The following is a 72,089-nucleotide window of genomic DNA, read 5'->3' on the forward strand; positions in this document are numbered from 1 at the left end:
CCTAGGTACCTTTGGTCTCCTTTGTTTTTAACACACTTTGGCCACTTTTTGGAGACATATGAGACACATTCTTTGTCTCCTTTTGTGCTAGAACGAAATTAGCCTTGCACACATCATAGTTGGCTCTTTTGTCTCTCATTTTTTGTAACCTTATTTGACCTAGTTTCTAGAAGCTAGGGTTAGGTTTTTGTAGAGACATCCTTAGGTATCTTTTATTTGCTTAGAGGCCCCTAAACTCTTTTATATAAGGTGTGCTCCTAGACATGTAAAAGAGTTGAACATTTTGAAGTAAAAACACTCTTGTGTCTCAACCATTTGTGAGAGTTTCCTCCCTAGGGAATGAATACTTTTAAGCCTTATCTTGCATAGCAAGTGGCGGCACACATCCACTTATCTTCAAGGTTGCCATGGCTTCTAGCCTAGCCTTGTAGTGGCATGCTTCTCACACTTTTACCATTCCTTTCCTTTCCATTTTATGTTTTCTTCTTCCTTTAATTGTTTTTGGGTTTCTATGGTTTATGTACTTTCCATTTCCTTTTTATTTTTTGAATCAATCCATCATCTTCTTCTCTTGAGCTTTGTGAAAGGAACCTTCACATCTAGATAGCATGCTATCTTAATGTCCAGTGGGGATTTCACTTAGCTTTCTTAATCAACTCACACCATATTCAATAATTTTAAAAGAAAACAACATAAACCTTCATCATTTGGTATCTAGAGCCTAGGTTATCTTGAATATGGTGTTTTTCATGTGCTAACATTGTCTTGTTGTAGCTATCTTTGTATGGTTCGAATCCACTTCCATTACACACAAAAAACAGTGCTGGCAGAAAAATTGACGATTTTAAAACATTAAACTGCACCAGCTCAGCGGTCCAAAAATTATGTTTTTGGTGTCAAAAGAATGTTCTTTGAGTCTAGTTTCCAGAAAAAAAAAGAACAACCGCATTTGGAGATCTGTGGAGAAAGTTATGATCAAATTAGTGAGCAAAGGTCAGATCTGCCAAGAATACGTGAATCAGCGTTTTCAGGTTTTGTTGTGACAGTTTGACAACGGTTTTTGCACCTCTTTAAGCTCCTAAATGTGGTTAGATAACATGTCTTTGGATGCTTAGTCTTTGAGCCTCAAATCCATGAGTTTAAATGCATGATAGCTACATATTTATGTCTTTGTGTATGTCATGTTGAGTCTTTAAATGTGCCTAACTTTTGCTTGAGTCATATGTCATATGTTAACTTGAAGTTTTCTTATTCTTGTTTTTCCAAGTATTTGAATCTTACTTTCACTTTATGTCTTGCTTGATGTATGCTCCATGAAATTAATTTTGGCCTAAAACTTGAGGAACTAAGTGTCCAAGCCACCTAAAATTCTTTCTCTCTATTTTATGAAACTAGTTGTGGAAAGAAAAAAATTTTGCACCAATTTTTTTTCCTAAAAACCGAGAGCAACCTTGCTCCTTGGTGAACTAAAAGTGTGTTTTTCACTAGGTGTTATGCTACTAGTTTTCATACTTGAGAATTGGGTGATATTGGCTAATTAGTTTCATGCTTTGACTTGATTATGATCTTTCTTGGTGTATGCATGTTCAAGTATTTTCCATGTCATTCTTATAATGTGCTTTTCTTGTTTTAGTCTTGTTAAAAGTTTGTTTCAAACTTTTCTTCTTTAGAGTTTAGCATTTCTTGTTTTTGTGTTTTTCTTGCTTGTCTTTAGGTACTCTTGGTTTTGTCATAATATGTTTGTCTTCTTGAAATTCTTGAGTGTTTGAACCGAGCCACTTGTATGCAAGAAAATGATTTTTGAACAAAGTGTTTTCTTCACTCCTTGGAGGAGCTTTGAGTGTAGACTTGCCTTGTTACTTTGGGAGAGTGATCTAAACACTTGGGTTACATTTTGGGTTGGATTTGGTCTCGGTTTTCATGATGTCTAACCTCTAATCCATTTATTTTGTCTCGGATTTGAGTGTTTTTGTTGTAGGAATCATGGCAAGTTCATCAAATGCACCTACACCAAACAAAAACAATACATTGATGAGATTGCTTTGGGATTTGGAGTTGTCTAGGAAGGAGGCCTTTGAAAAATTGAGAAAAGACAAGGAGCAAAGTGACCTAAGAATCCGAGAGCACATTCAAAGGCTTGAAGCTAGGGAGAAAGAAAGGGAGCCTAGGAAAAGAGGGCATTCTACGCGTAACGCATCACAAGAGAAGCAAACTGCAAAGATTCCTAAGTTCTATGGTGGAAGTGATCCCAAAATCTTCCTTGATTGGGAAGCTAAAGTTGATCAAATTTTCATTGAAAATCATGTAAAGGGTCAAGCACAAGTTGATCTAGTAGTTTTAGGATTTTTGGAGTATGCCAATACTTGGTGGCATAAAGTTTGTAAGAATTATGACCAAGGGCCACCCGCGGCTTCTTGGATGGACATTAAAACTCTTATGCTAGATTTGTTCCTCCCTCCTATAGGAAGGAACTTCTTTTGAAGCTCCAAAGGCTTCACCAAGGTTCTATGAGTGTGAGTGAGTACTTTAAAGAATTAGAGTCTCAAATGCGTAGAATTGAAATAAAAGAAACTAACAAAGAGAAAATAAAAAGATTTGTGAGTGGTCTTAGGAGAGACATACAAGACCAAGTAGAGTTGTATGAGTACTCCACTCTTGAAAATGTTTTCACACTTGCCCTTGGGATTGAAATTCAATTGAGAAGAAAAAGAAAGGCAAGGAAGAGTTACTCACCCAACCACTACTTTAGTCACTCATGGAAGGGAAAGAATAAAAAGAAACATGATAAGTTCCCTTCTAACTCTCATCAAGAACCACCAAGTAAAAGTAAGTCACCAAGTGATCACATTCACCATTCCACTTCTTCAAGATCAAGGTCCATTAAATGTTTTAAATGTTTGGGTTATAATCACATTGCTTTAAATTGTCCTACCAAAAGAACCATGGCCTTAAACCTTAAAAGAGAAGTAGAGAGTGAACATTCTTCTCCCCCTTCCCCCAAAAGTACTTCTTCCCACACTTCTTCTTCAAGTGAAAGGATTAAACCCCTTGAAGGTGGATTGTTAATGATAAGGCACCAACTAAGACAAGTTTCCAAGGAACTTGACCCTTCTCAAAGACAAAACCTTTTTTATTCAAGGTGTCATATCAAAGACAAATTATGTCCCATCCTCATAGATAATGGAAGTTGTGTAAATGTGGCTAGCACAAGGGTTGTGGACAAGCTTGGCTTGGAAACTATCCCTCATGCCAAGCCCTACAAGCTATCATGGCTTAAGAAAGAAGACATTAAAGTAACTCAACAAGTCCTCATTAACTTTTCAATTGGAAATTTTAAAGATGAGGTGTTATGTGATGTTGTGCCTATGGAAGAAACTCATATTTTGTTAGGTAGGCCATGACAATTTGATAGAAAAGTCTTTTATGATGGCCATGCTAACACCTATGCTTTCTCCTTCCAAGGCAAGAAGTTCACACTCCTACCTCTCTCACCCAATCAAGCAAATGAAGACCAAAATAAAGTGAAAGATAAGAGAAAAGATGAAAAAGAAAAAGATCAAGTTACCTCCAAAGTGTTACTTGCCTCTAAAAAAAGATTTTCAAAGCAAGATGGACATCACCATTCTTCCTTCTCTTGCAAGGCTCAAAAGGAAGACCCAATGCGCAAGCATGAGAAGAAGAGTGGTCTAGAAAAGAGGGATGGCCTAACCAAAGCTAGGGGTAGTACCCTTAGAAAAGATGGAACAAGAGCTCATAAAAGGGAGGCGCAACACCTCCCCCAAATCAAGTCAAGCTCCATCTACAAAGGCTTAAAGAATTTGTGGTCAAATTCTCTCCAAGAAGGGGAGGATGATGAAGGATTGACCCCAACCAAGGATGAAGGCCCATGCTTAAGAAGACTAAGCATGTCTAGAAAGGAAGTTCACTAATCCTTCATCCCTTTCATTTGTGTTTGTTATTTTTGATTCCCTAAGTTAACGTAATTGAATCAACTTTAGTTGACTTGTTAACCTTTGCTTAGGTTTAACTTGTTGACTATAGTTGACTTGACTTAAGCCAACATGTTAATCTATGTTTATTTGCTTTGTAGGTTAATTAGGAGTAATAAAGCAATGCTAGGTGGCGCTTGGTGATTGGGGAGCATAAATGATGTGGATGAGAGAGTAAAGCAAAGGCATAAAGCATAAAGTAAAAGGCATAAAACAAGTGTACCTATGTACCTTTGGTCTCCTTTGTTTTTAGCACACTTTGGCCACTTTTTGGAGACATATGAGACATATTCTTTGTCTCCTTTTGTGCTAGAACGAAATTAGCCTTGCACACATCAAAGTTGGCTCTTTTGTCTCTCATTTTTTGTAATCTTATTTGACCTAGTTTCTAGAAGCTAGGGTTAGGTTTTTGTAGAGACATCCTTAGGTATCTTTTATTTGCTTAGAGGCCCCTAAACTCTTCTATATAAGGGGTGCTCCTAGACATGTAAAAGGGTTGAACATTTTGAAGTAAAAACACTTTTGTGTCTCAACCATTTGTGAGAGTTTCCTCCCTTGGGAGTGAATACTTTTAAGCCTTATCTTGCATAGCAAGTGGCGGCACACATCCACTCATCTTCAAGGTTGCCATGGCTTCTAGCATAGCCTTGTAGTGGCGTGCTTCTCACACTTTTACCATTCCTTTCCTTTCCATTTTATCTTTTCTTCTTCCTTTAATTGTTCTTTCTTTTCTATGGTTTATGTGCTTTCCATTTCCTTTTTATTTTGAATCAATCCATCATCTTCTTCTCTTGAGCTTTGTGAAAGGAACCTTCACATCTAGATAGCTTGCTATCTTAATGTCCAGTGGGGATTTCACTTAGCTTTCTTAATCAACTCACACCATATTCAATAATCTCAAAAGAAAACAAGAGAATCCTTCATCACCTTTGTAGGTTGATATCATATGCATATGCGTATCAGGTCTCATGCATCATATACATTTGTCTCTGTAATCATTAATGCCTACAAATAAAAAAATAAGCAAAAATTAAATAAAACAAGATTGTCATGTTTGAGTCATTTGTTTTCTTACAAATCATCAAATTCATTGTTTTTGTGGTCAAATGTTTCAATCTTAAACAACAAGTCGACGTTTTCTTTTAAGACATTCGTGCATGTATGACATGAAAGCCTCAACCTTTTACTCTTTGAAAATAAAAGGATTTGTGTTGACATTGTTGTTTTTAACTGGATAATAAGCGTGAGTTTTAACGTTGAGGCAAATTTACCAAGGTTATCTTTGCTTACGCCAGTTGGGTGATTCTTGAATCTATCAGGACAAATAAAATTGATTTTCAAAAAAAGAAAAGAAAAGACAAGCAATCTGCTAGATTAGAAACCTGAGAGGGCGGTCTAAGCAAAAAGGACAAAACAAAAGAAAGAAAGGAAAATAAAAGAAAAAGTGTTCGTGTTACAGTCACCGAATTTTGTTGTAGAGTTAATCTTTTAAAAATAAAGAAATCAATATTGGAAATAATGTGCGACTATCTTTCTTCATCTAAAAAGGTAAAAAAAATCCCTTGTGATTGAGCCAAAAAAATAAGGACTTTTTTAAAATTTGCTCCCAAGCACAAGTTATCATTGTAGTAGAAGTCATCTCAAAATGCACACTAAAAGCACTCAATAATCAAATAAAAGACATTCAATGGAAAAATAAGCCAAAAAAGCAAGAAGCACAAAGTGATGAAAGAATGAACATAAAATTGATGAAAAGCGAAGTGTTCAAAAGTGTTGACAAATAGTTAATGCAATGCTGAGATGGAAAGCCTTGTTTCATAAAAAAAAAAAAAAACTACCAAACATTCATTTGGGCTTTTATATCCTTTCTCCCAATATCTTTCAGCCCCTATCCACATTAAGCCAAATAAAAGTCTACATAGATTGATGAATTTTGCTCAAATTTTCATAAAGCTTAATTCGACGATAAGGCGAAATGGATAACAATGCGCTGTTTAAAAATGAATGAATGGAAAAGAAGAGGAAAAACAAATGAAAAAAAAACAATGTTTAAGGAAGAGGGGAACTCCCTATTAGATAGCCAAAAGCACGTGAAAGAAAATCAAACCAACTAAGGAAATCTGTTTTAGCCAATCTTTTTCATATCCATTACCTCTTTTAAACAAAACACACATCTCCATACAGAAAAACTAGGGTAGCTTTGTGTGTCTCATGAATTTCTCGCCCTAACATCCACAACCCCATATCCCCATGCACCTTTTCCCAAACACCAAAACTGGGGCAACTTTTGGGTCTCTTGTGTTTTTCACTATGGCATTCACATATGACATTTCCTTTGAGGAATGTATGAGGAACGACATGCCTAGATGCCTATCCCAATCTCGTCCAAACCCTTTTAAAACATCTCTCGCACGTTTTTTTTCACTCGTAAGTTCAAGCACAGGTGCACAAATGTCGCAAAAGAGAAATTCAAGCTTATAATTATCTCAAACATTAGACCTCCGGATGTGTGACATTCCTCACTTGCAAGAAACATTGAAAATAACAATGAGTTTGATTATTGCAAAGAGAACAATTGACTTTGGCGTGCAAAGAAAAAAAAATTAAAGAGATGAAGCATATTAATTTTTTCATCAAGCATTCATGGGTGCTTGAAATAAGCAAATGTGTTTTCTACCATGCATAACCATTCGCATGTCATAACATCATAACATGAGTCAACATAATCATGCAACATGCTTCTTCAGTTAAATTGCTTTTTCAGAAGTAAAAATCATTAGAACAAACTTCACATTTATAACGTTTTTCAGATTCATAGTCATTTTCATTCATATGAATGACTTATATATCCCTATAAGCCTAGCTCGCTTGGCCCCTAAACCCATCTTTATTTGGCCCACAAAGCATTGGTCGCCTGAGCCTCAAACCTAGTTTATTTGGTCCACAAAGCCAACTTGTCTAGCCTTCAAGCCTATTAGAGAAGAACACAAAATAAGACAGGAATGGAGGATGCCACAATCTAGCATATTGATAAGTCAAGTGAAGATTAACCACAAATAGGTTAATCTTTGATAAGAATCAGAGTTCTAATCCAAGAACTAAAAGAATCCTCTCTCAAATAATGCAAATGCATATAATATGACTCAAAAGTGTTTACATTAGTTTTTGGTACCTCTATATATAAGCATATAAGTTTAAGAAAACCTAGGAACCCTAAAAGAAGGCTCATGCCCAAAAACATAAAAACATAAACTAATTTATAAAAGAAAGCCCAAAGCCCAAAGCTCAAAACATAGAAACATAACTAATTTCTAAAAGAAAACCTGAAGTCCAAAGTCGAAAAACATAAACTAATTTTCCTAAAAGTTATCTTTCAAATGTGCTCCAAGCCATGATCTTCATATCCTTTGAATTTCCAGTTGCTTGTTACATAAGGAGCCTTAAATAGTTTGATCTTCCACTCTCGTTCCATGCCCTTTTCATAGGTCCTTTGAATTGTAAAGGTTCATCTTTAAGTTCTTCTTGTATGGAATCTATGGATAATCCTCTATCAACCCCTCCTTCTTGAAGAGAATTTGTCCTCAAATCCGTACCACTTGAAGTTTAGGAGATAGTCCTCTAACATACCCTACTTCTTAAAGAGAATTTGTCCTCAAATTCGTCTCACTTAAAGATTTCTTATCATTTCCACACCTTGTTTTCATGCTTTAAGTCAAGGTTTTTACACCTCGTCTAGGTTTCTACATCGCGTCGAAGTTTCTACACCTTATTTTCTTGCTTTAGGTCGGCATTTCTACATCTCGCTAATGTTTCCATACCTTGTTTTTCTTATTTTAAGTATGAGTTTCAACACCTCGACAAAGTTCCAACACCTTGCCCTTTGTCTCTTATATCAAGACTCTCTTTGTGGGAATGATCACTGATTTCTATTTAAAAACTCAAAACATAAAAAAAAATTCAAATTCAAATTAAAAGAAAATAAAAGAAATCAAGAAATCATATTTTCAAATTTTCAAATTCAAAATCTCACTTTGCCTTGCATAAGGACTCTATCGGCATGAATGGTCACTAATTTTCCTCCTTGTTTTGGATAAAACCCTTTCCTTTTGATTGGTCAAGTCTATTGTTTATTTTGGATCATGGCCCTCTTTGTAACTTTGGTCATTGTATTTGATATCTTCTTATCGCTCACTGTTTTCTATATTCTTTTTGAAATCGGGATGAAATTAATGTTTATATCTTTATTTATCTTTTGCTGAGATAATATGAAAATGTCAAATTTTCATATTGTGCATTAAAATATAATATGATAACATTTGAGTTGTTTATACCGTTTGACATATTTTTATTTCAATATTAGATAAGAAACACGTTTAAAATGTCAACTAAATTTAACAAAATTTGGTTAAAATGATTATATCCACTCATTTCTGAAGTTAAAAGACTAAATTAGGTCAAAGTTTTGAAAATGCACTAATTTCAATTTTCATTTAGAGTTAAGGAGCCAAAGTTTCTTTAATTCAATTTTGTCCCAAATTTTTTAATAATTAAAATATGTTCTTTTAATCCATGTTTTTTTATAAGATTAAAACTAAAGAGATGACATGTGGCAACAAAATGTTTTGCTAAAAAGAACATAAAGAAACACAAAGATTGACGACATGTAACACGCAGTTATCACAGTTAGTAATTTTTTTTTTAAAAGGACTTAATTGGAATTTTTTATCATAAAACGTAATTAAAACTTTTTTAAAACGAGAACTTAATTGATAGTAATTAAATCTTAATTATTTTAATAGTACAACTACATTAAACTTATTTTATTATTTTATTATTTTTTAATTATATCTTTTGCACATCAAAAATTTTATAAATGAAAATTGTGTAACACTTATGACATTAATGTAAAATTCAATACTCTTAAGCCATTCGAGAAAATACAATACTAAAGAAATTTTTTCTCTCAAAATTTGTGAAAAAAGTCCGTCCTCCTATATTTGAAAATATGAATCTTTAAGCTTAAATGTTATACTTGTAATAGCACTTTATCGAAAATAAGACTGAATTATGAAAGCAAATGTTTAGTTTTACATTGTCCAAGCTAGTTTGGAAAAAATATATGCAAAACTTTATCGACATTTTAGATATTTCAAGAGTTAATAAGAGGCCATTATTAAAAGAAAAAACACTAACGTTGTGAACCAAGTACTCGTAATTATGTGGTAGAAATCTCTCGTGGCATTGAGGATGCAGGACCTGGGTGGATATGAGTCCAAAAGTAGAAGGCAAGAATAAGAGAAGAAAGTACATGTTTTTGCACACACTGAGATGTTATGTTACTGTTCCTCTTAGCTCAACTACAATGACACTGGTGTTATCTCTACTTCCCTTTGCCAATGCAATCTCAGCTAAGAGGCTTGCAGCCTCCGCGGCACGGTTTTCATGCTTCCCAACTCCATTGCACATTCTCCTAATCTGTCCATTCAGGCATTTCCTTACAACTTGGCACGCAACTTCACTCGACATAACATCCCACAATCCATCACTTGCTAGTATCACAAATTCATCCTTGTTGCTTCGCTTCGTCACTGTCACTTCTGGTTCCGATATTACATAAGGTCGAAGGTACTCATCTCCTGCATTTCAAATAATGTTCAGAATCAGTCAATCTTGTTAAATATTATGGTTTTTACTTGTCCTTTCTAGATCTGTTACATAAAGCACAGATTCAACTTTACCACTTAAAATGGATGCGCAAATAAATCATTAATTCAAGTTTGAATATTTTAACAAATTGGGATTAGAGTGTTCCATGGAACTTGATTGATCAAGATTCCCTAATCTTGAGGTAAAGCATATCCACACCACAAAACCCTCTCCATTTAGTAGTTAAGGGTTCCATGTGATTGACCATATACGAGAAGCAATTAAGGCTTTTTGAACAACTGTTATATTTCTGTCCAACCTATCAATGTTTTAAGGCAAACTTGTTTTACATAGCAGAATCATCGTTAAGTACATTCCTTAATATTCCTATCTACTGGACGGATCAAAGCAACAGTGTGTCATCTTGATTAGTTAAAGATTTAAAAGGTAATAATTGTAAAAATCAAATTCAAGGTCAGAGAATGCCGATAATAATAATAATACTCATTTTGGTCAACGTTGCTCTGCTATACTCACGACACCGATAATAAAAAGCCAGAGGGTGCCAAGATTCTTCTGTCTTTTCAATGCTGATCAGATAAAAACGTTGTCTTAAAAAAAGCCAAACCACAAGGATAATCCACACGACACCGAAGCAACATCGCTGAGAGCTTAACTAATTAACGGTTGAAAAAACCAGTATTATAGTGAGTAAAGATTTAAAGGTTGAAACTCACCTATGGATCTTGAAGTAGCAAGAACACCAAGCACGCGCTGGCCGTTCCAGTTAATTACTCTTCCACCAGCCTCTTCGATTCGCATCAACTCGTCCGGTCTATCGGGCTGTGTGCACACACAGAAGGGAACCACAATGCAATTCATTATCTTACAATAAATTTTGATTTACGATGAAAAAAAGGAAACGAAAAATTAATTAACAATGCAAAAGCTGGTATAACCCCATTTCAAAGAAGATCGTAAATCTCGAAACAATAGTTGAAATAATTGACTCTCCAATACGACAAAACGACATCTTTCTCTTCTGGACGCTAAACATAACACATACACGCACTCCAGACATTCACTTGCCAGCAACAATTTTGACAAACTAAGCTTTTCGCCATCAAATTGAAGAACATTGACTTGTTCAAGTATGCGTGAATATTTATTTAGGTTGCCAATGAAAACGGTACTACGCCATCTTTTAACATATAATAATGTACAAAAATCAAAACTTACAAAAAAAAAACTAAAAAATGAACTGTCTAGGGAATAAAAAATAAAGTAAAAATTTGGAAAATTAAAGAATTTAAGAAAATGTAGCACCTATACCTTATGATCACTAGACAAGTCCACGGCCTCACCTCCTCTTCCCAACACAGCTCTACAATCACCGCAATTAGCGACCACAAGCTCCTCCGCCGCGATCACAGCTACAACCGCCGTGGAACCCACCGTCCTGACGGCCGCATTACCAGCGACTTCGCTGTCCATTTTACGGAAACACCCTTCCATAACTCCCTGCCAGTCCCATTCCACGTGACTCTCACTCCTCTCAACCTCCTCCGCAACCAGCCGGTGCAACCGCTCGCGACACGCCTCCGCCACCTGCGCTCCGCCGTGGCCGTCGTACACCGCGAAGAAGTCGTACTTCCCTCTTTCCTTCGCAGCAAACCCTATCTCCGCACTCACCGCGTCCTCCATCTCCTTCCTGCTCCCAATCACAGACGTGGACCCGTACGACAAAACACCGTCGTTTCGCTCCGACGATGACCGCTCCTCCTCCTCTGAGGACGACGACGCCGCCGCCAAAGACAAAGATATCTCCACGTGCTCATGAATCTCTCTGCTCCCTCCCTCCAGGTCCTCGGCCGGAGGCGGAGAGACGCCGGCGGTGCCATTCCTGATGCGGATCTTCATTTGCCTGATTTTAAGCCTTCTCTGGCGACCGTTCTTCATCTTGGCGACAAACTCACCGGAATCAGGGTCCACTCGCCGGTCAGCGTTGGCCGTCGGCGAGTGGCGTTTTGGCTTCTTCATAGTCGTTTTTGCATGCAACGAACTGAACACAACACAAGACAGCAGAAGAGAATAGACAATAAGGTGGAAATAAGAAAAACGGCAATAAAGAAAAGGGAGGTGTAGCGTGGAAGGAGGGAATTTAAAGTGTTTGATTGCGAGATCTGAGAGGCGTGGAGTGTGAACCGTCGATTTGAAAGGGAGGGTGTGATGGCGTAACAGGTGGATATTTATGGACCAGTGAGTTGGATTTTTGTGAAGGAGACGTGGACGACCGAGATTGAAAGGTAGGTACGTGGAGCGTTGATGTTGGGTGATGCGATACGGATGTGTGAAAGATGAGGTAAGTGTGGGCCCAGTTGGTGAAAGGAAATGATATGAATAGAGAGAGAAGGGTCAGAGTCATAGGTTAGTTTACGTGGCATCACAGAAGTTGCTTTCCGTAAATTTTGCTTTTGTTGAGTTCCGCGAGGTTGCAAGACACGTGTTCACTCAACCTCGGTTGCGTCTCTCATTTGTGCCATTCATATACTATTTCACCCTTTTTTTCCAACCACTGCACAGGACACATACACACCCCTTTCATTTCTATGTCTGCCATCTAATTTCTTTTTTTAATTTTGTTAAAACTTATTAGATATTTTTGTGATGAAAAATTATTAAATAAAGAGCTATGCCCTAATTGTTTTTCAATTTATAATAATAGTAAAGAGTTATATTATGTATGTTTGTTTCATTCTAATTACCTTAGACACGTATAACATTATATTTAAATTAAATAAGGTTTATTTTTTACTTTTAAATTTAAAATTTGAGATGAAAAAAATAAAGGTAAAAAAATGTAAAACGAAGTTATTTTGATGCATTTTAATTTTCTGTTTTGTACACCTTTCTTCCTTTTATTTTCTGTGTGTGTTTCCTAGAAGTTGGTATTAGAAATGACAACGTACGACGTAGCTACGTAGAAGAAACATCATTATGTCTACGAATTCACTCGTGTATCCACTTTGACAACTATATTATGCTTTGAAACAAATACTCATGTAAATGAATAGATATTCCAAATTTTTTTTTTTTTTTACTTTGATGAATCAAAACTACAACATAAAATCAACACTTTGTTTTATTTCGATAATACAAATTTATATATGAATTAGTCTTTTGAAAACATAAGTTCTACAAAACTACTAATAAACTGTATGAAGTGAAATAAAATTAATAAGGAACTTTTCAATTAATATTTCCCCTTTTAACGTACTCATTTTCTCCGCTTTTAATTTTATTCGTACTTAATTATGAAGAGTTTGAAAGATATTCATGTCATTAAAATACTTTAATAATACAAATTTTCAATCTACTTATCTCAATGATATATATATATATATATATATATATATATATATATATATATATATATATATATATATATATATATATATATATATAATAGCATTTCAATAATCATATGGGTAGCGGTTACTCATTAGTACCAGAATACCCGTCGCCACTTGTCTAATGAAGAAAAACCCGTGTCCCCATTTACTTGTTTCGAAAACATGTTAAATACTTTAGTGTGGATTTTTTTGGTAAGGGGTTGTTTTGTCATTTCTGGAAATATTATAAAAAAGAATTTGTTTTTATGATATTATTATATATTTTTTTCTATCTGATATACTTTTGTAGCATGATTGATTTTGTGTGGTGCTTTTGTTTTGTTTAATTTTAAAATGTTGGATACATTCTATTTGGTGAATTATTGCAGTGAGACGTGTAACCCGAAGTTATGGGAAAAATATCTTAGTGCCAGCAGCGATTTTCTACTTGCGGCGCCGAGTTTCCATCAAAAAGACATACGTAACTGGCCATTAGCGACAGCCTTAACTTCTTTCTTTGGACACGTGTGACTCATTTTGTGCTGTGGTGGGACTTCTATTATTCAACTGTTCATTGAATATCTAATAAATTCGAACTCATACACTTTCACAGTCTTCTTTTTAAGAATGTTCTCTTTTCTAAATTAATTACAAAAATATGACTTTCCTTAAACTCATTGAGGAGCTGGGTCCAACTTTTCAATGCGTTTTTCACTTCAAAGGGATGTCTTAGAAGTCAGGTTTGGGAAATCAAACTTCTAAATATGATTCTTTTTTATTTATTTTTTTATTAAGTAAATGTAGAAAATATTTTCTTATCTAGTGGAGGAGATAGGTTATAAATAACAGAAATAATATTCTAAATGGTAACTAAGTTGTTAAACTCGTAGACCAATAAAAACAGGTTAAATCGGTGATTTTCAAAATCTAAACTATTTTTGTTCTGAGATAAACCTTTTGTAAAGAAAAGTTAATAAATTGGTATAAGTTTATTTATGTGTTAGTCCGAAATTGTAAAACAGGATTCTTATTTATATTTATTATTCGTGTTGTTATAAAACAGGGTGTGTGATATCCATTCAATTAAAAATCAGAAAAGTGTTGTTTCATTTAAAAGATTTGAACACAACAAATATCAACTACAATATATTTAGATTCAACAATCGATAAAGCAACCAAAATTTGTTTATACCATGAGTCTATAGAGTTTCACAACAAATGAAAAGGTAAGGTGCTCTTTTTATCCTTTTTTCATCAAGAAAAATACAAATTCCTTTGGAAGTAAATAAGTGAAACATACTTAGAAACTGTATTCAGGTAATTGATGGTTCCTTTTATATATTTCATGATTTTTTTTTCAGGTAAAGTTTTCATTTTGGTTCTTAAAACTATACAAAGATTTCAATTAATCGTAAACTTTAAATGAATTAAAATAAGATCCCTTCAAGTAACTTTTGAGCAGACAAATAATTTCTAATACCTTGTAGTTTCAACGAAAAACAAAGTTAACATAATTAAATATTATAGCTGTTCAAACTGGAAAAATAGAAAACATCATAACCGACAACATATGCAAGCAATTGATAAATCACCTGGCTAGTGTTTGGTGAAATTTAATATTCTGGATACACTAAAATATCCTCAAGAGGATCATTATTTAATCTTTATAATATTATTAATATTTTAGATAATAGATATGTTCATATCTTTTCTCTAATGCTTAAATATTTTTAAATGTAGGTTTTGAGCCAAACACAATTTGTAGAAAAATACAATAACTTTGTGTTTGGATGAGGTAATTTAACAATTCTAAGAAATTGAAATGTATAGCATTTGAAATTCTTGTAATTGAATTTCCATCATTTTCTAAATAATTTGTTTGGATAGGGTAATTAGAATACCATACATTTGAATTTCTTGTTTGGATAAGACAATTGAATTTCTTATAAAATAAAATTTTATTTTAATAATATTTATTTCAATATATAAAATTTTTAAATTAAATTTAAAAAATAGTAATGAACTTAAAATATTTAAATAATATTTAATAGTTCAATTTAAAAATATTAGCCAACTTTTTAAAATTAATTAATATTGAAAATTCTGGATCAACAATAATATAATTTATATCAATATCGATTCACTCTATCAAAGAAATATATTATTAATTACTAATTACTTCATTTATAAACAATAAAACAATTAAGTATAAAAATCACAAGCTTAATATATAATGTAAAAACACAATATCATCAATGTGATATAATTAACCCACAAATATAACATAAATCCATAAATTGATATCACAATTAACCAAACTCATTATTCAAAGTTATGATGTCAAGCATTTTACCATTAAAAAGGAAAACTAAATAACATGTTAAAACAAGTGTTTTCTTATTTAATATGTTTGTTTTATAATTTTTCCACATCCAACTAGTAAGTCTTTCAACACCCTCTTTAGTTCTCTTTAACATCCTGTTTCAGTCCTCTTCAACATCTGCTAGACCTACAAAAGTGCAACAAAATTTATCAATCATAGTATTGTACAATTAATACGAATATGCAGCATACTTAACCAAATACCATGAAATTAATCAATCACAAGAAAATATATATTACATACCATGATTTAAGTTGTAGAAATATGTATTAAAACATAATCTTCCTTCTGCTCAATTGGAAGGGCTTTCACAATAGCTAATTGTTTTGGCATGTCAGCTAACCATTTAACAACTTTAGCCCATTGTTCCTTAGTAAGATTTGGCATTAAACGCACCTCATCTAGCACTTCTTTGATTTCATTTTCATCAACCTTTTCACCATATACATGTGTCAATCGCTTAAAAGACTTAGCCACATCTTTCATTGAAGCAGCCATTAGCTCTTTTTCACTAATCTTTCTCCTTTGAGATTGTGTACTAGTAGAACTTGAAGTAAGATTGTGCTTTTCTTTTTAAGTTAGAGTTTGGTTCCTCCAAATCTATAATAGCATTCAAGTCCTCCAAACCCACAAAATTTACTTCAGTTACCTCTTTACTCGTGACTTCATCAGCATCCATAGTAGTTTCAGCTCCATGACCAGTATCTCTATCTTTAGCACATAAATCCACTATATCATCCCAATTTGGAATTGCTTTGAATCGAAAATGTCTAGCCTCCTTATGCGACTTGAAAATGAAAAGGAAGAAGTCAATAATAACACAACTACAATTCCATACAAAGGAATTAAACCATACAATCACTGTTTACTCAAAGATATAATGGCATATAAAAAAAACAATTGCTACAGGATTGCATGTAAAAAAGTACTTACAGTGACATATTCATTCCATACATTTTCATCACCAACTGTAATCATGTGTTTGGTTCCATCCCAATCAAATCCACTCTGACCAAGGATGTCACTTACAACTCCATACCATGATCTCCAAAGTTTGATTCGATTTTTAACATTCTCCCAAGTGACTTGGACTTTGAAGTTGTTGGATAACACTACAGCTGCAGCATTATATGCAACTCTTTTCCAAGCTCCGTCACTCTTATTGCCCATGTTTCTTTGATCTCTTAATACTTCAGCTAACACACGTTCCATCTCCAAATTCCATGAAAAATAACTTCTTGTTTCATCATTGCTTCTTTCTGTCATGTTTTTTTTACCCTTCATATTTTCTTAACCTACACATAACAAATAACTTGCAGAAGTGATTCTAAAAGATAAACAAGAAATTTACAAAACTTATCAATTCAAGCAGAATTCTTAATTTACTGTGATGATCATAAAGATCATGAAATAGCATATCAAGTTTTGGGCTAGAGCAGTGGCTTCAAATGTACACCAGGAATGCTGAGAAAACCCATTGATTGGAGCAGTGGCAACATTAAATTCAGAAGATATTCGCACTATATAATATGGTTGAAAACAAGTACAAGATTTTGAACAGTACTTAGAAAACAAAAAGACATAAAGAAATCAAAAGGAAATTGCTAGACATTTCACTTTAATAGCACATGCATACCTGAGAACTTTCATATATTATTATCATAAGCAACTTTCCTTTTTAGTGCCAGGGTACCATCTGTATACCAATTTTGTTGCTTATATAATAATTGAGTTTTTAATAGGCAATAACATTGGTGTGAAATGGGTGTAGAGTGATTAATCAAGGAAAAATTACAATAATCAAGAAATTATAAGAGAACTACTTATGAACTAGAGTGGAAAAAATTATTCAAATCAATACATAAATTCTCAAGATGTGCGTATAATTATTTTTAAAAGTTGTGGTAATTATATTTGATAAGGTTTAATAACAAAAGAAATAACAAAAGAAAGACACTAATACACTACAGAGAATAGAATGTAGTGTTTAATAGTGACACTAATAAAAATAGATTAACTTTAATATTGATCTCAAATATTAGAACTACAAACAGTCAGAACTAAATGCACCCATATTATGCTGTAATCCTAAGTTCCTAGGTTTTCATTTATTAACTAAATTACGGGAATCATAGTTACTGTTTGCAACTTTTGAGGCTAGTATATTTTCACATTCATTTTATGGAGCATTTTTCAAAGCAATTACTTAATTTAAACAATGATTCCCTTGATTTTTCAATCAAATTTTATATATAAACTTGTAAAAAGCCAAATCCTATTTTTATAGTTTTCTTAGAGACCATTTTTGCAGTGAAATAGAAAAGTATTAATCTATCAGATATAGATTACTTTATTGAGTTTCACAATGGCAAGACATATATACTTTATCTTTCTTTTAACTTTACAATAATTATAAAACATCATCGAATCGGATATAGATTACTTTATTGAGTTTCACAATAGTTATCTTAAAAGTGATATCTAGCATGTTAGGATATAACTGTAAGATGCTACTATAAGTGAACACATTTCAGCAACAAGTACATGACAAAACATAGCTCCGAGAAAAACAACAGCCATCCCACTTAAGCAAACTAGCCAGATTCAAAGAAAGATTCAAGAAACCATCGGTCACGAATCCTAAAAGAAATATCATCTTGGCACAGCAACATGAGTATCTAATACAACCCACCACACCAGACCCAAAAACCCCCATTCTAGAACTAGGACAATTCCTTCAAACACAACAGAGATTGTACATGCCATTTCTGAATCAAATATAATAACAGAGGCATACAGTATCTGCTATTTTAATACTGATAAAAAGAATATCTTAGTATTTCAAATGCACATTGTATATGATTCAAAACCTGAAATTATTGGGGGTGCCAAGTGTGTGAAAAAGAAGTCAGACATAAATGAAAATAGATATGTTGAGCATACAACATAAACCACAATAATTGTTATAATCAAAAGATCATATTAGCATAACATCTATGTAACTCAAAGCAAGAATCATATCCTGAACCCTAAGCAAGAATCATATCCTGAAATTAACAAATTCTTCTCAAAAACTCCAGTCTCAATCTCAGATAAAGAAATAATCACATAATGAAATAAGCCAACTAATGACATAAAAGGTGACTTCATCTTTGATAACTAGCAAACATATTCATTGCTAATGTGTCTCGAAATCTTGTCCATTCTTCGGTGACTTGAATAGTTGCAACTTCATCTGTGATATTGTTTTGAATTATTTCCCTTGATAGGGTTAACTCTTCATCTACATTAGCTAAAAGCTCTAGGTCTTGAACTTCTAAAACTTTATCAGTTAGTCCCTCATTTCTGATGAAGTTGTGTAACACAAAACAAGCATTGATAATCCTTATTTGTGTCTTTATATCAAAAAATGAAGGAGTTCTTAATATGCTCCATCGTTTTTTCAATATCCCAAATGACCTTTCTATTGCATTTCGTGCACTTGCATGACGAAGATTAAACAACTCCTTGTAAGTTTTAGGGGTGTTCCCAATCCACTCATTGAGATGATATCTAGTCCCACGATATGGTGCTAAAAATCCAGGACCATTAGTATATCCCGCATCCACAAGAAAGTACTTACCTACAACAGTTTAAAGTAAAAATCATAGGCTTCAATTAAAATTAAATTAAATATTATTTTTAAAAGATATTACCAGTTGGGATTTTAAGTTTATTTTGACGATGTAAAGCATCTCGTAATACTCGAGAATCTCCTGCAGAACCTTCCCACCCAGGTAACACATAAATAAACCTTAAATTTGGACCACAAACTGCCAACACATTTGTAGAGACATCACCCTTTCTATTACGATATTTAGGCCTATCTTCTGGAGAATCTGTTATCGGAATATGAGTTCCATCAAGTGCTCCAACACATTTCTACAAGCAACATACATTTATTAATATGTAATGTCTATACAAATGTGTAAAGTTAATTAATCTAGTATAATTATCAATAAACATACCTCAAACCATCTCCATCTACTTGCATCAAGACCTTCCAGGTTATAAGTATGAAACTTCAAATAATCCTTGCTCACTTTCATTATCGCTCTTAAGACATTATTAAATTGTCTACTTATTGTTTCTTTTGATCTATAGTAACTAAATTGTATCACCCTGTACTTAAGATTGTGAGCCAGGATATGTAAAAACATCGCCACTGCCTCAGTTATTGGAATATTTTTTGTTCTTACCAATCCACCTCTCTCTTTTAAAATTTTACAAAGTTTGAGAAACGCACTTTTACTAACTCTTAGTTGTTCAATACAATCTTTTCTGTCCCTCTATAAAGACGATTAATGAAATTACGTCGTTCCAATTCCCAATTACGAGCAGGTTCCTTATCTAAGTAATTATTGTGATACCATACTGCTACACTCATAAACATATAAACAACATAAGCAGCAACAATCATAATGATTTTCTTAAATTCCTCTCTTTTACGTTTCCTTGAAATAATTGCACCATCATTTATACTAGTATCCATTTCTTAACAATATGTTGGCACTGAAAGAGTAAAAGGAAACAACAATTAGTTAAACAACAAAATCCATATTGAATATAGTATCTAAAAGTACACCTACACTGGTGACCAACTCACTGGCAGGAGAAACTACACCTACACTCAAGCTGTCAGATCTTATCTAGGTATGCATGTTGCCAAACTCAACTATGTTACTTTTCCAATGCAAAATCCATGTTATCAATAAAAAAATATATACGCGGGAAATTTAAGACTAATGGCAAGACAACTTGTGCAAATTACAGGATTCTTATCTATGTGCTGTTGCAAATTTAACTTTCATATCAGACAAATTATTTATAGTTACACAGTCACTGCTTGAATTTGTACACTGAAAACTGGGAACATGTAATTCCCAGTAGACTCCATTAAACCTGAATGGGTGAAAAATCCATTCCCGGGTACTAAATATCAAAATCACAAATTATACCTGCCACACTTTTGACTTTAATTTGGATTTAAATATTATTTTGCATAAAATAACAAAAGGTTGATGATATTGACAGAAAATTTTCGGGTATCTCCCTATAAATACTATTTCGCTGTTACCAGTTTCCACCACAAGTTGTTCCCATGACTTCTTCACGCTCACTCTTGTTGTTCCTTCTTGGAGTGGCACTTGTTACTACACCAGCGGTGGCCAATTTCAACATACCCATTTATGAGCCTCCCCCAATTGGGATACCAAAATTGAACCTCCACCCATCTATGAACCTCCACCAACTGAAAAACCACCGCCATTATATAACCCCCCATTTCTCCCTCCACCACTGTTCCATCCTCCATATGAGAAGCCACCACCAGAAAACTAACATTGCTTGCTTAAGTTTAACACTAGAAAACTAACATTGTGACTTGAACATTTCATCGAATATTTAGTAGGCAAATGGGACAAAAATGATAAACACAAAATATTAAACTAACATTGAAACCCAAATCCCAAATGCAACAACCAAATAAGGAAGAACAATGAAAATAAAACAAAAAGTAGAGAAGAAAAGGGAAAGAACAAGTTGTGATGGTGTGAAGGAAATAAAAATGTGGTGGAAGAGGAAGAATGTTGTGTACCTGCAGAGGAGTAGAATATTCGTGTGAGCAAAGCTAGTGAGAGAGGAACAGTGACGGGACTGTGAGAGAGGAACGAGGCTGTGAGAGAGGAGCAGAGAGAGCACCACTGAACCAGAGAGAGCACCAGAATATTCGTGTGTGAGATGAAGAATTTTAAATTCTAACTATTTTGAGGGCATTTCAATTACTACTGTTTTAGTTAATTAAAATTCCTTAAAAAAATACCTGCATTTCAAATACCTTTTAATTTCTCTGTCCAAACAACACATTTTATCACAAAGTAATTTAAATTCTTTAAAAAAATGAATTGACTCATTAAATTACCCTATCCAAACACACTCTAATTTTGTAGAATGACATTTTGTTGAGTGGTAGTTGAACTTGCTCAACGAATGTGTTGTACAAGTAAAAAATTCTTAGAAATTTATCTTATCTGTTAAGTGAAAGTTGAATTCACATAATGACATACATTCTAGTGATCTCAGATGCTCTAGTGTTGAAGATTTTTGATGAACGAGAGGTAAATTGGCTCAGAGAATCAATTATAGAGGCTATATACTATAATTGATAAACTGGAAAATAATTTAAATTACTTACAAAATTTCTTTGGAAAAAAGAAAGGAGTTGAACAATTTTTAGAAAAAAAAAAAATGAACTTATTCACTTTCGACATACGTTCTCCTAATTTATTCGGTTATTATTTTTATATTTTTTTAGCAATGGATTAGGAGACTAAATTAGTTGATGTAATTCGGGAAAATTAAAAAAAACCTTAAGTGGACCTTAACTCAAATTCCTAGTTTTAATTCCTTTTAGAAGTTAAGAGATAGATAAGTAAGTTATTATTAGCATTTATTATTTATTAAGAAATACATATATGATACGGATGGTGACATGAGTACTTGTATTTTTTATAAGAAGTGAGAAAAAATGTTTTTTGTTTTTAATTTTTATAACCTCATTTTTAAATGTTTATGGTTTTTACATATTTTGTATTATTTAAAAAATACAAACAGGACATATGTAAAAGGTGAGATTTATTTAAAAATAAAATAAAATAAAAAAAAGGTGTATGATTAATGTGTGGGATGCACACAATAAATAGTCTTAATGGTATGGGAGTGTGGCGTGTAAGTGGGGTTGCAATGAGTAACACATGTCCAAAGAGAAGTGCATCCCAAAAACAACAAATTTCTAGGTCTTTCTTATTCTGAACTTTTTTTAAGCACTTCATAAAAGTTGTAATTTCCAAACTTTCCCTCCTTAAAATTATAATAAAAATCTCTACCCATCTTTATTTTTTATATTTTTCGAATTGACTATTCCAGAATGTATTTCCAAATTCGAAAAGTGCTTTTCAATACACTCAATCCAAAAAGTAAGAAACAATATCTTTCTAATTTGAGTGTTTCGAAAATATTTTAGGATCTAGAAATATATTTTGAAACATTCAATACAGAATACAAAAAAATTCCAGAAAAGGTGTTTCAAAAATTATTTTCAGATTCATAAATATCTTATGGTCCGAAATACATATTTTTCGGAATAGGTATTCCAAAATGACTTCAAGATTAGGTGTTCTGGAATACATCTCTAACCTTTTTTTTTTTTTTTTATAAATACATGACTTAGGCTTTCTTCTTCTTATTCTTGTTTTGTTCTTTTATAACCTTTTTTTTTTATATTTTTGGAGAAGCTGATACGTAAGGTGCAGTAGTAAGGTGTAGGAGGAGTTTGGTAGTTCAAAAGAGAATATAGAAGTTGGAGTGTAAGGTGAAAGAGGAGGGAATAAATGGGGAAGAAAAAACAAGCTAGAGTTTTTACTTTGATTCAAAGGGGAATTTTCAAATTTATGATGGTGCAGAAAGATATCTTCCTTCTTCTAGTTTTCTTTAGTTTATTATGATGCTTGAATTTTTCTTTTAAAAAACATTATTGGAACTGCCAGAAGAAACACCTCCCTTTCTTTCTCTTATTCCTCTCCTTCCAACTTGAAGAATTAAATTAGAAGAACTTTTCTTCCCACCCTTTCTTTTAAGTTGTTTCTTTACCCTAAAGGCTAAACAAACCACTTCCTCCATCTCCACACAATTATGCAACTCCACCATATCTCCAATGTCAACATTCAACCCTTGAACAAAATAGTCATATTTATTCCAATTTCTTTAATCACATTGCTTCTAATCATGCACATCTCCATCTTTTTCTAAATACTTATCGACACCTTTTTCTCCTTAAGTGGAACATTCCAACTTATCACGTAGATCACTAGGATAATGTGAAGGAACAAAACGTCTCCTCATAGCCTTTCTCATATCCATCCAAGTATCCACCTCATGTTTAAACTTTATGAATGGTTTCACCCGTGTTTACACTCAAATTGGCTTTTTCTATAATGAAGCACTCTTGCCTTCTTTTTTTTACTCATTCTTCACTTAAGTTTCTTACAAAAACCAAACAATCTCTAACCAATAATTAACTTTTAAAAGTGACACTAAAAAGCCTTAGAACAAAATGTGGCATTGACAAAAATAGAAGTAGCAAAGAACAATCTTACTACCTACAAACAAGCAAAAGACAACACAACTAGTAAGGTAGGAAGATGAGACACAACTTCTATCCAAAGAAAACAAAACAAAATGGACACAAATTAACAAAAGAAAAAGGACACTTAATTAAGCAAACTTGATTTGTTTTTGCTATATATAATAACAATATAACTTCCAAACTCGTCATAAGCAACACCTTTTTTTCCAGCAACAACACAATCCTTTCTTCACCAAATTATTGTAAAAAATAATAGATACGTAATAAATAAACCCTAGTTACAAGCTCTTAATACCAAATGGTGAGGATTATGCTTAGTCTCAATAAATTTTGGACCTAATAAATTTTGGACCTAACGAGGGTTTGAACATATATCGTAATACTAATAAAATTATATGAACATAAATGAGATTTAGAGAATGATATTATGAATGATTGACCTTAAAACTTGCAGATTTGGAAAATATAAAGTTTGACCTGCAAAATTGCAATTATATGAAAAAAACATAAAAATAGACACAACAAACAATTAGGTTTGATAAGCCTTGAAGATCGTCACAAGATACAGAACAAATTCTTGATAAGATGAAAATGGCTAAGGGAAGAACCTTGGGTAGGGATTTCTCTCTCTTGAAATGATAACTAAACATTTTGTCTATTCCTTTCATTTTCATATTATTTATACCCATTTTCAAAAAAAAAACAAAAGATAAATAAGTTTTTTGGTCTTTTATTCAGAATCTAACAATTGAGTATTTTGTTCTCATTCCAAGCAAATAATACATGTGAGAGCTCCTCCTCATGTGGGCCTACATATGTTGGACCCCATCATGTAACTACACCTTTATTAGATTAACCACCATGTTTTACAAGGATTCTTGGATTAATTTAGCATTTGTTCTTGTCATGGGCCCTCCTAAGCCTTGCATTATGTTTTAGGTTTTAATTTGATCTGAGTATGAACTTCATGATTCTTAAGAGCTTTAGCCTTGTCAATGATGTCCACATGAGTGACAGAGTTTCAAATAATACTCATTTTTCCACATTAAGATATATGGCATGACTTATGAGGCCTAGGTCAAATAGCTTTTACTCAAACTGGAGTAAAAATGATGACAAATCATCCACATAATAGACCCATGAGTAATAAGATAAAAGAAGATCAAGTTTCAAATAAGATGACTCTCCTATTTCGAAGAGTAGAATATTATAAATTTTTCTTGAAGACCTTTTGTTTTTCTTGAATAACTTCTTGTTTTTCTCTGGTTCTTTACATTTAGACATGAAGTTTCTTATCTTTTTGCAATCGTAGCACACCACTTTTCCCTTGTGTTCTTTTTAATATTTGCTTAGAACTTCCTTATACTCTTTAATCTTTTCTCTTTTTCCACATCTTGTTAAGTTTCTGTGTGAGAAAAGAAGAATGCTTCTTCATCAGACCCTTCATTGGCTAATGAGTTCTCAAACACATAGTCTATCTTCATATATTTGGTACAAGATGCTCATCTTTTCCTTTGAGCATGAAGAGCTAGTGTGTAGCTTTAGAGTGTGTTTGGATAGAGTACTTTAATGAAGCAATTCATTTTTTTGAAGAATTTAGATTTTTTTGTAATGAAATGCTTTGTTTGGATAGAGAAATTAAAAAACATTTAAAATGCAAGCATTTTTTTGAAGGATTTCAATTAGCTAAATTAGTAGAAATTCAAATACCCTCAAAATAGGTGAAATTTGAAATTCTTCTCACTCAACCTCACATTCTAGACGATCCGAACGGGCACGACGACCCGGACATGCCCGATGACCCGGACGGGCCCGACGACCTGAACGTGCCCGACGACCCGAACGTGCCCGACGACCCAAACGTGCCCGACGACCCAAACGTGCCCAACGACCCGAACAAGCCCGAAGACCCGAGCAGGCCCAACGAACAGGACGAGCCCGATGATCCAAATGGGCCCGATGACCCAAACAGGTCTGACGACCCAAATGGGCCCGACGATCTAGACGGGCCCGATGCCCTGGACGGGCCGGACGACCTAGACGAGCCAGACAACCCCGACGAGCCCTACGACCTGGACGGGCCCAACGACCCAAACAAGCCCGACGACCCGAACGGGCCCGACGAACCAAACGAGCCTGAAGACTCGGACGGGCCCTTCCAAATCATTGGGCCCGACGACTCAGATGTGAGGGACGATGCAGACATGCCCGACAACCCGGACAAGCCCGACGACCCGGACGGGCCCGACGACAAGGACAGGCGTGACGATCTAGACAGGTCGGACGAGCCCGACGACCTAGAAGGGCCCGATGACAAGGACAGGCGCGATGATCTAGATAGGTCGGACGACCCGGACGAGCCCGACGACCTGGACGGGCCTGACGACCCGAATAGGAACGATGACCCGGACGAGCCTGATGACACGAACAATCTCGACGATCCAGACGAGCTTGAGGACTCGTACGAGCCAAACTATCCGGACGAGTTGTCGGGCCCATTCGAGTCTCGGGCCCGTCTAGGTCGTCGGGCCTGTTCGGGTCATCGAACGTGTCCAAGTTGTAGGGCTCATTCGAGTCGTCGGGCTCGTTCGGGTCCTCAGGCCCATCCTAGTCGTTGGACCCGTTCGGGTCTTCGAGCCCATCTAGGTGTACGGGCTCGTTTGGGTATTTGGACCCGTCTGGGTATTCATACCTATCTGGGTATTCGGGCCCGTCCGGATTGTCGGGCTCGTCCAGGTCATCGGGCCCGTCCAGGTCTTTGGCCCGTCTAGGTCGTCAGGCCCGTCTTGATCGTCGGGGCCGTTCGGGTCATCGGACCCATCTGGAGCATTGTGCCAATGACCTAGACAGGTTGGACTGGGCCATATTGATGAACTTGACGGCACAATCGTGCAGTATGGGCCATCAGGCCTCTAGATCATCGGGCCACTCAACCTGTTTGGGCTTCCCAGTTGGTCCAGCTCGGGTGGGTCATCGGGTCTAACCAATCTGGTCGTGTAGTTGGGTCTGCCCGACCCATCTGGGTTGTTGAGCATGTTTCCAAATTTATCATGAACTCAAAACATAATTAAGCGTAAAATAAATATTGTTAAAATTAAATTTTTTCTCACAATAAATTCAAATTTTTTTTCCAAACAAGAAATTGAAATGTAAGGTATTTTAATTTTCTTATCCAAACAAGTTATTTAAAAAATGAATGAAATTTAATTACAAACAATTCAAATACAAAACATTTCAATTTTTGAAATGCTCCATCCAATAACAAGGTTAGGATATCATTTACAGCACAAATTCATGAACCTCGAGTGTACCAACATGTTCCTCTGATGTTAGACTCTCTAGGTTCTTAGATGCTTGAACTAGTTTATACAGTTTTAGTTTTACAACTGAATGGATTGAAAGAAAAAGAATTATGATAATAACTACATCAATAATAGAATTAAAAATATATGACAGTTGCATAAATTCAAGTGTCAGTACAAATGGATTTGCTTAATTATTTTTTGGTTGTCTTAGTTTAAAGAAAAACCTTTATATTAAGAGTTAACTCAAACCCAAAAGTTTTTTTCTTGTGAAAAGAAAACAACAAAAAGGGATTTAAATACTACTGTTTGAATGTAATCATATTACATAAAGTACATATTCTTTTGTTCTACAAATTAATATACTATTTTCTTCCACTACGAATACATCAATAAAATTGTGAGGGTAAAAGTTGTTATTCCCTCATTCTTGAATCACATCCAACTCCATAGGACGTCTTGTTGAAATGAGTCTACCAGTAGAAGTGGAAGACGTTGAGTGAAATGGGTTAGGAGGAACAGTTAACTGGTTTTCCTCTGCACTTTCTAACATCTGTATGACAGATTTTATGGATGGTCTGTTCACTGGCTGCCACTGAATGCACCAAAGTCCAACAATTGCTAGTTTCTTTGCAATGTTAACTTCACCTTCATCCTCAACATGGATATGGATATCTCCATCAACCAGGTTATGGATCCAATCCGGGTACAGAACATTAAAATTTTGTGCTGAAGATATGTCCACATTCTTCCTTCCTCCAACCATTTCCAACAACAACATTCCATAACTGTATATATCAGATTTGTAAGACACATTTCCAAAGTTTCTGGAAAAAACTTCTGGCGCAATGTATCCCAAGGTCCCCCTTGCTGCTGTCATGGACACCAAACTTGGATTCTTTGAACACAATTTGGCTAAACCAAAGTCAGAAATTTTGGGGGTGAAGTTTTCATCGAGTAACACATTGTGAGGGTTGATGTCAAAGTGAATAATGGGACGGTCACAACCTTGATGAAGATACTCAATCCCTTTAGCTATGCCAAGAGCAATGTGCTGCAGCTTCTCCCAGCCAAGAAAATGGTCATTGTCCTCCGGTGGAAATATGAAGCTTTGTAGCGAACCGTTTGGAAACAGATTGTAGACAAGAGCACGATGGAGTCCCTCTGCACAAAAACCAAGCAAACGAACCACGTTGATGTGGTGGATTTTTCCCATAATTCCAACTTCATTGATGAAATCGTTCCCATCTCCCTCTGTATTATTGAGGATCTTCACAGCCACGAGAATCTCATTTGAAAGTTTTCCTCTGAACACAGCTCCATGAGCTCCTTCCCCTAACTTTTCTTTAAAACCACCAGTGATTCTTTTTACATCAGCATAGGTAAATCTTGCAGGCTTGTCTGCCCTGTAATCCTCCAGAAACTTATCCACTCTAGCTTGGTCTTCTTCTTTCTTTCTAAAGTGGTGGACCATCTTAAACACTGCAATAACCACCAGCCCCAAAACAATAGAACCTACAATACCATAGGGAGACTGGATTAAACAGAGAGAGAGAAAGAAAATTAGAAACTAGGTCAAGTATAATATGACAGAGTCTGGTCTCACCTGTAGCAATGAAAATAGACTGTTTGGAAATGTGAATTCTTCGTTTGGGACTGGATACACATTCGATTTCCGTTGTGCTGTTGTTCTTCCATTGACATCTTTTGCCTTTTGCTTCGCACTCACCACAATTTGGTTTAGACCATTTCAAATTCAACTGATTCACCCGCAGGACAGATGCCGATACCTGCGAAAAGATGTTGGACATCTTGGAACAAGATGTTAGGTCCAATTCAAGGACGCTTTCGTAAGAGTTAGAAACGTAAGTCGGACAACGAATCATGTCTTGCGAACTAGTGGATATCTGGTCCCTGTTTCTGAGGTGTGGAAGCCCAAGTGAAGAACAATCGAAGAAATTCAAGTAGTATGTTAGTCGTCCATCGGATGAATCAAATTCGTAAGGCGGAATAGTAAAATTGTTGAGGTTTAGAAATTTCTGCGGAAGGCAATTTTCTGGATCTTCCAAGTAAATAATCTGAGATTGGTAGTTTATGTATGTCACACGGAGTTTCAGTGTAGGGTGAACAAGCATGGTCTCATTATTTTCACTACAATATACACACAAACCAGGAGAGTTACATGCATTTTTCATCCCGTGAACGAGTTGGAAGGGAAATCTAATAGGCGGTTGTTGAAACCCACAGTTTTGACTGCTGCTACTTACGATAAGCAAGAACATTAACAGTAGTGTTATCAATAAGGAATCACCTTGGAGAGGTAGCACACTAGACTCCGCCATCCCAGAATTGCAGGTGCTTGTTCTCTTTTGGCAAGATAGGGAAAACGAGAGACAACCAAAATTTATCCTTACACTATTTTATATTTGGATAATGATTAAATGACTAGGAATCCCGTTCGAAACAAAGGATCCAAAAAACGCGGTTTCTCGTCAAAGTCTTCGCCTGTGTTTTAAGTGTTAGTGCAGAATTTTCCAAAGAAAACGTAGTCCCCTAGTCCAAGTCTTCCATCTTAAATGCAAACCTTTTGGAATGCAAGGCCACTCGTCGTGACTATTCAACACACGTATATTGGTAATTTCCACGAACCTTGATATTTTGTGGAGTCTGACAGGGATAGCTGATAGCATGATAACTGATAACAGGATGAATAATAAATTCAATAAATCAATTTTTTATAAGAAAGACTTTCATATAGGTTAAGAAAAGAAATTTTAAGTATAAATCAATATTAAAAACTAATTTATAAAATGCTGTGTGGACTATTCTATATAATATAACATTTGATCTTTTTTAATCAATTTAGAATTTCGAACAACTTTCTCTTATTTCTAAAACGTGTTCATATTTCTTGGATTGTTCATCCATTGTTTAGTAACATTACCCTAATTCGATAAAAGAAAAAGATACATACGTAACCTCCTTGCTTATACAGTTACACCAAACAAAATTCAGTAGGGCGATCTCTGCCTTCATCATTGAGATTCGACGAGAAACGGTATGTGGAGAGAGAGTGCGTTGTTGGTGATTCTGCTGTTTCGACTTCAGCAAATTTGTGCTACTAAGCACTTTGATCATGCGTGTGCCCCTTCTTCCTGTGGCAAAATCACGAACATAACGCATCCATTCCGATTAAACGGTGACCCAGATCACTGCGGCGACAACAGGTATGAGCTCACCTGTGAAAATAACGTTACCGTTTTATCTTTGTACTCCGGAAAATACCATGTGCAGGCCATCAACTACAATAATTTCACAATCCGAGTGGTTGATCCGGGCGTTCGGCAATCAAATTGCTCCTCCATCCCTCGCTATTTCTTGTCTCGATCCAATTTCAGTGATACCTATGATTACATCAACATGGATAAGGATGCATACCAAAGTGGTCAGCGACGAGTATCTGATCAACCTATCTATTTTAATAATAGAAGGTGGAACGTGGTTCGTTCAAATCCGGTTTACGAACATGTAGTTTTCATGAATTGTAACCATTCAGTGAGTGACAATGGTAAGTATGTAGATACTGCTTCGTGCGTGAATTGGCAATCCAAAGGTTATACATATGCTATCGCTGGGGACCTAATATCAGAGGACTTAGAAGTTGGTTGTAATGTAGCACTGGTTACTCCCACATCTTGGTGGGGTTTGCACACACCTCAATATTCGTACAGTGAGATGCACAAGGCACTAGCCTATGGGTTTGAGATTTCGTGGATGAATCGCGCCTGCCAGGACATTTGCGTAAATTCAATGGGTAGCTCCTGCATATTGGACACTTCCGGGAGGGTTGATTGCTCCAACTGCCACAGGTTCCTGTCAATTTTGAGTATATGTGGTAAGGAAGTAAATATATAAATTCTATTATGAATTTCTTGTGACCATTTTTCGAAATTCAACTCAATTCTAGTAATTTAACTAAAATGCTGTGATCTTAACAAAAAAAAAAAAATTAAAATGTGATGTTTCTTAATTAATTTAACTAATTCTTAAAAATGTAATATAGGTGTACAGAAGATGTACAATAATAGTTTTTCTTTAAATGTTTCCTAAAACCCTTTATTATGTAATTATCATTTGAAATATATTCAACGTACATATAATTAAATTTTGTTCCTTATGTTCTGTAGATAATCATTTTTATAGACATTTAACTTCGTAAGATTCTTTTACGTTTAATTAAAGTGATGTTTTTCCTTAATTATTGATTTGAATTGAATAAAACTTATCTCTTTTAATTGTTTTGTGATCAAAGGAAGTCAGAAAATGATATATATTTTGTTTCACTTTCAGATGGCAGGCCAATATGGTACCAGCTTCTATTATATGCAAAAGGTAAGATTTTTATCATCTTAGTTTGTTTACCTTTGCTTCATTTACATACATAATAGCATCAATAAATTTTATTCTTCTCAACTATCATGTTTTTTTTTTTCTTTTTGTTGGATAATTATCATATTCAATTATGCGCTGTAAAAAATTATATATAACTTCGAGTTCATTACCTTTGCTAACAAGAACCAATTACCTTTGCTAACAAGAACCAATTTTTATGCTTCACAACTTTCATATTCTATTTTTTTTTTCGATAACTATCAGATAGAATTACGCACAATGAAAAAACTATATGTAATTTCTAATTCATTATTGATCATGTGATATACTCAATGCACACATGTTAATGGCCAATTATACCGATGAGTATAACGAGTTTTAGGACATCACACTGATGAGTATACAATTACATTAATTAGTCGTAAAATGAGTTTTAGTATATCTATAATTTTTCTATTAAAGTTATAAGTCGTTAAATACATGTATAGGTATGTGTAGATGTGTAAATTCTTGGAACATAACCGTTCGCTGGTATACATATCAATTTTAAACAATGATTCCGTAGCATAATATATATCATTAACAAGATATATGTTATTAAAATATCAAATCTATCCTTAAATTTTGCATAACATTATTTTGACCCTTTCTATAACCGAAAATAATTAAGTTTAGCTTTTATTTTTTACAATCGTTAATCAATTTGGTCCTATAATGTGAGATACTAAATTTATACATAGTATCAATTTAGGAATCTAATTCTTGTGTTTTATTTTAATAAAGTGATATCTTATTCATTGCATCTCATTTTAACATTATAATCAATCAAACAATTATTTATCACACTGTGTATTCACTCAACTAATTTTTTTTTTGCAGATACTATTTATACTGCCTGGATAGGTGAGTTGCTCTACTTCTATATAGTAACCATGCAAAAAGTTTTACTAGAAAAAATGTTAAAATGAATTGGCATTATTATTTACTTTTGATTATATCACAGTCTCTACCACTTTACTTCGTTCCAAATATTAACAATTCATTGCACTTTCATTTCGTTTTCTTACTCATTAGTTATTCAAACATGGTTATTTTTATGATATTAACTTACAGGTCTGGTTGAAACAATAAAAGGACAAAAAGAATTTGATGGTGACGGCAACTATAAATTAGGTTTAATTATTGGACACTATGTTTTACCATCCTTCTTGGCATGCAAACTTTTGTTTGGGGTGATTTCATTTTTCGCACTGTTGATATACAAATGGAAAAGGCGGCATTTATCGATGTACGAAAACATCGAAAATTACTTGGAACATGCCAATTTGATGCCTATTAGATATTCATACAAGGAAATCAAGAAAATGACGGGAGGTTTCAAAGATAAATTGGGTGAAGGAGGATATGGTTCCGTGTTTAAGGGAAAGTTGTCTAGTAGATCTTATGTAGCAATAAAAATGTTAGATAAATCAAAAGGTATTGGACAAGATTTTTTTAATGAAGTTGCAACTATCGGAAAAATATATCATCAAAATATTGTAAAATTAGTTGGATTTTGTGTTGAAGGATCAAAACGTGCTCTTGTTTACGAATTTATGTCAAATGGATCTTTGGATAAAATTATTTTTTCCAAAGATGGAAATATACATTTAAGCTATGATGAAATATATAATATTTCAATTGGAATAGCTCAAGGGATTGCTTATCTTCACCATGGGTGTGAGATGAAAATTCTGCATTTTGATATTAAACCCCACAACATCTTAGTGGATGGAAAGCTCACCCCCAAGGTCTCTGATTTTGGATTGGCAAAATTATATCCAGTAGATAAGAGCATTGTCACAATGACAGGAGTAAGAGGAACCATTGGGTATATGGCTCCAGAATTATTTTATAATAACATTGGAAAAATATCTCACAAGGCTGATGTTTATAGTTTTGGAATGCTTCTGATGGAGATGACAAACAAAAGGAAAAACCTAAATTCTCATGCAGAACATTCAAGTCAACTATATTTTCCCTTTTGGATTTATAGATATATTGGAAAAGAAAAAGATATAGATATTGAAGACGTCAAAGAGGAAGAAAAGGAAGAAGTAAAGAAAATGATTATAGTTGCTCTTTGGTGCATACAGCTGAAACCAAATGATCGTCCCACGATGAGTGAAGTAGTTGAAATGCTTGAAGGAGACATTGAAAACCTGAAAATACCTCCAAAGCCTACTTTATATCCAGACGAAACAATGTCAAGTGACCTAAGCTTCACTGATTCTTCTAATTCTTCCATGTAAATTGCAATAAATCATTTAGTTCTTGATAATTTTGGAAAGGTTCTTAGTGTATGCAATAGGGTTTTGCATATTTGGGTAGTCCTTTTATAGGGTTCAAGAAATATGTTTGTAATAGTTTCTTTGTTTGGTAAGAAACATTGTAATATTTTGAATGAGTGGAACACTTTGCTCAAGTTGCAAAGTAGACTAGATGTAGCTGAGTGAACTAGTATAAACTTGTTCTTTATTCTTCTTGGTTTCTTTGAAATTGCATATACAATTTGTTCTTAGAAGTCATTCGAATTGTAGTTTAAGAATTCAGTTTGATTCCAACAATTAATAACTCTTATAAATGGGGAATATAATATTTTTGTAAAGGTTAGTTTGTTATGGTCTTTCTGGTCATGACACTCTTACAACTATCCCACAACTCTTAGACAAGGTAAATTTTATGGTTTTTCTGGTCATGACACTGCACTAAAACTTCCTCCAAAAGGCATATGTTCTGATCTCGTACTCACTTGTGGCCTAACATAAGTAGTAACAAGACTACATCTAGTAAGCATCGATGATGCATTTTGATCAACTGTTTCACTTACTACAACCCTACATTTTTCTCTTCAGTACTTGAATTCACATTAGTTAGGGGAGGCATGAACCTTGCAGTAGTTGACATATTTGAACTTTGTGTATTTTAAGACATTGTTACTTGCCCACTCTTTAATTTCATACACCCCTTTTATACCCTTTAGTTTAAAACCTATGATGCATTGATACCTCAATTTAAGACATGTATCCGTGTTGGACATGTTTTCGTATCAGATACCTTAAGATACTTTATCAATACTTTTTAACAAAGTATCTAATCTATAAAACAGTAGTACGATTAAGATAACAAAATTTATAATTTTTTTATTTTGACAATGTTAAATACATATGATTTTAATTTGTATTTAGATAATAATAATCATATAGTTATCATATTTCGGAGATTTTTTGTATGATTTTCAATATACATATATCACATATCTAGTGGCGGAGCATAGTTGAGGTAGGGAGGGGCCACGACCCACCCAAACTTTTTCATTCTTTTAATTTTTAATTTTTTTAAAATTATATATGTTTAAAATTTGTTAATTAATTATTTTTAAATTTTTTTAAATATATATCTTTTTAAATTATATAATAGTATATTGAAAAGTTAATAAAAATAAAATTAGGTATTTTTTATTTCTATTATAGAGTATAGCATTTAATGTTAATAAATTGTAAAATATAAAATCAAATATAATAAAGAAAATAAATTATTAAGATAATTTTTATTTTTTATTTTAATTGTCTTTTTAGTTTTTCACATATTGTATTTATCTCTCATCTTTACTTTCATTTTGTTATGTTACGAAGAAACAAAAAAAGTTAAGAAAAAATTTATTATCTCTGTCCTCATTTTTTATATCATCTCATTCCATTCTTAAAAAAGAAAAAAAAAAGTAATTTTCTCAGGTCTCACTTGGTAATGAAATACGTTTAATATTTACCACTATCTTTTTATCTCATGACCCTTTTGTGTGTGTGTGTGTGTATATATATATATATATATATATATATATATATATATATATATATATATATATATATATATATATATATATATATATATATATATATATTTTATGGACAATTTTTAATTGTGACTTGTTTATCATAATTTTTTAGTAATTAAATCTCTTAATTATTGGTTATATTATGATAAAATATTTTTTAGTCTTAAACTTGTTTTTTAAATAGGTATATTAATGAAAAACAAAAGAATAAATTCATTTTTTAAAATTGATAAAAAATGAGTGAAGATTAAAACATGACAATATGGTTACTCATCGCATACATACGATGGATAATCCGTTAGATAATGTAGTTTGTTTTATAGTTATAATTATACTAAAGTATTATTCATTTTCATTGAATGAGTGATAATACTGTTAAATATATAAATTTTAAGTATATTATTTTGGCTCCTCCAGAAATTTTGATCAAGATCCGCCACTGCACATATCGCATCATATTATTTTCAAAATAAACGTATCGGTGTACCAAATACGTGTCATATCTGATACAAGTATCATATTCGTGCATTGTAGTTTAGAACTAGCCCATTTTGTGTCAACTATGTCACCATTGTATGACAAAAATGTTGCATCGAGCGTGCCAATTTATTTCTTGAGTATTTTGTTTCAATCGTTGGATTATCAATATTATTTAAACAAAAATCAACTCGATGTGAGTTTTCTTAGTAGGGTCAATGATAATTGGAATCATCATGTTTTTATTTTATTTATTTTTATGTTTTATTGTTATTTTGTTTTTTGGATTTATTTAATATTTCAAGGTTTAATCAATAAAAGTGAAAAAAAAAACATTTGAGTTATATTATGCAAATAAGTGGAAATCTTAGAGATTTGGGTAGATTATTAACATAATGAATGAAATATTGACTAATCAAAGATTATCAACAATATCAGTTATCCACTAAATTGGTTACTCAAGTTCAAGTCAGAAGAATTAAAGATAATTCGAGAATATAGAATCCCAGAAAATTAAAAAGATAAATCCAACAGGGAATTCCAATACAAAGTCGAGTCAACGTTGCAGACCTAATTTAGTTTCGCGCAATTTGCCCAATGAAGGACCACTCGCCCAACGAATCATGCTTAATTTGCTTAGCGAGTCAGTTCGCCTAATGAGCTATGTGTTTCAGAAAATCTATAAATTGAGGGTTTGATAAAAGTAAAAAACAAACTTGAAGAAAAATAAAATTGATATTTATACACTTGAAGGTAGAAGGACATTCTGAAGGTTAGAGGTATTCAATTCCATCATCAGTCTGGTGTTTAGTATGTCTAAGAGTAACTAACTCCCACATTCACAAGGATTGAGTGTAATGTATTCTTAACTCCCTATGAATTCTTCATTCAATATAATTCTTTTCCATAATTTCTTATATTTTTTTCTTGTTTTAACTGCATAGTCTACGAATTTTGCACATTTTGGAGTACCAGTTGATTCGAAAGATAGTTTAGAAAACTAGATTATGATCTTCAACTTACGTGTTTTAGATATGATGGATATGTGAGAGTACCAACTGATCCAAAAGATAGTTTGGGAAACCTAAGTAGGATAAAAAAGCTATTGATGTCATATGTTGGACAAAGATGTGATCATTGATCATTCTTAAGCATCAACGTATTGGTCATTCTGAAGTTTTTATCTTATATTTTTCTCAATCAAGTAATTTGTTTCCATTGTGCTAATCTCTATTTGATCTTCACATTTAATTCTAAATTTATTTTTATCTAAACAAAAAATATTTTGTTATTCTCACCCTTTATAAGTAACTAACAAATGAATTTAAACCACATTAGTCTTTGTGGAATACAATATCTGGACTTGTGTACTATATTATTTGTATGATGTGAAACACTTGCCAATTCAATAACAACTAGCAAACACTAGTTTTACAGTCTAATCAATTTGTTTAACTTTAATCTTCTACAAACAAGATTAATATGATATACACATTATTTATGTTGTGAAGTAATTTTATTCAGACATTCCAAGAGTTCGTGCATGTAGTCCTACTAACATAACTCAATAACAAATGAAATGTAAAGAACATAAAATTAAATTGCATAAACAAAATTACCAAGGGAGGTAAATGAACTTGTAAAGTAAATCAACGAAAGTGGTGATCTAAATTGCAACAACCAACATTGAATTAGCCATTTTTCTTGTAAAATACAACACAAAATGTATATATTGTTTCCACCGTTTGTCACCCCTTGCAAAAATACAAATAAACCTATTTATACTTTCTCTCGATCTTATGACATATTGTGTGAATCCCTCCTTAAACCTTGATCGATTGTATGAGACATCTTTCTAGGTGTTTTGAATAATTTCTTCCTACTTCATGATGCCCTAAATAGGTGTACTACCAAATGTTAATTAAGGACAATAGTTTATCATATATCTTAAGTGTGAGCTTATCAAACAAAGATACAAGTGTAAGATGTTATTGTGTTTGTTGATATTAAAGGAAACAATTTCCTCTGTCGAATGTTTAGGTACTTTTTTTATAAAATAATTAATCAAAATTACTCAAAATAAAGTTAGTGTTGATTACTTAAGCAAACAATGATAAAACAATAATAAAGAATAATAGATTATCTTAAGCCCTATTTGATTATGAGTGCAAACTAATTAAAATCATTTTGAATCAACTAAAATAATATTTAATTACATTAAATATGTATTAGTTAAAAAAATCACATTTAGAAAAAATTAAAAACAAATAAGTCCTTGATGGATAATTGATTATTGATAAATAAATGTTACAACATGTACCATCTTGGTCGTTTAAGGCCCGACCCGATTTCAGAAGATGGATAAGACATCCCAAAGCCGACCTAAAGTCTATCGGACTAGAAATTAGACCTAAGTCCGTCCTTCTACTAATTTATATTTTATTAAAAGATATTATTGTATAAGAGAGAGGAGATATTTCGTCAGTTAGTTATTATTTTTGTAACGACTTTGCCTATAAATTAAATGTTAACGCCTAGGGTCAAGGGGAACGATTTTCTAGCCTCAGTGCTCTTTATTTCATGTTAGGCCAAAATGGTTCTTTAGATTTTTGTCTTTAGTAAAAGACACTTAGTTTTTTGCAAGAACAATTGGCGCCCACCGCAGGTGATGAAGGATTGACCCCAACCAAGGATGGAGGCACATGCTTAAGAAGACTAAGCATGTTTAGAAAGGAAGTTCACTAATCCTTCATCCCTTTCATTTGTGTTTGTTACTTTTGATTCCCAAAGTTGACTTAGTTGAATCAATTTTAGTTGACTTCTTGACCTTTGACTAGGTTTGACTTGTTGACTATAGTTGACTTGACTTAAGCCAACATGCTAATCTATGTTTATTTGCTTTGTAGGTTAATTAGGAGTAAGAAAGCAATGCTAGGTGGTGCCTGGTGATTGGGGAGCATAAATGATGTGGAGGAGAGAGTAAAGCAAAGGCATAAAGCATAAAGTAAAAGGCATGAAGCAAGTGTACCTATATACCTTTGGTCTCCTTTATTTTTAGCACACTTTGGCCCCTTTTTGGAGACATATGAGACACATTCTTTGTCTCCTTTTGTGCTAGAACGAAATTAGCCTTGCACACACCATAGTTAGGTCTTTTGTCTCTCATTTTTGTAACCTTATTTGACCTAGTTTCTAAAAGCTAGGGTAAGTTTTTTGTAGAGACATCCTTAGGTATCTTTTATTTGCTTAGAGGCCCCTAAACTCTTCTATATAAGGGGTGCTCCTAGACATGTAAAAGGGTTGAACATTTTGAAGTAAAAACACTCTTGTGTCTCAACCATTTGTGAGAGTTTCCTCCCTTGGGAGTGAATACTTTTAAGCCTTATCTTGCATAGCAAGTGGCGACACACATCCACTCATCTTCAAGGTTGCCATGGCTTCTAGCCTAGCCTTGCAGTGGCGTGCTTCTCACATTTTTACCATTCCTTTCCTTTCCATTTTATGTTCTCTTCTTCCTTTAATTGTTTTTGGGTTTCTATGGTTTATGTGCTTTGCATTTCCTTTTTGTTTTTGAATCAACCCATCATCTTCTTCTCTTGAGCTTTGTGAAAGGAACCTTCACATCTAGATAGCATGCTATCTTAATGTCCACTAGGGATTTCACTTAGCTTTTTTAATCAACTCACACCATATTCAATAATCTTAAAAAGGAAAAAGATAATCCTACATCAGTGAGGCTCGATAAAACTTGTTCCTAGTCCCAGTCACAAAACATAAACTTCAAACATTGTTACACATCCAACCATAAACTTTCCTTGAACACTGTACTGGACCTGGTCAACTTAACCATATAAATGACAACCCTTACATATATGCCGGAAACAACCCAAGTACACAACTTGGGCCGGCATGGACTTAAACTCGTAACTGAACGAAGGCTAAACTAACAACAGAACGACCAACCTAGGATAGTGTGCGGGCAATGACGACATCCGACAAGTTGAAAAGTAAACGGATCAGACCGCCCCTAAAGACTTAGCAAAATGAAATTCCTTCTGCCATCCAATGAGCCCACAATAGTCGAACTAAGGGCCTAGGCTAAGGCCCAGGCCCACTTACAGCCCAAACTAAGGCCCAAACCAAGGCCCGACCCATGCCATAACCAGACATAATTAATACTCTATAAATACACGTGGACCCCATTAATTAAAGGTATGCATTCATTAATCACTGATTTGACCTTTTGAGAGTTTTGACTCACTTGAGCTTCGGAGTCCCTTCTGCAGGTAATCCCTCCTGGGTCCAAACCGACATGTACCAACCGGGAAGAGGCCAACTGAGGACATAGCGGACTACATGGGTAAGGTGATGCTTGTGCCTAACTTACCTTGTTTGTTCTCTACAGGAACAAACACAATTCAATCGTGTTTCCTTTGTCGTATATCATTTTCAATTTGTTTTCCTCACCGCTTTCGAAGGACATCAACAATAATGGCAGGGTTTCCATCCTTAATGCCTATCTAATGGCTTTCGAGACCCTGATCTCGCATCTGCACCATCACTCTCTCTGTCACCGTCAACATGAATCCCTTCACAAAGCGACCTTTGCGGAGTCAGCTCGAGACTCATTTTTTCGGCACCGACTACCTCATTTATCATGACCACAAGCGTCAACCGTTGGGTCCTCGCAGTAGATCCTCTCGTTGTTGTGCCACGAGGTTGTTGTACGAACACCATCACACAGAGAAGAAGAACAATCAATAATCTGAAGAAAAAAGACCGAATCTAGTAGGACAAAAAGTTCAATGATGGAGAGAGAAAAAAAATGAAAAGGTGTGGTATCATGAAAAGGGTGGTCATAGATGCTTGTCTTGAAAGTGTCCTCATCATCATTGGAATCTCGAATAGCTTCGACAATTCGTGCTCCCCTTAGAAAATGTTGTTTTTCGCAAGTGCGGGCAACCCCATTACTAAGACGAGTGTTGAGTGCACAAAGATATGTTTAATTCATCCCCTATTCTTGTATTTTTCGACATTGAATGTTATGTGACATTTTGGCTATTTGGTTTAATGGGTTTTACTTGCAAGTGATTGTGTTTGGGTATAGAAAGGGAATCTAATTCAATATAATGTTTCTTGTCATATGTTATCGTGACCTAACTACCACCAAGAATTCACTAGTGCATTTTGGTCTTTTTAAATCACCCTATATGACCCAATTTTCGCGCAAACGAGGCATATAAAGACACAATGACATTTTTGCAATTTAAGTAAACGTTTCTACCTTGTTTAACACTACAACTGAGGCAAAATAGATTTCATGCCTCAATTACAATCCCAACCGAGGCAAATGTCTCCCAAAAATTTTTAAACTTCCCGTTGTTTTGAAGTTTTAAATTCATCACATAGTTTTATGCCTTGGGTCCCGCTTAACCGAGGCATAAAATGCTTTCTGCTTTGGTTGCATTTCACCTGAAGCCGTTAGGTTGGAGTATATTTCCAAAATGCATTATTTTTTTACTATTTTATGAGCGAATATGCCTTGATCCAACTTTTACGAGCGATTTTTTATGCCTCGATTTCGAATTAACCGAGGCAATAAAGCTTCTTAGGGTTAAAAAACCCAAATCAGATCATTGTTGGGCGTCTTCTTCCCCTTTGTTTTGTAGAACCAACATAGTTCTTCATTTTGCAGCTCGCCACCACTTGTTTCATCCCTCCACCGCTAGTGCACTATCAAACAAGTCGTTGCAGCGTTGCCTCTATTATCGTCACTAAATCTTGCCCCTTTGTACGACTCATTTTTACGTTTTGGTTCCTTTTTTGTTTCGCCTCCATTTTTTTTTTGCGTTTTTTGGTATGTTCTTGAGTTTGTAATCTTGAATTTAAGATTATAATGATTTATCATAGAAATTGGGTTTGTATTTTGATAGAAATTGAGTTTGTAAACTTTTTTTAGCTTGTAAATATGAGATTGTTGATGAATGAAAATACTTTGCTTTTAAAGATGGGATTGATGATGATGAACTATACAATATACTTTGATTTCTTTTCGAAATTATAAAAAATTATGGTATACGAAAAATTATCAATTTTGCTTGCTTTTCCTAATTTTGTAAGTTAGTTTGGATCATTGGATAGAGTACGCATCAATTTCATTGGAGTTTACTTTAAATTTTTGTTTACTGTTGCCCTCAGTTGTGGGACTATGGGTACGATTGTATTCTCCTCCATTGTTGCTCACGTTTCAAACTCCCAAATTCTTAATTTTACTTTGAGCCTATAATTTGTTAGTATACTATTTATTTTTTGTATGTTTATTTAATTATACACACTTAAATAAATTGATTTATTTTGTTTAATTTGAGATCGTGGTTGCATTGAGTTAGCTTTAGTTTCTTGTTTGAGATTGAATATGAAAATTATTTACTATCTCCAAGTTTGTTTTTCTTTTTGAAAGATGTATTTGTTTTTAAAAGAAGACAATACTAATAATTTAAATGTATTCAATCTTGATCTGTCTGGTTGGACAATTTAAGAAGATTAATCACTTTTTAATAAAAAGAAGTACTAATATTTTAATATACATATCTTAATATTCATGAATATTTGTTAACTATGTTTTGTATTTATCTTTTGGTGCATATTTGATTGTGGTTAATAATCACTTTCATTTCTTGTAACCTAAAGACCAATGAGGAATGTTGGAAATATTTCGTGAAATTTTAGATATGTGTTTTAAAATTAATATGTACCAATAAACTAAAAAGAATGAATCTTCTTGAATTGGATACGGTCACACCTTGAATTCAAAAGCAAGGTGATCATTATGTTAAAGATTACCAAAATTGTTCACACAATTTCAGTGTATATATATATATATATATATATATATATATATATATATATATATATATATATATATATATATATATATATATATATATATATGGTGGATCGAGAAAGGAGTAGAAGAATTTGCGCAATGTAATGAGGGTAGAAGTGTTGGTGAAGTGAAGTTTAGATGTCCTTGTGTGAACTGTTTGAATGTGAAAAAGTTGAATACAACCAAAATTAAGGAACACCATATATGTGATGGTTTCCTTCAAGTTATACAATATGGACATGGCACAGTGAATTAATACACTTCCAAACTGTCTCTCGAATTGAAAATGTTGTGGATTCCACTATGGAAGATCAACTTGAAGAAGATAAATTAGAAGACATGATCTGTGATGTTGGCACTGAAGCTTTTGCCCAAGCTCATGGGTACAAGCAATGTCTACTAATGCGAGAACTCCGTTGTACATTGGTTCAAATAAGAAATCATATAAAATGAGCCCTTAAAAGAAAGAATCAATATTCTTTGACCTTCCATGCTGTCACCGCCTCTTCCATTATTTCTCCTACACATGCCATGGTTGCTTCTGCTACTACCTATTCCCCTCCAACCATATGGATTCTAGATTTTGGTGCATCATTTCATGTTACCAATGACTCCAAGAATATTCAACAACTTCAGCCCTTTGATGGCCCTGACAACATTTTTGTAGGCAATGGTGAAGGTTTGCTAGTTTATGCTTTTGGATCATCTACTCTTTCTCCCTTATCTCATCCTTCTGCGTTATTTAATCTTCATCAATTACTCCTTCTCCAGTCTATTACAACAAATCTTCTTTTTGTCCATAAATTTTCTTAGCATAACAAAGTTTATTTTGAATTTTTTCCCCATTGTTGTAATGTGAAATCTCAGGTCACTCGTGAAGTCCTTCTTCGTGGTCATGTTGGTGTGGATGGGCCCTACTATTTTCCAATCTTCATTGTTCTTCTAGTCCTCCTACATCTTTTCTTCCACTACCTCCTCAACTCCTTCACATGTTTTTTCTGCTCTCACCATTACATCTTCTCTAGACAGTTTCAATATATGGCATTTTAGACTATGTCATCCTTATGTTGATGTATTAAAACTTGTTCTTAGTCGTTGTAATATTTCACTTCATAATAAAGAGTTAGATTTATGCTCGTCTTGTTGTATAGGCAAGTCTCATAGGTTGCCTTTTTCTTCTTCATCTACTATTTATACGAAACCACTACAATTAGTTTTTAGTGACTTATGGGGACCCTTTCATGTTGCTTCTACTTTTGGTTGTGTATATTACATTTCATTTGTAGATGGATACTCTCATTTCACATGGTTTTATCCTATTAAATCCAAGTTTGCAACTTTTCCTATATTTTAACACTTTAAGGCTAATGCCGAACTTCAATTTGGTGCTCAAATTAAATGTCTTCAACCTGATTAGGGTGGTGATTTTAGGTCTTTTCGCTCTATTTTAGCCACTCATGGGATCTCTCACCGTCTCATTTGTCCACACACTCATCATCAAAATGGGGTGGTAGAGTGTAAACATTGTCACATCACTAACTTAGGCCTTACACTCTTATCACATGCCTTTCTTCCATTAAAATTTTGGGACTATACTTTTCATGTTGCGGTTTATTTAATTAATAGGTTACCTAGTGCCTCTCTTTAGTTTCAAGTCCCTTACAATGTCTTATACCAACATTCTCCTGATTACAGTTCATTAAGGGTCTTTGTTTGTTCATGTTTTTCTCACCTTCGTTCTTATCGGTCACACAAACTTGATTTTCGATTAGAGGAATGTGTCTTCCTAGGGTATTCTTCTACTCATAAAAGGTTATCTATAAGACCACAAAAATTTAAGTAAATAAATAAATATTTATTTAATAAAAGTGAGGTAAGGAAGCTATAAAGTAATTAATGTGAAGAGTTATGACAAAGGCACAATGGTACCTTAAGTGGTTAGACATGCTTGGTGCTTTGAGAGGACTTAGGTTCGAGTCTTATGTATGCCATTAGTGTGATGTTTTAATTATTTAATTTATTGTGGGTGCATATATGAACACATGGGATGATGTGTGTGTGCATGATATGTCATGAAACATGTGATGGCTTGATGGATGTGAGTTCAAACCTTAGCTAGTGTGAAATAGTCCTTTTTATGCTTGGATTATTTTTGGCTACATTGGTAAGTGATCAAGAAACCCTAGCTTCCCAAAATGTGGGAATATTTAAAATTTGTTCCAGACGCAAAAATTTAAATTAACCAATCCATAAATGTACTATCATTTGCTCTTGTGTGACAAGTCACACGATGATCGCCAAACACAAGTAGGAAGGGTAAGCTCATACAATATAAACATACAAACTAATAAAATAGAGACTCCCCCGAGATATTTTATTCAATTAAATGCTTAAACTTGAAACTCCTAACCCAAGCACACCATACAAATACTTGATCACCCGAGCTACTTTATTCAATTAAATGATTCAACTTGAAACTACTAACCCCGGCACATTATACAAATACTTGACCATGGAACCAGGATATATCATGCTTCCACGAACCTGGCCGCTCATGGTCCAACTCTATGGACCTCTCCGCCCGTAGTCCAACACGCGTGATCTAACCAACTATGAACCTCCTTGCTCGCAGCAACCCTCAAGTGTGATCACGGAACATACGAACCTCCCCGCTCGTATCCTCACACGAGAGCATAATTAATATGAACCTTCTCGCTCATATTAATCACACACAAAATGCAAGCAAAAGAGCACAGTGCCCTTTATGCTAGGGCCTACCGTTTCCTAAATGCCGCCAAGCGAAATCCCACCACAGATCGCTTGGCGAAAACCTCTCGCCACAACACACCAGGCAGAATCCAGACCTACTGATTTAAGGCTATTACCTAGCGGGTCACTTTTCAACTCTAGGTGCCACGTGGTCCAAGGACTTGCTTGATACTTCTATCGTTTAATGGCATTCCCTATGCCGCCAAGCACTATAGCAGTAATGACCTGTTGCTGGTTTAGCACCCCAAAACATGTTTTGTTTCCCCAAACAGTCAAGTCATTTAACCAGATTACTTATTCAAGTGTATACTTTGCATCAGATATCACAATTACCATTCCACACAACATAACTCCATGTCATATAAATGTACATACTTGCATTCATGTAAATTCATGCGTACTAAAATTGATCAATATTGAACAATGCACATATGATTTAAAATAACACAACAATCACTCCTGCCTATGATCAGTGAAGTACAAAGTCCAAGATACCTCAAACATACTCAATGTTACCTGCTTCACAGACAGCTCTACAACGACCCCTATTTTATTCACAGGTACTATGCCTAGCCAATATTTAGCATTTATAGATAACCATTCAATCATACATAAAACCCACATCCCAAGCAATTTCCCCATTTTCACATATACGCAATATGTAGAAAATAACTTAACACCCCCATATGACAAAAAACGTGTCCAAATAGCCAAAGACTGCAAATGTCGTTGCTGCAACATCTATCGCCTGGCGATGCATACTCGCCGTCAGGCGGCACATCATATTCTAGGCAGAACCCAGTTTTTTTCTCTGCACCCACGAGGAACCTTAATCTCCCAAATCTCATTTTAGTCCAACAACGCACAAACTCACACCAATTTAATTTACTCCATGCATTTACATCCAGTAAAATAATCCATTCACAATTTCATCTTGATTATACTCCCAAAATCATAACATTAATTCAGCTTCAAGCCCAAACAAGACCCCCATCATGTTGGCACACCCATTCATTCATCTAGTCTCATAAAACACCATAGTAATAAACAATGATATGATTTTATCCGTTCAAAACACGCACAGAGAACCTTACCAAAGGTGCAAATATCCTAGACTCCATAAAATGTAGAAAATTGAACAAATGTTTGCATCGCTTGACGGAATCACCCTTGGCAGTTCATCTCGAAAATCCAAAAATGGGTTCAGCACTCATGCATCGCCTGGCAGGCCTTCAAAGGGGATAACTACTAAGAATATGTCTAATTTCTGTATGACAATGGCTTTATTTTCACAAGTAGAATCATAAAATGTAGAAGAAGCTCTTCAAGATTATCAATGGTGCATTGCAATGCAAGAAGAGCTAAATTAGTTTGAAAGGAATGAAGTTTAGGAATTGATTCGTAAAGATGAATCACATCAAGTGATAGAAACAAGTTGGATGAAGATGGGAACATTAGTAAGAACAAAGCCAAACTTATGGAAAAATGATACAGAGAAGAAGATGGCATAGATTATGATGAAACATATGCTCTAGTTGCGAGGTTAGATGATATACGTTTACTTGTTGCCTATGCTTCTCTTATGAAATTTAAACTTTATCAAATGGATTTTAAGAGTGCTTTTCTAAATGGATATATAAAAGAAGATGTGTATGATCAACAACCTCTTGGTTTTGAAGATTATAAAATTCCTAATCTCATTCATAAATTAAAGAAAACACTTTATGGATTGAAACAAACACCTAGATCTTGGTATGAACGATTAAGCAAGTTTTTGTTAGAAAATGATTTTAAAAGGGGAAAAATTGATTTAATCTATTTATCAAAGGAGTACGAGAACATATTTTGCTGGTTCAAATTTATGTAAATGACATAATTTTTGGATTTATTGATATTTCTGTGTGGAGGATTTGCATGTATAATGCAAGGAAAGTTTGAAATGTCAATGATGTAAGAATTGACATTCTTCCTGGGACTGCAAATTAAGCAAATGGAAAATGGAATCTTCATATCATAGTCCAAGTACTGTAAAAAGGTACTTAAGAAATGTGGAATGGATATTGCTAAGGAAGCAAGTACTTCTATGGGAACATTCTATTATTTGGATAAAGATGAATCAGGTATCAAACCTTGTTTAGAGGTAAAATAGCTTATCTGCTATATCTTACTACAAGTAGGCCTTATATTATACAAGTTGTGTGTGCATGTTCTAGATTTCAGGTTAAATCTAAATAATCACATCATATTGCAGTAAAAAGAATTTTAAAATCCTTAAAAGGAACTGCTTGTTTTGGACTCTGACATCCATCAGAAGCTTCCCCTAGCTTAATAGGTTATTCTGATGTTGACTATGGTGGTTATAAAATTGATAGAAAAAGTACTAGTGGTACTTGTCATCTTTTAGGATGTTCACTAGTTTCTTAGCATTCGAAGAAACAAGCTTGTTTGGCTTTATCAAGCACTGCAACTGAATACGTTGTTGCAGACAATTGTTATGCTTAGATTCTATGGATGAAACAACAATTAGAGGATTATAATATGTATGTAATCATATACCTCTAAAATGTGATAATACAAGTGCAATAAATCTAACTAAAAATCCCATAATCCACTCCAAAACAAAGCACATAGAAATTAGACATCATTTCTTGAGGGATCATATAAGTAAAGGAAATTGTATGATAGAATATGTAGACACTAAGAATCAATTAGCCAATATATTCACCAAACCTCTTGCTAAAGATATATTTTTTGAACTTAGGAGGGATTTTGGGATATTAGAAGTGTCTTAAAAGAGCTAAAGCTTGAATTATCTCAATTTCTAAAAAATAGCACACAAATAATCGATCATGACAAGGATAATCAAGTATCCATTTTCGCAATAAAATTGCAAAACCTACAGGAATAATCGATTATCGTTGTTCCTGAGTGAATGTACAAGCGGTCTGGCGCTAAGCGTTGATTTCTGAGCATTGAGTGTCCATTTTTATGAGAGGTTTGGCGCTGAGCGCTATTTTCTGGCATTGGGCACCATTGATTTTTCTAGTCAATGCAGTTTTTGTATAATTGGATTTCGCGATTCGTTAACCGTTAGATTAAGCTAAAATTTTGACAACTGATCCATAACATGTTGTTCTTTAGTTTGAACATTGTGATCTTAGTTTGGAGGTCTGTAGTTGGAGTTATATGTTACGCATGATTGCTGGTTTTTCGTGGTTGCATTGAGTCGATATTTTGTTATGATAAATTGTTATAGGCTCTGTTTACATTATATAGGATGTTGGGCATGATGATTGATGTATGTTAAATACAATGATAAGGATTGTGTGATGTCAATGTGTTGTGATACAGTTGATGATGAGGCCTTGATGTGCCTGTGTGTTATCATGAATGCGTATAATTGTGTGATTGTTGATTCATGTGTGTCATGATGAGAATTATGTGTGCATATGTATGGAATGCTATGGTGTGGCATAATGTGATGAGATCTTGCATGAATGAGTATACTTATATGGTGGGACAATATGAATTTTCTGATAGTCATAAAGCCAGGATGGTTTCTTTACCTAGAGGACTTTGTCGAGTCAAGGTAAAAGGGTTTCGTTCCTTCATAAGTGTTTAGCATGAGCTTAGCAAGAGTGCTCTTGATGTAGGATTATCTTGTTCCTTTTAGAAGATTAATGAATATGGTGATGATTGATTAAGAAAATCAAGAAAATCCCCACGGGACATAAAGATAGCAAACTATCTAGATGTGAAGGTTCCTTTCCAAGGTTCTAGAGAAGAGAAGAATGGATTGATTCAAAAACAATAAGAGTGGACAACACATAACAAAAAAGTAAAACCCAAGTCACACACACAAAAGAAGAAGAAAACATAAAATTGAAAGGAAAGGAATGATAAAATGCGAGAAGCACGCAACTACAAGACTAGGCTAGAAGAAGCCATGGCAACCTTGAAGATGAGTGGATGTGTGCCGCCACTTGAATCAAGATTCAAGATAAGGCTTAAAAGCATTTACTCTCTAGGGAGGAAAACTCTCACAATGGTTGATACACAAAGGTGTTTAATTTCTCCAAAATTTTCAACCCTTGTACAAGTGTTAGATGTCCCCTTAAATAAACAAGTCTAGGGGCCCCTTAGCAAAACAACAAAGTAGAATAGTTACAAAAGAAACCTAGCATGTTCTAGTAAGTAGGTAAACATAGGGTGCACATGGGTGAAATCTCGGCCAAGCCATCTAGGTGGCAAGTCTTCATGGACAAGGCTCCCAAAGGAGGGTTCTAGAACTTTCTAAAAGTCTTGGTGTCCAAGGCATGTGGGCCGCCCCCGTCTAGATGCTTATAAAAAGTCTTGCTCCTTCTCTCTCTTCCTTAGGGCGCCAAGTGTCTCATATGTGGTCCTCCCCCTTTCTTATTCCTACAAAAGCAAATTAAGGAATTATTAGCATGTTGGTTTAAGGTTAAGCTAATCTTGGGTCAACAAGTCAACCCTTAAGTCAAGGTCAAGAAGTCAACTCAAAAATAGTCAACCACAACCAACTTCAAGAAATTGAAACTAGAGAAATGCAAAATAGAGATAGAGAGGATAATGCCTTCCCTTTTGTCATACTACTAGTGATCCTCCTAGGGTTGGCCTCCTTGGAACTTGATGAGGTGATCACATCTTCATCACCCTCCCCTTCTTGAAGAGAATTCGACCACGAATTCTTAAGTCTTATATCAAAATGAGAGATATCACTTACATTGAAAGAGTTGCTTACATTGTAACTTGAAGGCAAATCCAACTCATAGGCATTATTTTTTATCCTCTTGAGGATTTGGAAAGGTCCATCTCCTATTGGAAGAAGTTTAGACTTCCTTTGAGTAGGAAATATTTCCTTCCTCAAATGAAGCCACACCCAAACCCTTCCTTGAAAAGGACTTCTTTCCTTCCCTTGTTGCCTACTTCTTGATACTTCATCACTTTCCTTTCAATGGCTTCCTTGACTTGTGTGTGCAAGTCTTGGATCATTGTAGCCTTTGCCTCCCCATCTTGGCAAGTCCATGCCACTTGAGTGGAAGTGGAAGAAGATCAAGAGGAGTTAAAGGGTTAAAACCATACACTATTTCAAAGGGAGAATAAGAGGTGGTAGAGTGCATAACCCTATTGTATGCAAACTCTACATGGGGAAGAAGCTCCTCCCATTCCCTAGTGTTGTGGACTATCATGCACCTTAATAGTTGACCCAAAGTCCTATTGACCACCTTGGTTTGACCATCACTTTGAGGGTGACAAGTGGTGGAAAAGAGGAGTTGGGTTCCAAGTTTTCCCCACAAGGTCCTCCAAAAATGGCTCAAGAATTTTGTGTATCTATGACTTACAATGGTCTTAGGTTGGCCATGAAGTCTCACTACTTCCTTGAAAAAGAGATTGGCAATGTGTGTTGCATCATCAACTTTGTGGCATGGAATAAAATGGGCCATTTTAGAAAATCTATCCACTACCACAAAGATGGAATCCTTACCCTTTCTAGTCCTTGGGAGCCCTAAAAGAAAATCCATTGAAATGTCTACCCAAGGCTTGGAAGGGATGGGCAAGGGAATGCAGAGACCATGAGGTTGAACCTTGGATTTGGCTTTTAAACACGCTATGCAAGAATTGCAATGCCTATCCACATGTTTGCGTATGTGAGACCAATAGAAGTGTTCTTTGAGGACTTCAAGAGTTTTGTTAATCCCAAATTGACCCATTAAGCCTCCCTGGTGTGCTTCTCTTATGAGTGATACCCTCAGAGAACCTTGGAGAATGCAAAGCCTTTTATCTTTAAAGAGATATTGGTTGGAAAGATAAAAGTCTTTGCTTCCCCCTTGGTGGCATTCACCATATATAAAAGCGAAATCATCATACTTTTCATACAACTCCTTAATATGATCAAAGCTAAGAAATTTGGTTTCAAGCATGGAAATGAGAGTGTGCCTTCTTGAAAGCACATCCACCACAATATTGGCCTTTCCTTGTTTGTGTTTGGTCATATAAGGAAATTACTCTAGGAATTCTACCCACCTTACATGTCCTTTGTTGAGTTTGCCTTGGCTTTTCAAAAACTTAAGAGCTTCATGATCACTATGGATCATAAATTTCTTAGATAGAAGATAATGTTGGCATGTTTGCAAGGTCCTCACAAGAGCATAAAGCTATTTATCATAGGTAGAATAGTTTAGATGACTTCCTTTGAGTTTTTCACTAAAGTAGGCTATGGGATGACCCTCTTGAAGGAGCACAACCCCAATGCCCACATTAGAGGCATCACACTCTATTTCAAAGGTTTTGGAAAAGTTGGGGAGGACTAGGAGTGGTGCTTTGATCAATTTCTCTTTTAATGTTTCAAAGGCCTTTGTTTGATCAACACCCCACTTGAAATCAACTCCCTTCTTTACCAACTCATTCAAGGGTGCGGCTATGGTGCTAAAATTAGGTACAAATCTCCTATAAAAGCTAGCCAACCCATGAAAGGACCTTAGTTCACTAACATTCCTAGGTGTGGGCCAATCTTTGATGGCCATGACTTTCTCTTGATCCACATAGACCCCATGTTGGCTAATTTTGAACCCAAGGAATATCACATGATCCATGCCAAAAATGAATTTCTCCATGTTGGCAAACAAAGATTGCTTCCTTAGGATCCTTAGCACATTCCTTAAGTGTTGAAGATGCTCTTCTCTAGACATACTATAGATAAGTATGTCATCAAAATAGACCACAACAAATTTGCCTAAGTAGGGTCTAAGCACATGATGCATGAGCCTCATGAAAGTGCTTGGTGCATTAGTCAAGCCAAAGGGTATGACTAGTCATTCATACAACCCAAACTTGGTCTTGAAGGAGGTCTTCCACTCATCTCCTTCCTTGATTCTTATTTGGTTGTAACCACTCTTCAAATCTATCTTTGAAAAGATGGTTGCACCATGAAGCTCATCAAGCAAGTCATCTAACCTAGGGATGAGGTGCCTATATTTGATGTTGATGTTGTTGATGGCCCTACAATCTATAAACATTCTCCATGTTCCATCCTTCTTTGGAACTAGGATCACGGGCATAACATAAGGACTCATACTATGTTGCACCCACCCCTTTTCTAACAAATCATTGACTTGTTTTTTAATTGCTTTGGCCTCCACAGGATTGGTCCTATAGGCCGGCCTATTTTGTAAAGATGATCCTTGGATGAAGTCAATTTAATGTTCTATACCTCTTAGAGCTGAAAATCCCTTTGGGGGATCTTGGAACACATACTTGAATTCATCTAAGACTATAGACAAGTCTTGAGGACACTTAAGAGGAGGGTTTTGAAAGGAAGGAGAAGACTCACTTTGATAAGCAAGAAAAACTTATTTTTGAGAATGCATTACCTTTTTAGCTCCTTTGAAGGAGATCAAGCTCTTTTTTGCTTCCTTGGTGTGCGCCATTAGTTGTGCCTTCTCTTCCTTTCTTTTCTCAAACATTTGTTTTTGGTCATCACATACTTCTTTGGGGGATAAAGGTACTAATGTGATCCTTTTGCCTTAGAATTTAAAAGAAAATTTATTGGAATGGCCATCATGAAAAGCTTTTTTGTCAAATTGCCATGGCCTCTTCCAAGAAGTATGTGAGTTGCTTCCATGGGCACTAAGTCACATAAAACATTATCCTTATAATTCCCAACAGAGAAAGTGATGAGTGCTTATTTATCCACATTAATTTCACCGTTTTCACTTAACCAAGATAGTTTATAGGGCTTGGATCAGGGATGATGTCCAAGCCAAGCTTGTCCACTACCTTTGTGTTGGCCACATTAACACAACTTCCACCATCAATAATGAGGGAGCAAGTCTTTTTGTTGATAAGGCACCTTGTATGGAAAATATTTTCCCTTTGAGATTCAAATTCCTTTGGGACTTGGCCCAACATGCGCCTCACAACTAAAAGACCTCCTTCATGAGGTTTGATCTCATCTTCACTTGATATTGCACTTGGTGCCTTCTTTCTCCACCCCCTTCGAGCCTTCTTCTTCTTTCCTCACTTCCATAGGAGTCCACGAACGGAGATCGTCTCCTCACCCTTCTTTCCTCTCTTTGTTGGATTTGTTGATGTTGTTGCACTTGTTGAATTTGTTGTTACACTTGTTGAATTTGTTGCATTTGTTATTGCATGTAAATTTAAAAGGCTCTCCCTTATTGTTCCTTATCTTTTTGCCTCTTAAGCTCCATTTGTTGTAGGAGGCTAGTGACATCAATGATGGTCCCTTTATGTGCCACGGGATTCACCACTTCAGGTGAGTAGGGAGAAGCTGAACCTTCTCCCTCCTTTACATCCTCCAAAACTAGACTCAAATCCATGCTTCGCTACAAAACAACTCCAAAATCCCGAGACAAGCAAAGAACTTGGTTGGCAAATGATAAGAAACCCGTGACCAAGTGTGGTCAAAATAAACAACCCAAGTGTTTTGTTCGCACTCCCAAACCCCACACGACAAGGTTAGACTCAAATTCCACAAAAAAGGAGTGAAATGCTTTCAAAGTTTTTGGAAACCTTTTCAAGACAAGTTCAAGTGGCTCGACCACTACACTCAAAGGAAAGCAAAGGAAGAAAACTACTAAGACAAAACAAAGAACCTAAAGACAAGCAATAAAAGTTCTTAAAGCCAAGAAAGCTAAACTCTAAGGAAAGGATATCGAGGTAACAAAAATTTAAATCAAAACAAGCAAGAAAAGCACATGAAAAGACTCTATTGGAAAAATACTTGAACAATGCATCACCAAGTCTCAAATCATGCATACATTAACAAAGATCATAACCAAGTTTAAGCATGGAACTAATTAGTCAATATCACCCAACACTCAAATATGAAAACTAGTAGCATAACACTTAGTGAAAACATAATTTTGGTTCATCAAAGAGCCATATTGCTCTCGGTAAGATTGTAAAAGTGTACCAAAATTTTCTTCTTTGAAAAACTAGTTTCACAAAATGAAGAGAAAGGTGTTTTGGGTGGCCTGGACACTTAGTTCCCAAATTTTTAGGCCAAAATCAAGTTCAAGGAGCATACATCCAACAAGACATAGCGTGAATGCAATCAAATACTTGGAATAACAAGAACAAGAAAACTTCAAGCTAACATATGACATATGACTCACGCAAAAGTTAGGCACATTTAAAGACTCAACATGACATACATAAAGACACAAACATGTAGCTATCATGCATTTAAACTCATGGATTTGAGGCTCAAAGACTAAGCATCCCAAGACATGTTATCCAACCACATTTAGGAGCTTAAAGAGGTGCAAAAACCATATCCAAACTACCACAACAAAACCTGAAAACGCTGATTCACATATTCTTGGCAGATCTGACCTTTGCTCACTAATTTGATCATAAATCTCTCCACAGAACTCCAAATGCATTCATTCTTTTTTTGTTGCAAGCTAGACTCACATGGATTTCTTTTGATATAAAGAACATTACTTTTGGACCACTAAGCTAGATGCAGTAGTTTTCCAAGGACGCACACATTGCTGCCAACACTGTTTTGTTATATGGATCACACAAAGATAGCTACACAAGACAAGGTTAGAACATGAAAACACCATATTCAAGGACAACCAAAGCTCTAGATACCTAATGATGTAGGATTATCTTGTTCCTTTTAGGGATTAATGAATATGTTGATGATTGATTAAGAAAACCAAGTAAATCCCCATTAGACATTAAGATAGCAAACTATCTAGATGTGAAGGTTCCTTTCAAGGTTCTAGAGAAGAGAAGAATGGATTGATTAAGAAACAAATAAGAGTGGACAACACATAAAGAAAAAGTAAAACCCAAGTCACACACACAAAAGAAGAAGAAAGCATAAAATGGAAAGGAAAGGAATGATAAAAATGTGAGAAGCACGCCACTACAAGACTAGGCTAGAAGAAGCCATGGTAACCTTGAAGATGAGTGGATGTGCGCCTCCACTTGAATCAAGATTCAAGATAAGGCTTAAAAACATTCACTCCCTAGGGAGGAAGACTCTCACAATGGTTGATACACAAAGGTGTTTAATTTCTCCAAAATATTCAATCCTTGTACAAGTGTTAGAGGTTCCCTTAAATAGACAAGTCTAGGGGCCCCTTAGCAAAACAACAAAGTAGAAAGGTTACAAAAGAAAGCTAGCTTGTTCTAGAAAGTAGGTAAACATAGGGTGCACATGGGTGAAATCTCGGCCAAGCCATCTAGGTGGCAAGTCTTCATGGCCAAGGCTCCCAAAGGAGGGTTCTAGAACTTTCTAAAAGTCTTGGTGTCCATGGCATGTGGGTCGCCCCTTTCTAGATGCTTCTAGAAAGTCTTGCTCCTTCTCTCTCTTCCTTAGGATGCCTAGTGTCTCCTATGTGGTCCTCCCCCTTTCTTATTCCTACAAAAGCAAATTAAGGAATTATTAGCATGTTGGCTTAAGGTTAAGCTAATCTTGGGTCAACAAGTCAACCCTTAAGTCAAGGTTAACAAGTCAACTCAAAAATAGTTATCCACAACTAACTTCAAGAAATTGAAACTAGAGAAATGCAAAATAAAGATAGAGAGGATAATGCCTTCCTTTTTGTCATACTACTAGTGATCCTCCTAGGGTTGGCCTCCTTGGAACTTGATGAGGTGGTCACATCTTCATTAGCTCCACCCAAGGCTTTGTCAAGCGGGTTGAATTATTGCTAGTAAGTATATGGAAAGCAGGGAAAAGACTTTTCCAAGAGGCTTTGGTGCACAAGAAAGGTATAATGGTTGGCTATGAGAGAATGTCATGCTGATAATACTACTTGGTGGTAATATTCTAATGAGTTCAAGTTGTCTTGTTGAGAACATGTGTTGATGGATCTTTTTTCATGAATGAGTTATGTTACATTATAATATGCTACATGAGTTACATGTTAATATGCCTGTTATGTGATGTTATACATGGTTAGCTCAACCTTGCATGTTTGTGGATGTGGTTTCCACCTGCGATGATCGTATGACTTACATTGTACTGGAATAAATGTTGATGTAGATACTGTTGGAGAAGCTTAGTTGTGAGGAGTCCGTGGGAAGCTTTGGGAAATTTTATTTTGACCTTTGAAAAGGTTCTTTTGAAATAAAATGTAATAGTGTAGTGGTTTCTAGTTTTCGCTTGAAGGATTTGATATTAAACCTCATAGAATGATTTAAGTTAATTGTTTATATGAACTATGTTTTCATCTAGATGAATAAAGAAGTTTGGATGAATCTTTTATCAAGCATTGTTTGAGATAAAAACAATTGTGAAAAAAAATCCTATCTTATGGGATGGTATCAGAGGTTGTGCTTCATGTTTTAAACGAAAAATATCTTACATGTGACATCTCAAAAGGTGTGTTACAATCTCTCCAAATGAAATCTCTAACAGCTCATTAATGAAATTTATTCCGTTTGGAGATCTATATGTTCATAAAGATGATGTGCCAAATTATGAAGTTGTAGACGACGAAATTCCTCCTTCTAATCCTACATCTCCTGCTGCACAAAAAGTTGGCTCTTCCAGTGGTGCTGGATCCTCCTTTTCTCTAGAATACAACATCTTAAGCATGAATAAGAGGATAAAAATATTATTTCTTCTTTCCAATTCTCGTCATGAAGAAGTTGTTGGGTTAATTAGGGTGATAAATACTAGAATATCAAATCTAGAATATAGGTTTGATAAGGAATTCACTTATAGTAATGAAGATGATGAAAATGATGACATGAGTGCAGAGTTTTACGAAGAGTGTTTTCTATTCTTGCTTTATGGTTTGCTTCTTGATTGTTAGAAAAATCATGTCCTTCTGATGTTTTTATGTTTATCTGATTCAGGGGGAGTTTATCTCTTATGGCCTTTTATCTAATAATCAAACAAAGGGGAGAAAAGTTTAAATCAACTTATTTAACTATTCTCTTTGTGAGTCTTTTAATTGTAGGACATTATAGATACTTTAAACATATTATTTTGATCATCATCCAAAAGGGGGAGATTGTTGGCAAAAGTAGAAGAGCTAGAGATTTTGAATGATGACAAAGAATCTCAAGCAAATTGGAAGAGAATTTGAAGACAAGCTTTTAATGTTTAAAGTCTTCTTGTAAATAAGTTAATGATGTTGTAAAGTAGCTTAAATTGACAAAGAATCAACATCAAGCTCTTAATCTTTTTGGATCTTTTTAATATTATAAAATTCGCTATTATAATTGATTATCACTTAGGATAATCGATTATCTTAAGTTGTGCTTAATTTTTTGAAAACACACTGGAATGATCGATCATCTCTATGGATAATCGATTATCTGCTCTCACTTTTGGTTTTAGAAAAAGCACTAGAATAATGGATTATCATAAATGATAATCGATTATCATGGGAAGTTTTGGATTTGCCTTTTCAGCTTCTAGACCCAAGTTTCGATTGGCTTTGAATAGAACTCCATTTTTCATTTGTAAATTCACCTTTTTTAGAACTAGAGTTCTAGTTGATGAAGGATTGACCCCAACCAAGGATGAAGGCACATGCTTAAGAAGACTAAGCATGTTTAGAAAGGAAGTTCACTAATCCTTCATCCCTTTCATTTATGTTTGTTATTTTTTGATTCCCAAAGTTGACTTAGTTGAATCAACTTTAGTTGAGTTGTTGACCTTTGACTAGGTTTGACTTGTTGACTATAGTTGACTTAAGCCAACATGCTAATCTATGTTTATTTGCTTTGTAGGTTAATTAGGAGTAAGAAAGCAATGCTAGGTGGCGCATGGTGATTGGGGAGCATAAATGATGTGGAGGAGAGAGTAATGCAAAGGCATAAAGCATAAAGTAAAAGGCATGAAGCAAGTGTACCTATGTACCTTTGGTCTCCTTTGTTTTTAGCACACTTTGGCCACTTTTTGGATACATATGAGACACATTCTTTGTCTCCTTTTGTGCTAGAACGAAATTAGCCTTGCACACACCATAGTTGGCTCTTTTGTCTCTCATTTTTGTAACCTTATTTGACCTAGTTTCTAGAAGTTAGGGTTAGGTTTTTGTAGAGACATCCTTAGGTATCTTTTATTTTCTTAGAGGCCTCTAAACTTTTCTATATAAGGGGTGCTCCTAGACATGTAAAAGGGTTGAATACTTTGAATCTAAACACTCTTGTTTTCAACCTATTTTTTTGTGAGCTATCCCTCCTTCTAAGGAGAGGAAAAACTCTTGCCTTATCTTGCTATGCAAGTGGCGGCACCATATACTCATCTCTAGAGCTTAGTTTGGCTTTGCCCCCTCTATGAGTGGCGTGCTGCACTTGCATTACCACTACTATCTTCTCTTCCATTTTATTTGTTCTTCTTCTTTCAATGCATTTTTGTTTTTGGTTGTGTTCTTGCTATTTTTGTTTCTAAGCACCTTAAACTATCTCTTCTCCTATTGAACTCTTGGAAAGGAACCGTCACATCTAGATAGCTTACTATCTTAATGTCTAGTGGAGATTTCCTTGAGTTTTCCTTAAACAACTCTTCACCATATTCATAATATTAAAAGGAAACAAGATAATCCTTCATCACTAGTGTTGGGATTGTAAAGAGTTTCTCTTAGTGTTCTTAAAATAACTTTGAAAATCCTAGTGTGATTCAGAGGAAAGTTGGTCTTTTCTCAGTGTGATTCAGAGGAAGTATCACTTCATCTCTTGCATCTTTAACAAAGGTTTTTTCTTTTCCTTATTCTTTTTAATATAATTGTACTATGATTTTTAAGTGATTAAGTTAATCTCTTTATTTAAAGAGATTAACAAATGGACATAGGATCTTTTGATTCGAACCGGTATAAATATCTGTGTTGAATCTTCTTCCCTATCTCTTTAATTTATCTACTCTTTCATTTAAAGGAACTAAGTTTTTAATTTAAATGTTAAAATTTGGAAAATTTTTAAAAGTATTAATTTTATTAATAAACCAATTCACCCCTCTTGGTTTTTGTCCATTAAGAAATTATTTTGCTGCTTAATTATAACATACTCTAAATATGCATTTAAAATTTTAAACTTGATTATGTTATCACTTGTAGATTATGTTTTGTTAGAACTTGTTTACGATTATATCTTAGAGCTTTGATTTGGACTAAGTTATTGGAACTTATTTTGTTTATAACTTAGATTTGGATTATGTTGTTACCTTGGATTTCGATTTCGTGTTGTTTATAACTTGGATTTAGATTGAGTGGAGTGTTGCTATAAAATTTTATTGTGAATGATGTGTTAGTAAAATTTATTTTGTTTAATTTAAATTTCATTGCAGTGATAAGAAATGTAAAAGAAAATTGAAAATAAAAAATATACCTTTTAATTTGAAAAAAAAGCTATGATATATAGATTTACATATGAAATAATTTGTGTGTAATCCAACATTATCTACAGATTATTCCATATGTGTCTTACAAATTATTTTCGTATGTAAATCACTCAGAATTACATACAAAATAATTCATACTCAATTTTCTACGGATTCTATTATCTACATAATATTCCATATGTAAAATTACATTCAGTTTTTTTCCGTATGTAAAGTTTTTGACGCTTATTTTACATCCGAATTTTTTTCTTATGTAATTCGTATATAATAATCAATTACATACATATTTTATGCACTACATACAAGTTTTGTTTGTAGAAAAAATCAATTTTTTTTGTCAAGGTACCATAAGGATACTCTTCAAATATTAAGAGTTTAGTGTCAATGCGGGAATTGAAGATTGTTGGCCCGAAGTCTCACGATTGTCGTGTCTTAATGCAACAATTGTTACCAGTGGCTATTTGTGGAATTTTATCCAAAAATGTTCGACAAACTATAACTTGGTTGTGTTCAATTTTCTCTTCAATTTGTAGTAAAGTCATTGGTCATGTAAAGTTAGATAACCTTCAATTAAGATTGTTATCATCTTGTGTTAGTTGAAGATGATTTTTCCTCAATCCTTTTTTGACATTATGGTACATTTGCATGTTCACTTAGTAAGAGAAATCAAGTTCTATGGACCAGTATATCTAAGATGGATGTATCCTATTGAAAATTATTTTGAAAGGGTATATGAAAAATTAATATCGTTAAGAAGCTTCAATGATTGAAAGGTATATTGTTCAAGAAAGTATTGAGTTCTGTTCAGATTACAAGACAAAAGCAAAAACGATACGAATTGCTCACAAATGATGGTTGAACAAGTGTTTTATAAGTAAGAGCATATGAGGTGTGAATGTGGTAACCAAAGATTGGGCAGAACTATTGCAAGTGTTAGTTTGAAATGGTGATTTAGGCCAAGAATGGGGGAGGGGGTTGGATTGACTGTTTAAAACTTTTTTGAAAGCTTAAAATCCCTTTTTGATTGAATGAAATAGACTACGAAATTTGAATGCAAAAGTTAAAAAGCAGTACACTTTTAATCGGTCAAAAAATAAAACATCAGACTAATTTGTTCTTGAGCCTATGAAACAGTTGATTAAATTTCAAATCAATCGGTCAAAATCCTGGAAATTTAAGCGGAATGCAAAATTCGCAGATTTAACTCAACAACAAACTTTTACACACAAGACTTGTTCCAATCAATATTTCTACCAACTATGCAACATAAGATTACGCAGAAATGCATTAAAGCTCAACAAAGAATGAATTACTTTGTTTTCTTGAGTTGTTAAAGTGATTTAAAATGAGTGAGATGAAGAGAAGATAATGACACAGTTGTTTTTATACTAGTTCACTCAATCATGGAGCGACATCCAATTTACCAGGACAACCTGACCCTAGTTTCCAATATATTCAAAAGTTTTACAAATCACACACCAAGATTACACTTTTTAACAAAGAAACACATAAGATTTTTGACTCACAAAAATCTAGCCTAACACCCTACAAGAATCACATTTATAGACCTAAAATCACATAAGGTAAACAACTAGAGGCACAAGAACTACAAAACCTGATGGTGGCTCTCCCTAGCCAACCATACACAAGTTCTTCAAGCTAATCCCAACCCAAAATGCCTCCAAGATCAACCAAGATCTTCAATCAAAATGTTGCAGTTGTCTAATGCAGAGAGAGTTTTCCAGTGATGAATGACAAGTTTTCGTGCTAAAAAACTCAGAGTTGTGCCTTTGCTCTTGAAAACACAATTTATATAGTCTGGTTTAAGTGAAATCAATCGGTTGAATTTTTCATACTATCAGTTGATTTCACTTTACCTAAGTGAAATTAGTTGATTGAAAAATAATACAACTGATTGAATACATTCATACTAGAAACTATATACAAAAAGTCTTTTAAGCTGTTAAAACCCATTTTAACATATTAAAAAGGACACACTAAGTGATGGAGCTTGTAGCACGAAAATGAAGAGGAGAAGGTCCATGGCTGCAGCGGAAATGGAGTGAAATGGAGGAGTGGATTCAAGCTTGGAGGCTCTTGAAGCAATGAAGGTGAAATGGAGAGGAAACCTATAAGAGAAATCTATTCTAGGGAAGCAGGCTAGAAGAGTTATTGGTAGAAACTAGTCTAGCAAAGTGACTTTAGAGGCAATAAGTGGAGTACTCTTAACACTTAGTCTATTATCAATCCAAAGTAACCAAATACAAGAGTAGAATGACCCCATTTATAGAAATCATGGATGGCCAAATCAAATGACAAATGTAACATGAAATGAAATGGAGATGTAGCTTGGAGAAAAAAACATAAAGATGGGTCGTGTGATGCAAAGGAGGAAGGGATCTAGTGCCATGTGGCAATCACACTCTTCTTGCATGCACAAAGGTGCACCCAGCCTTGCCTCTAAGCATATTCTTGGCCAAAAGGTTTAATTGGGCTTGCATTATCCCAATTTGAAGACTAAACAACAAAGTACTTTAGTATTTTTATTCTAGAACATGGCCTAACATGTGGCCCAAAATAAAATCTCTTCTAATGCTCCAATCATGTGTGCTCTCATATTAGGATGTCTTCTTTAGCCCATGAGAACAACATATGAATCCCATGATGAATTTGATCCTTTTGAGGCAAGCCCATTTGGATCCTTTTAAGCATGCCTCTTGTTATTGGGCCTTTGATTGGGCTTAGATCTTTAGGAGCACGTGGGCCATGGATTGGGCATTAAAAATGATTTGGGCCTAGATTTTGGCCTTGAGCATGATTTAGGCCTAGGCGTTGGCCCAAGCTATAATCCTTGGGGTGGATGCATCATCCCTTCCCTCTTGAAAAGGATATGTCCTCAAATCAAGAGGATTCTTTAAGGCTCACAGCAACTGAAGCTGGGTTCCACCAGAATCAAAAATATATCTATAATAGTCATCAAACATTATTTTAGTGAAATTATAGAGACCATTCAGTAGATATTGCCAGAAAATGTGTGAAGATTGGCTTGTAAATTTGGAAAAATGTAATATTCGACCCACTTCACAAAAATTGTGATTTTCATTTTGAATTAATTGAAACCTAAAAGGTAACTCCAAGTCAAAGTTTGGTTTTGAAAAATATTTTGAGGAGTTTGTAATATGGTTGAAGGTGGAAAAACATTTTGAGGAAGAACTAAGACAAAAGAGTCTACTGAAGATGAGGTAAAGTGTAAAGATGGGATCAGTCCCTTTAGAAGCTTGCATTGTATGGCTTTGTAAAGAAGAATGGAATGTTGTATCTCTACTTCCCTAAGCACGATCTCCTTCCTTTCTTTTCTCTCAATCTCTACCTCTTTTCTGGTTAACTCTTCTTCTTGTCTTACTCTCTATTTTTCTTCATATTCTTTTGTTTTTTTTTCCTCCTTCTCTTTTCTCAACTCCTCTATCTTTCGTTCTTCTTTGTCCCTCATTTCTTTCTCATATTTTTCTCTTTCCTCTTGCTCTCTTTGTTTTTGGAATGTTCTTTCTCTTTTCTCCCACAAGAGTATGTCACGTCGCTTTTTATACTTAGCTACACGACAAAAGAATTGCGGCTCAATGTCAATGAAATTCAGACCTCACTCCACGAGTTCTCTCAACTCACATTTGAGTGCTTGAGTTCTCTCAAAATTAGTTGGAACAAATTGTAACCTCATGCAAGCCCTCAAATCATCCCAATTTCGAATGACATATTTTCTACCAATGTGAACTAGATTCTGTCTTGAATGCCACCACTTAGATTCATGTGTTTTATAAACCTAGAAGTGCACAAATCAACTATACAATAATGAATGGATACAATTTTTCAATCCTTTTCTCCCAAGCTAAGTATGACATTGGGTCAACTTTGCTACCAAACTGGGGAATATCATGCATAGCTCTATGAAGGAAATAATGCTCACTATATTTAGAATGCAAACTATTTTGATCCCAAAAATTATCATGCAAAGTAGAATAGGGATACACACTCATCTTGGTAACAATTTTGAAAAAGAAATTTTCTTAAAAAAATTAGCGGAAATTTCTAAAGGAAGAGACAAGTGACCTTTGGGCACTAGAATGATTGACCCTTCTTGTACTCATGGTGATTGAATGAACTTAAGAACTTGAATAAAAGGATGAAATAAGAGGACTAGCACAAGTGTACCTCAAGGTAAGCGAGGTGAGTCTCACGAACTTCTTAAGTACCAAGGCTAATTCTTGCCAAGGTTACACTTACAAAAGTACTCAAAGTTCACACAAATGTTCAAGTAATAAGTAGATAGAATCACTTGAGTCACTAAACACAAATCAAACTAACAAGACTCAAAGAAAGTAAAAGATTAACACTAAAACGGACCCCTAATTGGCAAAATTTTAGAGACTTTGGTCTCATAAATCAAGCCACTATGCAACGGGAAAACATGAATATAAACTATGCGGCCTAAGGCAAGGTGAGAAAGCACTTGAAACTTTCAACACACTTACCACTAAAAATGTTTGCACTATATGGGAAAAAGGTTCTACTTAGGAGATGATATTGAACACCTTGTGGTTCCCCAAGACACCTAAGTAGGCCAAAATTACAAGGAACAACTTTTAAAGAAACTTTGGTGCACTAATTTGGTACTCAAAATGAAGCCACCTGATACCACTTAATGTGTCAAATTGTGATTCCAAAAGAAACAATTTTCACAAACAAAGGGAGCTTCACAAAGGTACCAAATATGGTGTCCAAAAGATACAAAATGAAGAACAAAAGAAAGCTAAACAAGAAGCAATTAAATGTCCAAAAGGTGCTGCCAATGTGTTGCCAAAATGCACAATCCGAGAGCCAAAAGCTTGGCTTGTAGCCTCCTCTTTAATGCACAAAGTTCACCACCAATTAAGGCACTTGTAAAGCACCTTGAGACCACCAAATCGAAGGGCAAAACAACAACAATATATTCACGGTTGGAGGCAAAACAACCACCAAAACCTGCACCAAAAAACAACAAAGAAAAACTATGCCAATCAAAATGTTAGCACTTATACTCACAAGGAAATATGGCTCAAAACTCACAGTATTTGGAAGCAAAAAGAGGAAGCACTCAAGAATCAAGTAAACTAATATCTACCTTAAACTCCACCTCCTAAAATGCTACCACTAGAATAAAAATCATTCATAGATTTTATTCCCCACAATACCATAGAAAGCATAAGGCCAACAAACTTGAATTAAGCCAAGAAAGAAAGCAAGAAAAGATAATTAAGGAAGCTAAACCAAATGGAAGTCAAATAAAACATGACTAAAAGGAGAGCCAAGAAATGACAAGCAAGAAATTAAGGCGAGAAATATAGGCTAGCACAATCAAAATGAACCTCGAATAACACTAGAATTGAAGAAGAAAGCTGAAAAATAAAAAAGTAAAACACAACAAAATTTGTGCCAAATTTAGGGAATAAAATTCACTTCTATTGAAGGAAAACTCAAAGCAATATGGAGTACAAAATTAAGCAATCAATTATAACAAATAAGAGCACTTAAAACACAACAAAACACACACAAAACAACACTGAAAATGGTTTTTCCCGAAACTGGCAGTCTAGAAAACGCTGATTGATGCCTCAACTTCACAGATTATTCATATTTTTGTGCTCAACATTTTTTAGTGATTAGTTTTTTTTTCTCTATCTCTTAATTTTAAGAGGCAAAAATCATAAAAAAAATTTGATCGAGCCATTTGTTCAAGATAAATCACAAACAGTAGGTGTGCGTGTACTGAAAATTGAAAAACAGACAAGAGTAGAGTTGCTCACGGAAATATGCAGATGTTCTATGAATTTCAAGATGAATGAACTTGATTATGATCTAGAATCAAGTATGAATCATAGAAGATCATCAAAGACACTCAAAAGCATAATACAATCGGTGAAAAGGAATAAAAATAGTGAGACATTTGCCTTACATACCCACAAACATCACTTGAATCTATAGCTCAAATGTGTGATGTAGGACTTGGTTCTCATCAAACACAACATAATGAACTAAAAATTAAAAGATGCACCAATTAAAATGAAGAAAAACAATAAGGAATCAAAGAACAAGTGTTGGAAACAAAAAAAAAAATAGAACCTAAAATCACATATTCACCATTGAAGCAAGGAGTACTACAATTTGATGCAAGGAGTAGCCATGAAGGAAACTTGAAGAAAGAACAAAAAAAGAGATGAACAAGACGAAAATCACAAGAAAAACAAAAGATATGGAAGGAAACCTTACTCAAACCAACACAAATGATGAACAATGGCTTGAATGGCTCTAGATACCACTTGATGGACCTTGTAACACGAAAATGAAGAGGAGAAGGTCCATGGCTGCAGCGGAAATGGAGGAGTGCATTCAAGCTTGGAGGCTCTTGAAGCAATGAAGGTGAAATGGAGAGGAAACCTATAAGAGAAATCTATTCTAAGGAAGGAGGCTAGAGGAGTTCTTGGTAGAAACTAGTTTAGCAAAGTGACTCTAGAGGCAATAGGTGGAGTACTCTCAACACTTAGTCTATTACCAATCCAAAGTAACCAAATACAACAATAGAATGGCCCCATTTATAGGAATCATGTATGGCCAAATGAAATGAGAAATGTAACATGAAATGAAATCGAGATGTAGCTTAGAGAAAAAGCACAAAGGCGGGTCATGTGATGCAAAAGAGGAAGGGATCTAGTTTCATGTGGCAATCACACTCTCCTTGCATGCACAAAGGTGCACCAAGGCGTGCCTCTAAGCATATTCTTGGGCAAAAGGTTTAATTGGGCTTGCATTAGCCCAATTTGAAGACTAAACAACAAAGTACTTTAGTATTTTTATTCTAGAACATGGCCTAACATGTGGCCCAAAATAAAATCTATTCTAATGTTCCAATCATGTGTGCTCTCATATTAGGATGTATTCTTTAGCCCATAGGAACAACATATGAAGCCCATGATGAATTTGATCCTGTTGAAACAAGCCCATTTGGATCCTTTCAAGCATGCCTCTTGTTATTGGACTTTGATCTTTAGGAGCATGTGGGCCATGGATTGGGCCTTGAGAATGATTTGGGCCTAGATTTTGGCCTTGAGCATGATTTGGGCCTAGGCGTTGGCCCAAGCTATAAGCCTTGGGGTGGATGCATCACTAAGATTAACAAGATATCTAACCTATGTCATATAGCCTACCAACATGATATAACATGTAATCATTACATTTAGCACATCAATTACAAAATTAATATAATTGAAAGATAATCTTCAAGTGGATCTTCTTCAATCTTCATCAACCACATATGATCTTCATGCACATGGCTTTGTCAAATCTTTGCTTCAAGCTTGCTCGTGTCAACAACAAGCATATCTATACATATTGAACAATGCTGATAAGGTGATTCCTTACTTATTGATATCGTTGTCGTTAGGCGATCAAATTACCACTACTTTAGCAACTTCAGTATTGCCAGTTAGTAGTGAACAAAATAGTTAGGGTTAAGATAACCCTGAGTTGTCTCACAACGAATACGAAATTGATCTCAAATATTTGATTCTTAAAAATGCAAATAAAACTAGCAATTATAAAAATAGGGGGTTTTGATATGCAAAGAAAATGACACGGAAGATTGTAAACACAGTAATAGTAAATAGGTCGATTCCACTGCTTTTTCTAAATAAGATTCTTCATTGGTTATCTAGAGATTATTGTTAAATTAATTATTGTTGTTGATTTACAAATCAATCAATGTAAAGACTCAATTCATTTGTTGGCATTCTCATTTTTAATCAAAGTAAAGTCTCAATTAAAATTGAGAATTGTTAGATTGTCCATAGTAAATTCAATCAAAGTACAGTCTCAATTAATTTTACTATGCCTAATCATGTCTATTCCTTTGTTTCTTCACCAAATAGAAAAGTTAATTAATCAAAGTAAAGTCTTGACTAATTTTAGTTAAAGTAATTATCACTAATCAAAGTAAAGTCTCAATTATTGGCAAAAACTTATTTAATCAAATGAAAGTTTCTAAATAAAATCAAAGTAAAGTCTCAATTTAATTTAAAAACTTTTTAACTCATATGATTAGCATGCATGTAGATTTAAAATCATTATTTTCTATTCGATTAAGAAGCAAAGGACATAGATAAACAAAAACCACAACAATAATCAAAATAACAAACACATAAATTCATCTAACCTCAGAATCCAGTTAAGAAATTATAATGGAATCAACCCTTAAAGCTTAGCCCTCCATGGCTTTGATGGAATACATGATAATATACGATGAAGGAAAGAAAATAAAAGAAAAGAGAGGATGAGAGGTGTGATGCTCAGTATCACGATGATGTTATAAGGTTGTTGTTGGATTCAAAGCTGAAAAGACAAGGTATTGGGTTTACCAAGACAGAGTTGATTTATTTACAGAACCATATGGAAGATCTTACATTAGCTATTCGAGTCAAATCATAGGATTGAAAGCCGATTGCTACTTTCTTGCCTTAGGGCATTGCATTCTGGATAACATAATAAAAAAGTCTTTCTCTACTCTCTTCAGTCTGGTTTGCTTTAGAAGTAAGCAAGCAAAGACAAGTGGTAGGCCTATATGGAGATAGTTCGTTAGTATGCCCGTTTTTTTTCCTTAGTCAAAGGGCGTGTTAAAAGAAGCTTCTAGGTCAGTTTATTAGCATGCAAAAATATAAGCTAAAGCAAGAAGAAAAGGAATGCGCTTTCGCGCTAGTCGCTCATCCGTAGCTTGGTCTTAACGCATGCCAAAAAAGCCATTCTTTGGGACGTAGAAAGGAAATATCCTAATTCAGTAGAGGACGTAGCTGGCGCACAAGACGAAGGAGGATAGAAGGGGTTCGGAAGAGGAGCTCTCGGCACATAGTCAGTCGGCATGGTCTTGAATGACCCATAGGCTTTGGGCTTCGATGGCTGCTTGAAAGACGCAGATTGGGAAGTTGGCTATGGTCCGTCGTGCATTGTGCAGACGACTGATGGCTTACGTTGCCAAGAGGGCATTGTGAGACAAAGGAAAGGGCTGAAAAGGATGGTGCCCAGGATCTCACTATTACCTATGCATGTGCAAGAATGCGATACAGTAGAGGTCGATGTGTCATTGGGACACTTAGCGTGGTAGACCGGGCTAGAGTGCTGTTACCACTCCTCACACGAAAGAAATGCCATGATGTTCTCTTGTGGCAATTGAAGTTCCACTTCACTTCAAGGGGATGTGATGTCTGGTGTGGCGAATCGTCATCACTACTGCAGGAGAGAGCTGCAATGAGACTCGTTGCAGAAGTTGAGTTAGACGACCGCGTCCTGTTGCGTTCACGGGCGAAGACAGGACTCAAGCTTCGTAGTTAGGGCAAAGTACTGGCATGCTGCTATTAGTAGACTGATGAGCCCAAACAAGAAATCCAAGAACACCTATACTAATCATGGCATAAACCATGCCTACATACCCGAAGACCGGTTTTCCCGAAAAATTCGAAACGATATGACTTATGATACCGGATCCAGGCAGAATGGGAATATACACCTCTGGATGACCGAAGAACCGAAAGAGATGCTGGTATAAGATGGGGTCTCCCCCTCCTGCGGGATCAGAAAAGGTTGTATTAAAGTTTCGATCGGTTAATAACATTGTTATTGCCCCTGCCAGTACCAGAAGTGATAATAAAAGTGGGAATGCTGTTACTGGAACGGACCACACAAATAGGGGTGATCTATGCATAGTCATTCCAGGTCCACGCATGTTGGAGATAGTTGTTATAAAATTGATAGAACCTAAAATGGATGAAAAACCAGATAGATGAAGACTAGAAATTGCTGAATCAACTGCTCCTCCAGAATGGCTGGTAATACCACTTAAGGGCGGATAGACCGTCCATCCAATGCCGCTACCCACTTCTACTAAGGTTGAGCTTAATAGGAGCAACAGACTTGGCAGCAACAACCAGAATGAAATATTATTTAATCGTGGAAATGCCATGTCAGGTGCACCTATCAGAATCGGAACAGACCAATTACCAGATCCACCTATCATTGCCAGCATAACCATAAAAAAGATCATTAAAAAAGCGTGAGCCGTTATTAAAACATTATAAAGTTGATGATTCCCACCAAGAATTTGATCGTCGGATCGTGCTAATTCCATACGAATCAATACGGAGAAGCATATGCCCATCACTCCAGCAATGGCACCGAAGATGAAATAGAGAGTCCCTATATCCTTGTGGTTAGTGGAGAACAGCCATCAGATCGGATTTGTCATAAAATGGAGATTCTTTCGTTTCCTTCCTTATCAGAGAGGGGCCCCTTCTTAGGGAGCGGGGCTTCTTTCTTGAAAAAGGGGGGGTGAAAGGGGAAGGAAGAATGGAAAGAGGGGTGGGGAAGGTCCGGAAAGCCCTCACTTTATTGATTGATGGGAAATTGGGATCCCCTTTTCTTTCCTCTCAACCCTTCCCCCCCGGTTCTGGTTCAAGAAAGGGTCAACGCAAGGATCTTACTTCGAAGCAATCTCTGGAGTTTTCCCTTATCCAAACGTGTCTTGCAAGAAAATAGGATTTCATATTGAGCTCCAAATATTCGCTATTGGGATAGGATGGTTCCTACTAGCTCTCCCCCCTAAGAACCGCACGTGCGGGTTCCCCCGCATACGGCTCAAGTGGCTAAGGTTTGAGCTCGACCCGCTAACGAGCCCCTGAGAAAGCCTTGGTAAAGTCAAGCGCGTTAGCTCTTTTAAGTGAAGGCGCGCATCCTCTTGCTGGGAGAGGAACGAATCCTTCGCGCTTGGTAAGCGCTTCGCTGTAGCCAAGCTTACTACTAGCCTATCGCCTAGAGCCAAGCTTCGACCGCGGCTGCTCGTCGCTTCTGGGCGCCTTATTCCGTCACCCGAGATCCAAGTCAGCACCGACAAAGATCTCTTCCTCGCGGCCGGGCCGGCTTGGAAGCAAGCTACCTGTCGCCTATCTCACCCCCTTTCTTATTGCGAGACCTAGATCATTTACTGTCTGGCGATAAAGAGAGGCCACATTCTCATCGGCGATAGAAACATCGTCTCCAAGAATGGCATACCTAGTAAAGCGCTGTCCTGGGTACACCTTATCTGCACAATAAAACATCACTAAGTGTTGTGTTAAAGTGAAGAGAGGCCAAGAAGACAGAAAGCCAAGAGGTTGTCCTACTCTAAAGAATACGACACCTCGAACTGAGCGAAGAAAGGGTACTTTATAGATCTGCTGAAGATTGCATCTAAACAATCTCCAAAAGACTTACCACCAAAGAAAGTTCTAATAAGGTGGTTAGTCTTCAGACTGAGGGGCCACCTATCGGTGGCAGACTTCAAGTCAAAAGAATAAACCTTACTGAAACCTTTTCATCTATCCAATGAACGGTCGGAGCTGATGAAAAGTTCCATCCATTGGGATAGACCATGGAGATATCTCTTAATTCTTTTGGTCATAAGGGTATCGGATAAAGAGGGACCATAGAGGAAACCCTGCATCATAGTCACAATGGCTATTGATGTACAAACCAAACGATTTCATGACGCAGATGGTAGGGTAGAATATTCCTCCACGCGTCTTTTCACCTTTACGACCTCCACTAAGGTCTCGCTTTCCAAGTTGGCTCCCAACGTACCCCTTGACACAAGGGAGTTAAGAGAAATCTAGGACAGTACCTTAGGATCAGGTCTTTAGATAAAACGACAATCTCATTTTTTCATTGAGACTGTCTTGGTAGACCGGTGGAAGGGGTGACTATCGATTTCAATATCGATCTGTCAATCCGTTTCGCCAGGCGAATAGCCCGACAAAGACTAAAGACAGATATATATGAACCCATAAGTCGGCCTTCTGATCCTTCTTCATAATCATTTTGCGATGGAAGGAAGGTGTAATCTTAGGGTCGTTAGAGACACTGGCCACAGGTAATAAACTGTGCGACTGACTGACCCTTGCATACGCTTGCTTACAGCAAGTAGCTGCTTGTTTTAGATAGAAAGCAGTAAACAGAGGGCCAAATCATCGGTTTAACTGAATTACCTGGCTACGAGGTATGCTCCTATACAGAGTTCTTTGGTCAGACCGTCGGTAGCTATTATTAGTATCTAGAATACTAATAAGATTTTCCAAAATATTGTGTCATTTGATGGTCTTAAGAGACAACAGTTTGTCAAACAAATACCTGGAAAAATTCATTTTCATGTCTTTCCTTATCCGGGGTACCTGATGCAGAAGTCAGTCATTGGACTAACCTCCACTGGGATGGCTTCCAGATCACCGCCCTCCAATGTCAATACTCAAGTATAAGACATTTGTGAATCCAACCGGATTCATTTGACAAACTGCTTTATCTTAATAAACACCAAAACTCGCCTAAATGACTGAATGTCGC

General features: G+C 35.0%; 5 protein-coding genes across 6 annotated transcripts; 1 reads left to right on the forward strand and 4 right to left on the reverse strand.

The window, feature by feature from the left end:
* Window positions 1-9,134: 9,134 nt before the first annotated feature.
* On the reverse strand, window positions 9,135-11,675 carry LOC114195364 (protein phosphatase 2C 51-like). Its single transcript, XM_028085799.1, has 3 exons — window positions 10,968-11,675; window positions 10,373-10,478; window positions 9,135-9,625 (listed from the first exon to the last, which is right to left on the reverse strand). The coding sequence occupies exons 1-3, from the start codon at window positions 11,673-11,675 to the stop codon at window positions 9,321-9,323; spliced, it is 1,119 nt and encodes a 372-aa protein (XP_027941600.1). The 3' UTR covers window positions 9,135-9,320.
* Window positions 11,676-15,948: 4,273 nt separating this feature from the next.
* LOC114194941 lies at window positions 15,949-16,676 on the reverse strand. Its single transcript, XM_028085343.1, has 2 exons — window positions 16,344-16,676; window positions 15,949-16,197 (listed from the first exon to the last, which is right to left on the reverse strand). The coding sequence occupies exons 1-2, from the start codon at window positions 16,674-16,676 to the stop codon at window positions 15,949-15,951; spliced, it is 582 nt and encodes a 193-aa protein (XP_027941144.1).
* A 1,880-nt stretch (window positions 16,677-18,556) lies between these two features.
* LOC114194942 lies at window positions 18,557-19,609 on the reverse strand. The gene is made up of 4 exons (XM_028085344.1): window positions 19,418-19,609; window positions 19,106-19,331; window positions 18,988-19,032; window positions 18,557-18,663 (listed from the first exon to the last, which is right to left on the reverse strand). The coding sequence occupies exons 1-4, from the start codon at window positions 19,607-19,609 to the stop codon at window positions 18,557-18,559; spliced, it is 570 nt and encodes a 189-aa protein (XP_027941145.1).
* A 7,561-nt stretch (window positions 19,610-27,170) lies between these two features.
* LOC114193758 (rust resistance kinase Lr10-like) lies at window positions 27,171-29,435 on the reverse strand. Of its 2 annotated transcripts, XM_028083683.1 has the most exons (3): window positions 29,206-29,435; window positions 28,501-28,814; window positions 27,171-28,409 (listed from the first exon to the last, which is right to left on the reverse strand). In XM_028083683.1, the coding sequence occupies exons 2-3, from the start codon at window positions 28,778-28,780 to the stop codon at window positions 27,319-27,321; spliced, it is 1,371 nt and encodes a 456-aa protein (XP_027939484.1). In that variant the 5' UTR covers window positions 28,781-28,814; window positions 29,206-29,435; the 3' UTR covers window positions 27,171-27,318. The 2 variants fall into 2 exon arrangements, with proteins under 2 accessions (XP_027939484.1, XP_027939483.1); XM_028083682.1 differs by having other exon boundaries at window positions 28,501-29,431.
* Window positions 29,436-29,697: 262 nt separating this feature from the next.
* LOC114193756 (rust resistance kinase Lr10-like) lies at window positions 29,698-33,831 on the forward strand. Its single transcript, XM_028083681.1, has 4 exons — window positions 29,698-30,789; window positions 31,245-31,286; window positions 32,166-32,189; window positions 32,400-33,831. The coding sequence occupies exons 1-4, from the start codon at window positions 29,955-29,957 to the stop codon at window positions 33,575-33,577; spliced, it is 2,079 nt and encodes a 692-aa protein (XP_027939482.1). The 5' UTR covers window positions 29,698-29,954; the 3' UTR covers window positions 33,578-33,831.
* The last annotated feature ends 38,258 nt before the right edge of the window (window positions 33,832-72,089 follow it).

The sequence above is a fragment of the Vigna unguiculata genome, chromosome 8 (genome assembly GCF_004118075.2).
Source record: "Vigna unguiculata cultivar IT97K-499-35 chromosome 8, ASM411807v1, whole genome shotgun sequence".
Taxonomy (NCBI): Eukaryota; Viridiplantae; Streptophyta; class Magnoliopsida; order Fabales; family Fabaceae; genus Vigna; species Vigna unguiculata.

What these genes read in the sequence shown, in the direction of transcription:
- LOC114195364 (XM_028085799.1), bottom strand. Translation starts at nt 11,675, where the DNA reads ATGAAGAAGCCAAAACGCCACTCGCCGACGGCCAACGCTGACCGGCGA. An exon ending in ACTTGTCTAGTGATCATAAG is followed by an intron (nt 10,479 to 10,967) that starts GTATAGGTGCTA and finishes GTGTGCACACAG; the next exon opens with CCCGATAGACCGGACGAGTT. An exon ending in TGCTACTTCAAGATCCATAG is followed by an intron (nt 9,626 to 10,372) that starts GTGAGTTTCAAC and finishes TTTGAAATGCAG; the next exon opens with GAGATGAGTACCTTCGACCT.
- LOC114193758 (XM_028083682.1), bottom strand. Translation starts at nt 29,236, where the DNA reads ATGGCGGAGTCTAGTGTGCTACCTCTCCAAGGTGATTCCTTATTGATA. An exon ending in GTCTATTTTCATTGCTACAG is followed by an intron (nt 28,410 to 28,500) that starts GTGAGACCAGAC and finishes ATGGTATTGTAG; the next exon opens with GTTCTATTGTTTTGGGGCTG.
- LOC114193756 (XM_028083681.1), top strand. Translation starts at nt 29,955, where the DNA reads ATGTGGAGAGAGAGTGCGTTGTTGGTGATTCTGCTGTTTCGACTTCAG. An exon ending in GTCAATTTTGAGTATATGTG is followed by an intron (nt 30,790 to 31,244) that starts GTAAGGAAGTAA and finishes TTTCACTTTCAG; the next exon opens with ATGGCAGGCCAATATGGTAC. An exon ending in GCTTCTATTATATGCAAAAG is followed by an intron (nt 31,287 to 32,165) that starts GTAAGATTTTTA and finishes TTTTTTTTGCAG; the next exon opens with ATACTATTTATACTGCCTGG.
- LOC114194942 (XM_028085344.1), bottom strand. Translation starts at nt 19,609, where the DNA reads ATGTTTTTACATATCCTGGCTCACAATCTTAAGTACAGGGTGATACAA. An exon ending in TAAACTTAAAATCCCAACTG is followed by an intron (nt 19,033 to 19,105) that starts GTAATATCTTTT and finishes AAACTGTTGTAG; the next exon opens with GTAAGTACTTTCTTGTGGAT. An exon ending in ATATACTAATGGTCCTGGAT is followed by an intron (nt 18,664 to 18,987) that starts TTTTAGCACCAT and finishes CAAGGGAAATAA; the next exon opens with TTCAAAACAATATCACAGAT.
- LOC114194941 (XM_028085343.1), bottom strand. Translation starts at nt 16,676, where the DNA reads ATGACAGAAAGAAGCAATGATGAAACAAGAAGTTATTTTTCATGGAAT. An exon ending in TATGGAATGAATATGTCACT is followed by an intron (nt 16,198 to 16,343) that starts GTAAGTACTTTT and finishes TTCATTTTCAAG; the next exon opens with TCGCATAAGGAGGCTAGACA.